This window comes from Lepidochelys kempii, chromosome 27 (genome assembly GCF_965140265.1).
Source record: "Lepidochelys kempii isolate rLepKem1 chromosome 27, rLepKem1.hap2, whole genome shotgun sequence".
Lineage (NCBI taxonomy): Eukaryota > Metazoa > Chordata > Testudines > Cheloniidae > Lepidochelys > Lepidochelys kempii.
Genome location: NC_133282.1, coordinates 18,521,456 through 18,582,403, shown reverse-complemented (window position 1 = coordinate 18,582,403; position 60,948 = coordinate 18,521,456). Strand labels below are relative to the sequence as shown.

Sequence of the window (60,948 nt, the reverse complement as noted above, 5' to 3'; positions counted from 1 at the left end):
GGTGCCAGGCTGCTGCCAACCCAAGCACATTAACCCTCTGCAGGCTGCAGAGGCTGGGAGCAGCCAGGCTGGGACCTTCCCGCCCAGGTCTGGGGCCACAATTCAAGATAGATGTTGATAAACTGGAGCCAGGGCAGAGAAGAGCCACGAGAATGAGAAATGATTAGAAACCTGTCCGAGGGCCAGACGCCAGGAGCTTAGTCTATTCAGCGCGGGTTCGGGGGGAAGCCGATCACAGCCTGTAAGTACCTCTCTGGGCTGACACGGGCCCATGGCTGGAACGCAGGGGAGCCTTTTTACACGAGTAACTAACCCCTGGACCCCAGACCGAGGGGTGGGGGGATTCACTCTTTACATCAAGGCTGAATGGTTTGGAAAACTCAGCTCCAGCTGGGGCAGGTCACGGGAGGGGTCCGATCAGGTGGTCACCTTGGTACCTTCTGGCCTTGGACTCTGCCAGCCCCAGGCCCGAGAACAGTCCTGTGCGCTACCTGCAGGGAACAGCAGGCCTGCTCCCCTGGAGCTACCGGAGCCCAGCCCGTCCTTAGCAATGAGCAGGTGCTGGGGTGCCCAGGTTGCCCTTCACCACACCCAGCCAGCTCTGGCCCTATGCCAGCCTCAGGACTGGGTTACACGCAGCCCTGAGCCCTGCCCACATTCCAGCTCGGTGAGCTCCAAGGAGTGAAGCAGTGCTGGGCTCCCCACTCCCAGGGTACTTTGGGGCCTCTGGTTGCTGCTGAAGGAAAAGCCCAGGGCTGGTCTCTGCTAGGCAGGTAGGGGGCAGCTGGCTCTGCAGGGCCCCCCCAGCACTGCGGGCCCAGGCAGCACTGGCTGGGGGATGGGGCAGTTGTCACCTTCTCTGTGCCCTCGGTCCCGGCTCTGTCGTGCCCCAGCAGTGCAGGAAGGGCTCAGTGCAGCAACAGCCTTTATTCAAGCAAAATAAGCTACAAAAATAGATACAGCCTCCGGCCCCAGCCCCCGGCGGTGCCCGCTGCTCTCTGCGCCCGCTGCCCAGGCACAGAAAGAACCAGACCCAGGACTGAGGATAGCCTAGGGCCCAGCTTAGCTCAGCCAGGTCCTGCACCCTCCCCCCCTTGAATGAGGTCTTAGCCCTGGACCGTTCCAGGCTGGTGCATGTGGCTTTTGCCCTCCCCGCGAAGGGGAGCACTTAGGGCAAGGATTCCTGCTCCCACACAACACCCCCGCTTGCAGCGAGCCGCTGCCCACAAACCCTGGCAGGGGAAAGGCCTCTGTACTAGGGAAGCCACCAGTGGTGGGGCCCTGCGGGGAGGGGGGGCCTACAGGCTCTGCCTCACAATGGGGTGATTCCCAAGGGTACAGTGCTGCTGGGCCAGTGCACCCCACTCTGTCCCGGCCCAGGGGGTGAGCAGAAGCCATGAGGACATGTACACGGGTGGCTCGTGGCCCCTGAAGTTACATGGGAAGGGGCCGTACCCCCTGCACGCTCCCCAGCAGAGCCTGCGGGAGCTCACTGCTCCTGCGTGCCCCAGGAGATGTAGTCGGGGCGCGTGGCCGCGTGGTACTCGTCAATCAGCTGCTGCACGATCTCCCGGGAGTTGTCCAACTCGTCGAAGTTGTCCTTGAAGATATCCTCCTTGCGGAACTGCTCCAGGAAGGCCTCCCTCTTACGCAGCTTGTCGTACTGCCGGCAAGTCCGCTCAAACAGCTGTGACGGCCCCAAGTCACAGTCAATATGGGGCCGTCCCGTCCCTCACCCCACAACCAGGGGAAAGTGCTGGATGGTCCCTGCGGGCTGGGGCGTCCCCCTGGCCATGGCTACCCCGGGAAGAGGGCGTGAGGGGGCGTCCCTGTGGCCACCCTGGCTCACCACCTGCAGGTGATGCAGAGCAAGCCCATGCAAAGGGCTCTCAGAAAACCTCTGCTTTTGGGACTCCTTCGCAGCCAGGCTGTGACCTGGGGAACACCCTGCACTCCCCGAGCTGCTTTCAGCAGAGGGCTTTCCAAGGGGCTAGGTGACTCTGCCAAGATCCTAGAGGATCTTTATTCACACAAGAAGGCTGTCCCTCCAATGGCAGCATGGCCCGGCAGGGCAGGATAAGGGGAATCCACTACTGGGTTAATGGACAAGCCCAGCGGACAGCGTCTGTTCCTGCCAGTGGACTCAGCAGGCCAAGTTTCAGGGGTCGGAGGCTGGGGGAGGGGCTGGGAGCTGCGCCCGGAATGATTTTCTACTGAAGGAAACGCTGCAGGGCAATCAACCGGCTCCATCCCCCACTTCCAGTCACTGCCTTCTCTGGCCTGGCTGGGGCGGGAGGCAGCACACCGCCTTCCGCTCTCCTGCGGATCCCCGGCAGATGCGGCAGCAGCCAAGCCAAAGGGTACATGAGAGCAACCAAAGGTGACAGCCCCTGCCTGAGCAGCCTCCCGGCGAAGGGCACTCGGCAGCAGAGAGTGCAGGGCAGGCGGATGGGAGAGCGAGGGGCCGAGCCCAGCGGCCTTGCCCGTACTCACCGAGGAGATGTTGGTGTGGTTTGCCATCATCAGGCCGCTGACACGGTGTGCAGACGGCAGGTACGGGGACTTTCTGGACAGTGCCACCTGGATGCTGGCAGGGCCCCAGGGGATGAAGTTGGCCAGTTTCCTCTCCCGGATCCTCTGCAGGCTCTTGTGAACCTAGGGAGACACGAGTAAGGGCTCTCCCCAGGCGCCTGCCCTGGCGAGACTCACAGCAGCAGAGGGGTCAGGGGGCTGAACTCCCCAGCGCTGTCTAGCTGCTCAGCCAGGCGCTTTGTGCAGACCAACGGGCAGGACCCAGCGCGCCAAGGGGCACAGTCCCAGTGGGGCACAGTCCCAGTGCTGCTCGTGGGGCAGGGTCTCAGCAAGTGCCTCCTATGACTGGCAAATGACGACGGGCGGCCTTTCCCAGGGCCGCCGCCTGGCAGCGAGGCCCCCGCCAGACCTGCAACATTAGCCTTTTGGACTACAACATTAGCCTGCATTGACCTGCAAGCCTGGCTGAGGTGGGTGGGTGTCCGAGCCTACTCCCCACTGCAACGCCTGGCCTGCTCCCACGCCCAGCCCTAGCGGCATCTGCCTGCACGGTGCCCAGGGACGCACGACTCAGCCAGCCCCGGCTTGGGGCCAGGTTGCAGCTTGCTCACCTGCGTCGGGTCCACCTCGCCCTGGATGATGTTCAGGATGGCGATGTAGCAGTGGTTGGTCTGTCTGTCCCGCCCAGTGGAGACCATGACGTTCTTCGGCTGCAACAACCTTCTCATCACGTCCAGGACCGTGGTTTTCCGCACGCTGGCCACCTGCAAACGCCAGCACGCGGCACTCAGGGGGAGACTGCCCCGCGCCCTGTCCCCGGGAGGGTGGAGCCACACAAACTGCACGCGCATGGAGTCGGAGCTCTGCTGCCCTCGGCTGAAGTTAGTGAGCAGAGGCCAACCCCGGCCAGCCAGCGAAGAGAGACACGCCTTGTGGGAAAGGCCAGTCACATGCACAGGCACAGAGCTGCATGCAGGAGGTCACAGGACAGCGGAGGCCAAGCCTGGGGGCTTGTAGCGATGCCCTTCCCAGGGGGCGCTAGGGAGCCAGCCCCGTCTCCCCTGCCCCTGCCCCGGCACTGGAGGAGTTGAGTTAATTTGAGTTCAGAGAGCCAGCAAAGACATGGGAAGCAGGGAGGCTCAGTTGTGTCCCAGACAGCATTGGCAGGGCTTCGTGGGGGAGCAGAACAGTCAGGCTCCCCCGTGGAGCCAAGGCCCTGCTCAGCCGGCCCCCAGGGCGCGTCACTCGGGCCTGTACTGTCCCCTCAAGCACAGAGGGACGGAGCAGGGTGGGGGGCTCGCGTGCTGGGAACACTGCCAGCCAACCCTCCCCCACTCCCACCCTTCTCCAGAGGGTGCCCAATTAACCCCTGTGCACAGCAGGCTTGGCCGTAGCACTCCCTAAATTCCCATAATGACCTAGCCTGGCTGCAGCTCACTGCAGCTGGGAACATGCCCCACGAGGCAGCGACTGAAGGGTTAATCGTCTGCTGCACGGTGTATGAAGGGAAGCTGCATGCCAGGCCCTAGGCTCAAGAGCCCTGAGCCAGGGCCCACTTGCTGGCCTGAGTCTGGGGCAGAGCCGCAGTGTGGCTGCTATGGGTGACTGTGGGGAGTGCTGGCTGGGCTGTTGTTAAATGCCACAGCACCTGGGCATGAGGAAAGGCTGGCCCCCATGGTGGCAGGCAGGGGGAGAAGAGCCAGCCCCACAGCTGCTGCAGCATTCTGGGAAAGTAAACCCCCCTTCTCATCCCAGGCCCATCCCCTCCGCCCCAGGCTGGGCACGTCATGCTCCGCTGGCCAGGCTTCCAGGGACTTGCAGAGAGGTGGCCCCAGGCTGGAAGTGGGGAGATTAAGTCAGACACCTATTAACTACCGCAGAGTCCCCCCCTGCACAGGAGAGGACAGAGCACACTGGGTACCCGTTTCAGAGCCAGCAGCCTTTCAGATTTGCGTCTCTGAGCAACGTCCTGGGGAATGCAGGTCGACGGGAGGAGAAAGGGCAGGGTTAGCACAGCAGAACGGTGACGCAGAGCCCAGCAGCGTCTCCTGCAGACCCAGAACACTGGCCCAGCCTCCCTTCACTTCGGCCCAGTGGAGTCCTGGCTCCGGCTGGGAACTGTGACCAGGGACAGCACAAGCGTGCTGCTCACCTAGCCCCAATGTAAAGACCATGAGCCCCTGCAGAGGGGGCTGGTGCCTGCATTCGCCGTGGGGGGGATCTCTGGGGCTGGTATCCAGTACTCCCACCATAGCGTCCTGCCCCAGCAGGCTGGATCTGAGCACCTGTACCCTGGGAATAGCCCCACTGCACTCCCTGGGACAGATGGGGCTGCTGGCAGAGCATGAGGACAACTCGGAGCCCCCAGCCTTACCATGCCTGGGAGAGGGACATCCCCACCCCGAGGCATTCACAGCAGCTCGGGGTGGTGCCAGGCAGGGGTCCTGCCAGGCCTGGGGCTAAGCGAGGAGAGCAGGGGTGCATGGTAGTGCATGCGAGCTGAGAGGCAGAGAGCAGCTAAGCTGCAGGGAGCCTCAGGGCCACAACAGAGGAGCTTGGCTGGGGTGCGGGAGGTGGCCAGGAGCCGGTGTAGGGAGGCCACAGGGCTGCCCATGTGCCTGGGGAACTGCAGCACATACCGACTGGTCTGTGGTGAGCGGCGTGTACCCCGTCATCAGGAAGTGGAGTCGGGGGGTGGGGATGAGCGAGGCGATCAGCCCAATCAGGTCGTTGTTCATGTAGCCGGGATACCTGAGTGTGGTGGTGCTGGCAGACATGATGGTGGAGACCTGGTGCGGAGAGGGGAGAGACAGTCAGAGTGCCGGCTCTGGATGGATTCCCTGGAGCCAGAGCTCAGCTGTGACTCCCCTTCTCTAGGAAGTAAAAGCACAAGTGCAGCAAGGGAAACGTCCCAGCTCCTCGCCCTGAGCCCCCCAACGGAGCTGCTCATCAGCAAGCACTGAGAGGAGCCCTGGCCTAGACACGTGTTTAAATGGCCAGAGCGAGCGCTTCCCAGTGGGGGTCCTCACCAGCTGGTTGATCTGGGAGAAGGACGGGTTCTGGATGTGCAGCCGGTCTGTGGCGATCCGATTCAGGGCTGTGTTGTCCAGAACCACCTAAAAAAGAAAGCCAGCCCCATCAGAGCAGCTCTCGGAGGCCGTGGACAGGACTCAGAGCAGGCCAAGTGACTAACTGAGGCCAGCTCCCCGGGCAAGAGCACTGAGATCCATCAGCTCAGTGAGCCTGGATACCACCGCACAACTGGGCCACCAGACACACGAAAGCATGAGCTGACTCATTCCTGGGGCCAGCTAGCCCGGGGTGTAACTGACACTGTCAATAGAAAGCTCTCCTCCTCCCGCAGCCCTCCCAAAACAGCACTGGTGCTATACGCTGGCCCCCAGGCCCAGCGCATCCATCCTCTAGGCCCAAGCAAGCTTGACGCAGTTTAAAAAAAGGAGGGGAGGGAGAGAAGGTGCCATCCAACAGGGGCTGCCCTGCCAGCGCAGCTGTGCCTGTTCCTCCCAGTGCCAGAGACTAGGAACCCGAGAGCAGGCGTCCTGGTTAGTAGGTGCCCAAAGGCCTACGGTGGGGCCTGCTGCTGGATCCTTGGGTTCAAACCCTGGGGCAGGTTACAAATGATGCTGCGGGAGCCCCATCCTCATCCACGTGTGTACACCAGTGCAGAGAGGCAGCTGTGCTGTTGAGGGGGGAAGCTCACCCCCCACCTCCCCAGCCAACGTTCCCCCTCGCTACCGCAAGGAGTGTAGCCCCTCAGGCCCTGCAGGCCTGGCTCAGCCACCAGCCTTTCCAGGGCGAGAAGTGGAGCTCTGGGCAGTCTGCTGGGGCTCACCAGGTCCCTCTGCTCTGCTAGAGTGCACAGGCCCTTCAGTGCTCCGTGGGCTGCTGGCTCTCGCCTCAGAAGTGGCTGCATTTCAGGGCTGCCGTGTCATGGAAATGCGGAGGGTGACCTACTGCCTTACGTTGGTCTGTGCAGGTTACGGCTTCCAGGGCCCCCGTACTGAGTGATGGGGAGTTGGGGCTGGCTCCGCGGGCCCCGCTCCGGCTTGCAGCAGGACTCTTACCACACAGTCAGCATTCTGAGTCAGCCTCTTGAGCGTCAGCAGGGAGTTGTATGGCTGGACCACAACATCGCTCATCTCATCCTGGTTGGGGAAGACCGAGTAGGTCTGCACCAGCTTCTTGGGATACCTGAGTGAGGAGAGCGCCCGGGCGCCTAACTGGTTAACGTCCCAGAGCCACCGCCTAAGTGCTCCCCTCCCACAAGCTCCCCGGCAGTCTCCAGCATGCAGGGCGGCAGTGAGTCACCGCGCGGCATGCCAAAGTCTGCTCCCAGGGAGGAGAGGAATTTGTCCCAGCAACGCTGCATCTTACAGCACAGGAGGAAGCTGCCAGACAAAGCCACAGGCGAGGCTGAGCCATCCACCGGCTGATTAAACAGCTGCTCACAAGGCTCGAGGCTGCATGCTGGGACAGGCAGGGGCGGCTGCGCAGGGACCTTGGCTGCAGCCTCCTGCCTTGCCCAGCATGGGCAGAGCTTCAGAAGGCAGCCATCTGATCAGAGCAGCTTGAGAGGAGACAAAGAGGCTGCAGAGCAGGGTCCAATTCCAGAGCCTCCCCTGAACACAGCAGGAGCCGGCCCTTCCTCGGGGCACCCTGCCAGGGATTGCACAAGACAGTGTTTGGGTGGGGGCGGGGACCCCGGCTCTGAATCAGCACTCTCCAGCTTCATGCTTTGGCAGGACGCCCAGGCAGCGCCAGCCTCCCCCAGCTGGGGACTCACCTGTCATTCAGTCGCTCCAGCAGATAGGAGCCCAGCCCCGAGCCTGTTCCACCAGCAATGGAGTGGCACAGCACAAAGCCCTGGAACCAAAGGGAAGGCAGCTTAGGGGGCTTTACCCTCCCAGGCAGAACGGGGCTAGCCACGCCACTGGCTAATGCCAGAGCCTAGGCCAGGGCAGATGGTGGCTGCCTCCCTCTGGATCTGTGCCAAGAACTGCTGGTGCGATCAGGCAGCCACCGAACACCCTGGGCGTCGCCCCATGAGACACAGAGAGCTGCGCTTCCCTCGGAACTGCAGGAGCTCACGGCTCTGTGCCCACCGGGAACAGCGCTTGCTGCTCAGGAGCCTTGCCCAGCCCCCCGGAGCCAGAGTTCACAGCTTCCCAGGAGACAGGCAGAGGCTGGAAGGGGCTACCGCCCCCCCCGGGACTATTCAGTTAAACAAAACGAGCTCAGCGGTGTCCCCACCTATCCCTGCGCCCAAGCCCCTCCCCCTCCTGCCCCCAAGTCCTCTTGCCAACTGTTATTTCCCAATCCCTTTTCCCTTCCCCTGTTGCCATGCAACCGCCAGATGTAAACAGCGGGGGGGGGGGGGGGCTCTGTCTGTTCAGGGGCAAAGGTGAAGCTGACGGCAGCCCAGGTGAGATCTGACGCCCGCCCGAGTAAACGGCTCCAAGACCGAGATTCCCTCCTTCTCCAGGAATCTCAAGTGTCACTGGGAGCAACAGAAGTTTCAAAGAGTCAGGCCTGCACCTCATGTCTGACTTGCTGAATCCCTTTGAAACCAGCTGCCTTGGGCTTCCACAAACGCAACTGGCCCAAGCCCCCTCAAAAACATCTGCATGCTGCCCCCCCGTGGCACCACACTGAATACCCTGCAGACTGCAAGGCCCAGACAGAGCAGGCAGATGCCAATTCAGCAGAGCTTCTCCTAACTGGAGCAGGAGAGTCATTGGAAGCCAACCGGGAAAGACGGTTGCCAAGAGGTGCACACAGCACAGGGATGGGGCTAGCATGTTCTCCTTTCGGAAGCAGAGAGAGGAATAGTTCAGGCTGATACTAGGGGAGACAAGCAGCGGGACTGGGATGAAATGACGAGAAGGTAAATGGAGGCCAAATATCACAAACCCTTCCTAGCAGTGAGCTCTGGTAAGTGCCGACCATCTTCCCTGGGAAGAGTCCAGCGCTGGAGTTCTTTTTAACTGGATTTGGAAAACACTCAGTGGGGCACACAGAAGGGGCGACTCCTGCTTGCCTCAGGAGGGTCTGGGGTCAAGGGGAAGGTCAAGAGGACGTGAGCTGGGAAAGGCCTCCTGTCTAGGATTAACCCTTTCCACGTGCCTGTTGCCTAGCACCCTCACCCCCAGAGACTGTCACACCTGCCAGGCTTCCCTCGAGACTTCAACTCCATGCAAACACAACAGAGACCTTAGAGTAGAAAACAATGGGCAAGGGAAGCCAATCTGAGGCCTCTTCATTTCTTTACCTCTAAGCTGTCGCTCCCATCAGCCTCTCTGTCTATGATGTCAAAGATATCTTCGTGGATTTTTTCACCCTGCAAGATAAAACCACAGCAAGCTTCGGTCCATTTACTTTCCGCAGAGGGAACCGTTTCCCACGCAGAACGCAAAGCCACGTCAGCGGGGAGACCAGGCTTGCAGCCATACCAGCCGATCCAGCGGGTGGCGAGCTGTCACCCGTGAGCCCCTGCCGAAAGGGACGACGCTTACTCCAGCAATCACACACCAGTGCCCGCTGGGAGGCAAGGCGTCCCTGACCAGATCTCAAGCCCAGGGATCGGAACTACGGTTACACATGCCAGCTCCAGCCCTGTTACCTGGGAGAAGCCGCTGGCCCAGTTGTTCCCAGCCCCGCCGCCATGCTCGGACAGGTAGATGTTTTCCGGGTTGTACAGGTTGGCGTAGGGGGAGTTCAGAATGGAATGGATCACTCGAGGCTCGAGGTCCAGCAGCACAGCTCGGGGGATGTAATGTTCATCATCTGCCTGTAACAGGGAAGGACAAGAGGGCCTAGGAACATGCCAGGGACACAATGCCAGACTGCGTGACAGAGGGTGCCACCCACTGGTCGGAGAGAGGTACAACACACCGCTATTGGATCCTGCCACAATGGACGAGATAAAGAAATTATTACGTATTGCCTGTGTTGTGGGAGCATGCTGGGCGTCATACCTCAGAGCAAAGAGATGCGCCCTGACCCAAACAGCTCCCAATTGGAGTAATTATGTAACAAATATGAACTGCTTCTTGAGTCCCCAGCATTCTGCACCCACCACGGCACATCAGGCTCCAGGCCATAACAACACGCTGTTAAGAGTAGATCTTGGCAGAGATGCCATTGAAGGAGATGAGCTAGGGGCTGGATTGAGCTTGCCAGCCCCTTTCACAATCTGAATTTGGGTCGCTGGCTAGACAGAGAGAGGGGGTGGCCAGAAACTCCCTTGTGTGTCCTCAGCAAGAGGAGTCGCTAGAGAGGGGGGTTTGTTCTCAACAGAGAAAATAGGATCCATCAACACGGAAGGGTCCAGACTTAGGGATGGACTTTGTGAATTGAAATAACAACGGCTGACCCCACAAGCCAGCCTGGGCTCCAGCCACAGAGAACAGAGCGGCACTGCGAACCAGAAACTCTCGACTCAGGTCCCACCTTGGCTCTGGGAGGCTTTTGGCGATGCCAGCGCCGAGGCTGGCAGTGCCAGGCCTCCAGGGCTTCATCCCCGTGGAGAAGAGATGCCTTCGGTTTGTTCAGAGGCAGCCCTAGGGAAAGGAGCTGAGCGATGGGCTCCGGCTGCGGGACGGCACAGAGCGGTCGCCCGCCGTACCTGGTAGAAGAAGACGTCTTTGCGGTCGGTGCCCTCGGTGGCGAACTCCTCGACGATGCCCTCGGGGCTGATGCCGTGCTCCGCACACAGCTGCTTCCAGAACTCGAACCCGACTGCAAGAGAGACCAGCCGGGGCTCAGCCACACTGGAGGGGAGAGACCCACCCCAGCCGGGCCAGGACGCCTGGGTTCCGCGGCCAGGCTGCGTGACAGGGAGGAGCCGGCCCCGCCCTGTGCCTCAGTTTCCCCACGAGAAGCTCCTCCCCCACGAGAAGCCCCTCCCCTCCCACGCCTCGCCCCAGCCGGGCCAGGACGCCTGGGTTCCGCGGCCAGGCTGCGTGACAGGGAGGAGCCGGCCCCGCCCTGTGCCTCAGTTTCCCCACGAGAAGCCCCTCCCCCACTAGAAGCCCCTCCCCTCCCACGCCTCGCCCCAGCCGGGCCAGGACGCCTGGGTTCCGCGGCCAGGCTGCGTGACAGGGGAAGGGGAGGGAGGAGCCGTCCCCGCCCCGTGCCTCAGTTTCCCCACTAGAAGCCCCGCCCCCACTAGAAGCCCCGCCCCCGGCCTCACTCTGGTTGCCGCACTGGCCCAGCTGCAGGGTGATGATCTCTCGCGGCATCGCGGCCGCTGCGCCCCGGCCCGGCTCCTCGCCGCGCCCGCCGCCCGCGCGCCCTCCCGCCCGCGTCCAGCGGCACTGAGCATGCGCGGGGTGCACTTCCGGGGAACCGCCGCGGCCCCCGCCCCCGAGCTTCGTCCCGGCAACGCGCACGCGAGAGACAAAAGAGGGCGCGCGCGCACGCGCACGCGCGGCGCCTGCGCAGTAGGAAGCCGCCGCCGCCGCCGCCTTTCCGTATAGCAAGATGGCTGCGCTCTGCATTTCCCCAGTGGGGTCCGCCATGCCGCCGCGGCCGGGCTGACCCGGGCCGCCTGTGACGTGCCGGCGCGGGGCGGGGCCCGGCCCCCTGGCGGGGAAGCGATGGCGGCCGCGGCCGGAGGGAGCCGGGCGGGCGAGCGGGAGCGGCGCGTGCGGGCGCTGAGCGCCGCCCTGCGGGCCCGGCTCGGGCCCTACGAGCCGCTGCTGGGCGCGCTGCAGGCCGCGCTGGTCTGGGAGCGGCCGGGCCGCGGCGCGCTGGGCTGGGCGGGCGCGCACGGCGCCTTCTGGTGAGCGGGGCCCGCGGGAGCGCGGCCGGGGGGGGCCTCTCGGGGGGCGGGGCCCGCGGCCGGGGGGGGCCTCTCGGGGGGCGGGGCCCGCGGCCGGGGGGGGCCTCTCGGGGGGCGGGGCCCGCGGCCGGGGGGGGCCTCTCGGGGGGCGGGGCCCGCGGCCGGGGGGGGCCTCTCGGGGGGCGGGGCCCGCGGCCGGGGGGGGCCTCTCGGGGGGCGGGGCCCGCGGCCGGGGGGGGCCTCTCGGGGGGCGGGGCCCGCGGCCGGGGGGGGCCTCTCGGGGGGCGGGGGGGGCCCCCCCCGGCCCCGCCTCGCCCCGGTCTGGGACCCGAGTGCCCCGAACAGGCGGTTTGGTGACCCGGTTTCTGAGAAACAGGTGCCCGGATCCTTCTCCAGCAGGGGCCGGTCGCGGTTGAGCGGCCCTCGGAAGGGGGCGGGCGGCTGGTGTGGGTCGGGGGCCTGTTCGTAAAAGGCTTCCAGGACGGGGGAATTTCAAGGTTACGTTACTCCCAACAGTGCAGTGGGTTTGGACCTCTCGTGTGAGGCCCGGGAGGGCCTGGTAGGCTGGTTTTGGCTTATCGGTCGCAAGATACTTCCGTAGCTCTGGCCGTGGTCTTCCAATAGCCTCATGCAGCGGGGGGCTGACTTGGAACAAGAGAAAAGCCTTTTGCGGTGGTTGTAACACTGTTCTGTTCCTCCTTCCCCCGCCTCCCTGGGGATTTTCCACATCCTACGTCCCTCGCCAACCTTCTGGCTGCGAGAGAATGATGAGGCCCAAAGGGAGCCTGAGTCAATGCTATTAAGTTAACTAAAGAGGATAAATAAGGGTAATTACAAGTGCAGATCCACCCGCCAGGGGCTGAGCATAAGGAACCAGCCCTTCATAGTGAAATGGACTACAATTTAGGCCACTGGGTCTGGCCTTACATCTTCTAAATAACAAAGAAATGAGAGCTAAAGTAACAGTTACATCTTAACAGGTGAAATCAAGCAAAGTCCATCTAGCTGTGTTCTCCTAGCAAAGCCTTGACCAGCTGGCAATTTCATGTAAGAAACAATTCTCAAGTTAGACTAAAAGCAGTAAAATTCAGCAGTGTAAGTGTGAGTATTGTTGATGGGGGTCCCACTCCTGAGGTGCCTGGAACCCAGGCTCCTACTGGCAAAAGTCACATGTTTAGGAAGAGGGAAGATTCAAAGTGGCTGACATTGGGAGCCCTTTCTAGCACATAATGTTCATGTTGAGGTCTCAACTGAGAAAAAGCATTCACAAAAAGTAGGAAATTTATAACAGGGTTTCCTGTTGATCAGCTTGGGCTTCCAGATGTTTAATTTGTTAATCAGAAGGCTGTCTCATCTGACAGTTTTCAGAGTCTGTTTAATCTCCAGGCAGTGTTACAAAAGCAAGGCTGTTTGGACTCGTTTTCCACTCATGGCAGCAGGAGGAGGAGCACATAAAAACACGTTCAGAAGGCTTTACTATACAATCCTTTACCCAGTTATCACTCTGATAGTACTGCGTGGTGACTTGTTTCTGTCAGTGTGACTGTTCAAAATTGGGTACAGTTGCCCAAAGTAACTGTTGAAATCTGTTAACTTGCTTCTATGTTGACTAGTTATTGCAGAGGTCTCATAAGTTCAATCTCAATATCCGGCTCCGGGGGCCCCACAAAGGACTAACTGGGAGTCACAGGAATGGCAGGGAACAAAGTAGTGAGACACAGTAATTATTCAAAGTTGCCACTGCCTGGAGGTACCTGTGTCATTCTCTGAACACTGCATCTGAGGAAGTGAGCTGTAGCTCACGAAAGCTTATGCTCTAATAAATTGGTTAGTCTCTAAGGTGCCACAAGTCCTCCTTTTCTTTTTGCGAATACAGACTAACAGGGCTGTTACTCTGAAACCTCTCTGAACACTGACATTGACAAAGCAAGTAGTAGCTGTAATGGACAGACTGGTTGGGAGAGTAACAGGGAAGTAATTCCCAGTGTGTGTCTTGTGAAGAGGCTACTAAGCTTCATGTTTGTTTAAAGTTCTAATATAAAAATGCCTAAAAGAGAAGTTGTCTCCGTATGTAACCATAACTCTGCTGGAGTTCTTGGAACACGCTCTCGTTATGGTGTTTATACAGACAACGTGACTATGTTGAGGGCGCTTAAACGATCCCTGATATTTAAGCTGCAGGCAATTATCTTCATAGCTTCATGCACTGTGTCCCTCCGTGGTATCCAAATGCCTCATTAGTTTGGTTTTCCTCTTCCATCATGATTTCCATCTGCATTTCCTCCAGGAGGAAATTGTGAAGTGCCCTGAGGGAGGGGAATCACTGTACAGCTGTGCCTCTCAGGAGGAACTGCTTTCATTGGACAATCCTTTATAACCATAAGTGGCTGGTCACATGCTCTTGTTTTGACAGCACTGAACTGTGGTGTTTGTCTAATACCCGGCCATGGTAGGAAGGCTTATGTGAAATTACCTCTTTTGTGCAGTATGTGTTTCTCTGGGTTTTCAACAAATAATCTCCAGATTTATACCACCATTTGGAAAGGGGATAAACTGTTAGCATGCGCTCCCAATCAAATGACTGCGTAGACCCACTTAGCTGTAGTTAATGATTGCTAGGCTATAATTGACCTCTGTGTGTTTTCTTACAAAAGCAAAAATACCCTACATGCATATCTATGTCTTGTGGCTGTATTTTTCCTCCTGTCCCAGTCTGATTCTTCTAGGCATGTAGCCAGTCTTCAGAATTCAACCATTTCTGTTGCTTTCCTTTGTGCATGTACTTCTTGCACTGTGTATTTGTCTGGATGGATTTCAATGCAGCTTATTCATGTTGCCTTATTGACTGCTGAATATTTGAACATTGGGCTGGGGACTTTAAATGATCTGCTTTTCTTCCGAAACTGGATTCACATCTTACAAAATATCACACAGGGTGGGGAGAAATCTAGTGCAGAACTGAGCCAGAACACAACATAAGAATGGTCATACTGGTCAGATCAATGGTCTGTCTAGCCCAGTATCCTGTCTTCCACCAGTGGTCAGTGTCGGATACTTCAGAGGGAATGACCAGAATGAGGGCAGTTATTGAGTGATCTATCTCGTGTCCTGCAGTCCCAGCTGCTGGCAGTCAGAGGTTTAGGGGGACACAGGGCATCTGGTTGCATCCCTGACTTGGAGGACAATCCTCCACAAACGTATCTAATTTTTTGTTCAACCCAGTTAGAGTTCTGGCCTTCACAACATCCCCTGGCAATGAGATACAAAGACTTATTGTGGGTTTTGTGAAGAAGTACTTTGTTATGTGTGTGGGTTTTTTTTTTTTTTTTTTTTAAACCTGCTGCCTATTCATTTCATTGGGTGACCCCCTGGTCCTTGAATCATGGGAAGGAGTAAATAAGACTTCCTGATTCCCGGTCTTCATCCTAGACATGATTTTGTAGACCTCTGTCATATCCCTCTCCTTAGTTGTCACTTTTCTAACCTGAACAGTCCCAGTCTTTTTAACTTCTTTTGAATTTGTAGACGGTTTAATTCTTCAGTCTCTTAAACTACTGGAATGTCTGCTTGTTTTGGTATGGATTATGGATTTTAAACTCTAACTGGCATTGTGCCATGGTGTGACCATGCTATTGGAGCACAAGTGGTGAAATAGCCGTATTGAGATGAGCTACACAGCATTTCTTCTGATTCCATCAGTTTTCTGTCCTTAATCAATCCACAGCAAGCTTTTTTTAATGCTAAATGCGACTTGTCTTTTTGCCTGATCTTTGCCCTGTGAATTCCCTCCATGGGACCTGTCACTTGCTTGGCCCTACCCGCTGGTGCTTTATGCGAGACAAACACATGTCCTGAACAGTCTGTATGATTAAAAATAGATAAGAGCTTTGGTACTGAACCTTACTATTGTCATAATTAAGCAATAATCGCTACAAAATCCGTTAGTTTTACCATTTGACTGATTTAGTTAATAGCCTGAGGGGAAGCTGAAAAGACTGGACAGACATTGAGCTTGTGAGCTATTTCAGCAGCTGAGGAAGATGGGAACTAGGGGTATTGGTGTCAAACTGTTAATTACTCTTTTAGAGTCTCTTTAGCAGCGGATAATTCCAGATGAGCACCATTAAGTTCAGGATTCTGTGTAGGGAGTAGGAAACTCATAGGGAGGGACCTATCTGCAAGCAGAAAACCTCAATACTCAAAACTAACTACCTTTTAAACGAGAAAGTGGGGACGAAGGTGACAGTTTGTGCCTTGGGACCACTGATGGCCTCCACCAAACTAGCTGTAAACTGAGGCTGTGGGGCACAGAAACCCTGAACAAACATGAAACATGTCTTTAAGGTTCTAGAGGCAACTTGGTGTAAAAACAGCCACTTCTTCTACCCCGGCTAGGTGAGTGGAGGACTGGTTGACCTCCCTTTCTCCATCATACAACACTTTCCAGGGTGGCTGGTTAGTCTGAGGTGTAATAGATACAAGACGAAGAACACTCATGAATAAAATGTTTTTGCATCTCCCAATTCCTGATTAATTCAAAAACCACTTTGACTCGGAATTGGAGGCATCTGCCAGATCCTGACTAGTGCACAAAGCCAAGCATCTTTAATGTCAGTGTGGCTTGTGGAAATGCTGACAGACTAACTAGAGTGATGCAAACATCACTCCTCTCATACTGCCTTGCTGCGGTGGTTAGTTGCTGTGCTCCCTGCTCATTCAAGAGAGTAAGATAAAACTGGTGTCTTCAACGTAAATATAAAATTATTTTAGAAATAAATCAGGGTGAGCTCCAAACACCTGAGTAACAAGAATATCCAGTTCCATTAGATCGGATACCAGTCTTGATTTGAGATGTCTGCTGCCCCCGAAGATCAAACAAGCTATTTTCTTACTTCACCCAACCCAGTTGGTCAGTGCATTTAACTAGAGGTGCTAATTTGAGAGGCCTGGTACAACAGTAGAAACAGACCCATGTGCTCACTGCGGACTCTTTCTCTGCTTCTTTTTTTTTTTTTTTTTTTGCAGTTTTTTGGCACTGACTTCCCTTCGGCTGGTGTTCTTGGTTGCATTTGGCCTGATAATAATAGTTTGTTTAGATCAATGGAAGAATAAAATCTGGCCTGAAATTAAAGGTAAGATGCTGCCGTTAGAGCTGGCCCCTGAAAATGACACCTGTTTCTCAACTTCCCACCACACACTCTTGCTCTGCACCATTTGGCTTTAAATATGCCTCAGACAGAGTCACGAAGGGCTAGATTCACAATGGGACTTATGCGGGTGAATTCCAGAACCAGACCCCACGGGGATTCGCAAAACCTCTGCAGAGCTGCTGCCAAACCCTGCATGCGCCTAAATTTGCTCGGCACCTAAGCTTTTGCCGTAAAAGTTCACTAGATGCCTATGTTTTTGTCCCTGAGCACGTGCACTGCAGCCCCATGTGGACATGTGAATGCCTCAGCCCCAGTGCAATGCCCGAACTGGGGAAAGGTGGTCTGCTCCCTGCCTAGCTTGCCAGTGGAGCCCGATCCATTAAACTGCCTCAGAGTGGGCCACAAATGTGAACAGCTGGTAGGGGCGCTTCCCTCATAACTTTTAGCCCAGTGGTTAGGCTACTCACCTATCGTGGGAGAGCCCCTGGTTCAAGTCCCCCCCCACCCACCTGTGCGGGAGAGAATTTGAACAGGGATCTACTACCTTTCAGGTGAGTGCTCTTATATCTGGGCTATGTGATTCTGATGGGAGATGTGCTCTCTCTCCCCCTAATGAAGCTGTCCACAGTGAATAAATGTAAAAAGTTGTTGGAACAGGAGAACTGGATCCTGGGTCTTCCACGTCCTGGGTGAGTGCTCGACCCCCTAGGCTGCAAGTCATTCTCATGCCTGTGCGCTTGTGCGGGCAGTTGTGTTGCTTTCTGGCTCAATGACTTTTAAAAATTATTTTTGCACGGTGAGGTAGCCCCACATCAGAGTATCCTGTAGCCCAGTATTTATGGCCCTTACCTGAGAGGCTGCAGATCCCAGTTCAAATCCCTCCCTTCCCCCCTGAGGTGTACTGGGGGGCGGGGTTAACTGGGGTGTGGAAACCCCCCAGTTTGAGGGCCCTAACCACTTGGCTAAAAGTTCCGAGGGGGGTCTTCCTCCTTCTCCTCTTCCCTCCTTGCACAAGGTGCCTAGTGCCAAGAGCGGGTTTTCAGCTGAGAATCCCAAACAGAAGGAGGTGCCTATCTCAGGGGGGTGCGGCTTAGCACAGACACACAGACCCCACTTGGCTCCTCCCAGTAGTTAGCTTAGGTGAGGAGCCAGTCAGTGACACAATTTGATATTCTAGTAGTGCCCACGATAGATTGACTGCACAGAAGACACAAGTCTGCCCCAATGGGCTTCCAGTTTAAGAAATCGGAGCTTGCAGGATAGGACTGGATGGGTTTTCTCACTTGAACACACTGGAAATTGTTTCAGAGTGTTTGTAAGGTAATAAATGGTGGTTGTCAGAGACCCAGCCTCATTATGGAGATTCTGAGAGGGGCGGAATTGTCAAGAACTGTCAGTTACTTGAATACCAAAGTGTTCAGTAGATCACCAGCTCTAGTGTAGAACTCAGCCATCCTTGCCTTGAACACATGATAAGATTTGATGCACAGCGCACTCACTACCTACAAACAAATCGGTGTGTGATCTGCAGGCTCCCCAGGGGTAACTCCCTGGCTAGCTAGTTGAGGTTAGGTAATAAGCATTAATATGGTCTTCCAAGAGCAACACAAGCTGAGGCATAGAAGCTGGCAGGGATTCCTGGCATCAACTTTCTTTGGAAGGTAGGCAGGCTTATGGTGGCTGTGTGCTGCTAATTGTTTCTACTTATCTTGAGGATTGTATATTCAAGTCCCTCAATAGTCCCAAGCTGTGTCAGTTCTCTAAGCTAGCCTGTCTCTGGGTCACTTATCAACCCCAGTCCAGGAAGTAAGGCTCTCCTGGATGTCTCTGAATTATGAGCAAATCGTCCATCCCTCAGCACACCCAGTATAGTAACAGGTATGTAGGCTGCATTTTGAAACAGAACTGGTAGTTCTTGCTTGTGGTTAAGACTAAAATGAGCTATTAGTGATTTGCAGAACAGAATAGCCATCCAGTCACTCTCTCTAATGGTACCTGTTGTGACACAGAGGGGGAGGGCTGTCTCAGGCTGTCCTATGAGAATATGATGCAGAACAACGGATTTTTGGTTAATTACCTTTATCAGTCACACTGGTTGTTTCCCAACCTCATACAAGTTTTAGTCAAATTCCCGTTAGCTAAGCATTCTTATTGAAAAATTCCTTGTAACTAATTCCGTGTCTGTTCTTAATATTTTAGTGGCAAGATCTGATGAATTGGACAATGAGAGGTATGGAACACTAATTAAATCCCTCTTTTTTTCCCTTCTGGTTTGCTGCTGTGTTGGTACTTTGTGTTATGATGACAGAACTCGCTCATTTTTTGCACATGCTTGTCGTACCTGCTCAGCTTCAGAGGAAGCATTGAAGGGGGGTTCTGTTCGGCCTCTGCCACAAGCTTTTGTTCTGACCTTGGGCCAGTCACTGAACCTCTCCCTGCCCACACAGCCTCTTGTGTAAAATGGGGATAATGTTCACGTCGGCTTTGTAAAGACCCCACTACGTTAAAGTTTTCTGTGGTGCCTTTAAAGTTCATTGAGAGCTTCCTTGCAAGTGTGACAGAATAACCTTTTTTGAAACAAGAGAACTTGTCAAACTTCTCTGACCAGAGCTGGATTTACTGCAGGCTTCCCTGGTGGTTAGTGTGCCCCCGAGTGCAGCATTAACAACAAAACTAGAACTCTTGGGGTTTTGTCCTCCATAACAGTACTTTCCTCTCTCCAGGCACAGCTTACATAGAAATGGCCAGACTGGGTCAGACCAATGGTCCATCTAGCCCGGTATCCTGTCTTCCGACAGTGGCCAGTGCCTCAAGTCTCAGAGGGGATGAACAGAACAGGGCAATTTCTGTCCATCCCCTGCAGTCCAGTCCCAGCTTCTGGCAGTCAGAGGTTTAGGGACACCCACAGCATGGATTGTGTCTCTGGCCATCTTGGCTAACAGCCATTGAGGAATCTATCCTTCATGAACATATCTAGTTCTTTTTTTAACCCAGTTACACTTTTGGCCTTCACAACATCACCTGGCAATGAATTCCACAGGTTGACTGCGAAGAAATACTTTGTTTTGTTCATTTTAAACCTGCTGTCTATTAATTTCATTGGGTGATCCCTGGTTCTGATGTTATATGAAGGGGTAAATAACACTTCCTTATTAACTTTCTCCACACAGTTCATGATTTTATAGACCTGTCATATCTTCCCTTATTTGCCTGTTTTCTAAGCTAAACTATCCCACTCTTTTAAATCGCTCCTTGTATGGAGCTGTTCTACACCCCTAATAATTTTGGTGCCCTTTTCTGTACCGTTTCCAGTTCTAATGCCCTTTGTTTTAGATGGTGTGACCAAAACTGCACACAGTATTCAAGATGTGGGTGTACGATGGGTTTATACAGTGACATTATATTTTCTCTCTCCTTATTTATCCCTTTGCTAATGGTTCCTCACAGACTAGCTTTTTCTTGTCTGCTCTGTTGTTCACTTGCACTAAATAGCCAAATCAATCTTTCGAAAGTTTACATTGTAAAACCCCTCAAATGTTAGAAAACCACCTAATCAGGTGGTCACAAAAGCGTGTCTCTTGTGAGTGACCTGGCACAGGAGGAAGCAGTCTTCCGAAGGCACAGATACCATGTGACCTAAGGTTAATGAGCATGAGCAGGCGCTACCAAAAGTAGCCTTTCAGAAGTGACAACGAATTTCCACTAACTAGGTCACAGGGCTCCTTGGAAACTTGGCACTGAATTCTTGCAGGGGGTGGGGAGGTGTAAACACCAAGAAATAACTTGAATGTACTGGCTAAATCCCCCTGCCTCAGCCTTAGCTGAACTAAAAGATGAAGCTTCAAGCAGGGCTTTCCTCCATTTCACTGTAACTCAGTCTAAACTGTGTTAGTGATCGCCAAAATCCTTGTGTGCTTTAATCGGATGCACGTGATTGTTATGGGAGTTTGCACAACATGGGGCCTGCCAGCTGCTTTTAACATCCAACAACTCGCAAGTTCTTGCATTCTAATTGCCGTACTCAGCTAATTATTAGCTGTCTAATTTAAAGAAAACTGGGGTGTATATCAAATGGCAGATGGGTCTAGCTATTTGATTTTTTCCAAGTGATAGGTCTGGTGTTCCAGACTTAGGGCAGCTGGTGGAGGGAGGAGAAAGTGCTTTTGAAACAATGCTTCTGTAATGAAGAGTGCCCTATATTAAGGTCAGTTTAGTAACACCATGTGGCTCAGTAGACACCTGCGCACTAATTATTCTGCCTTCTCTGTAGCTGGGGCTATGTTCACCCTCAGTTGCTGAGTGTGCCGGAGCTGTGTCACCATTTAGCTGATGGATGGGTTACTGGGGTCACCTTCTTAAGGAACCTCTTCGTTTTCAAAAAGCAAAATCCTGGCAAGGTAAGAGTACACGTACTTGGGCAAACTAAACCCCTGGCATCTAATCTTTGATGCAGACAGCCACTCTGTGTATTGAAGGAGCATCCAGAATGGGTACATGTGTTCCAAACATAAGATGTTCCCTGCCCCCGAAGAGCTCCCACTCTGAAAAAGGGAGGTGGAAAGGGATAGAACATACAAGCGAGCGGGGCGGGGAGGTGGCAACTTTGCTTGTTTTCATTTTGTTTTATTTAGCTGTAAATGTAGCTGTTCCTTCTGTGGGTATTGGTCTGAAGTGTCTGTGATTAACCTCACAGTTCTTTCCCTGAGTCTGGCTTTTAATAACTTAAAATCCAAACCAGGAAGTGGTTTGAGAATCTTTTTTTTTCCCCCCCTCACTTCCTATAGAAAAGAGAACCAGTGTTAGCCTAGTGACAACTGTGATTGTATGAGTAGTATGAAGAGGCTGAATAATTAGACGCTTATTACTGTGATTGCAGCCTCATGAAACATGCCCCTACTCCCTCCTTTGGAAGGGACCGTCTCCCATAACCTTACATTTGCTTGTCAGCACAGACACTGTAGAATCTTACCCTACCTACAGCAGCGAGCAGTACCTTAAGTTCCCTTTAAATTGCCACGGTGTCTTGGGATGATAGACAAAAACTCTTAAAATGAGACGTTTTGGTACCTATTCTAATGAAATACGATTGCCTAAGACGACCGGAGTATCCAAACAGTGTTGCTGATATTTGATCTGTTGCTTCTTGGCCTGGAACTCTCAAGAAAACAACCCAATTACACCAGCTGAAGTCACCTGATTTGGTTATTTTAATGCTATGGAAACTCATGCTTTCTACTATGCCTCCAGTTTTGCCTTTTAGTGTGTGGAATCTTTACTTTCTTGGCTGTTCTGGGCCGGTACATTCCTGGACTCTTGCTCTCATACCTTATGCGTAAGTACAACATTCCTCAGTCAAACAAGGTATTGTAAACAGAGAGCTGGGGCAGTATCTCGAACGTAGACTCAGAGGTGCAGCGGATATGAGCAGCTAAAATTCTGACACATACAATATAAAATGCGGTTGCTCTTGTGCTAGGATGTTAGTGTTAGGAGAGATTGGCCAGCTAGTCCCCAATATGCTCTGTGTGCATGTCTGTGTAGGCAGTTATGTGCAGTAAATGCTCTAGTATGTTGCTATCTTAGTTCTAGTAAGTCAGCACAGATCTGTACTGCTCTCAACCTAGCTTCTGACGCATTGGATTGTGTGCATACAGGACAGCAAAACTGAGTTTTGTATCTGTATACTGCATCCCAAAACACTCGATTGACAGATCTGCCAAGTAGCACAGGCAAGTTTCTAACCAGCTTCCCCATTTACCTCAGTGCTCTTCATCCTGCTATGGCCTCTCGCGGTGTACCACAGACTGGGGCAACGCATGTACATGAAGCTGGAGCCAGCTCTGCAGCGGCTGGATTTCAGCGTTCGAGGATACATGATGTCAAAGCAACGAGTGAAGCAATGTAAGATTCCAAGAGTTTCTGAAACTAACCAGACAAACAGCCAGCCCTTGAAATCTACAAACAGATGCTGACATGAACCCCCAGTCATGGGGCGTGAAGGCAACTGATGTGTTGTACAGCATTCATTTTGAGTTCTGTTGTCAAATATTCGCAGCTCCTCCACGGAGATGAAGTTGTGCAACTACACAGGGTCCCTGCTTTCTACAAATTCCCAATGGCTCCTTTCCCCTTTCTCAGCTGTGGGAACGCAAAAGCACTAAGTGTTGCTTGGTGAAAGCTGATTTTTGTTTGTAGCCTCTCTCTCCAGTGTGAGGTTGCTGCTGAGCTTTGTTCTATTTGGCACTAGATCTGCAGCAGCCCAAACCAGTAATTACAGAGCCCACGTTTAACACAACAGCTTTTCGATCTGTGATAGACTGACACCCTTTGGTCTACATTTGAAGTGACTTTCTGCTCAGCCTAACATTATGCTTAAATGTTGCCTTGTCTGCCCTGACAATAATGGGAGATTTCTGCTCTGACTCATGGCAGTGCGCCAGCGAGCGCTGAACCAGGAGCCTGCTGATGCTGGGAGTGACAGTGAAGAAGAACTTGCTGCATTCTGTCCCAAGGTAACCAGGCATCTCTGCAAATTTCAAAGTCAAGCAAGAAAGCCTCCAGTGCATTGAAGTCTTTTGTGTGTCTGAATCAGATTTGTGATAAAACGGCAGCCTTGGAATGCTCTCTGGCCCCGCGCCTAGGGTATCGGGTGGAGAGGAACATCTGGGCAGAGTCTGGCTGCAGGCTTTCATATACTGTCAAGCCTTCCTGTGCTCCGAGATTAGTCTGGCTGCAGTGCTCTCAACCCACTCAGTTAAACCCACATCTTATCTGTGTATCTTTAAAAGCTTGAGCTTTCCAGTCCTTCAGTCTGAAGGACCTAACTCTCAAAGGGATCTCTGTTCTCTTTTCCACACCCCTGCTACCAATCCTGTCCCAAGCCAGAGGTTGCACCTGAATTGGCCATCAGGGTATTGGGGAGCAGTGTGGAGCCAGCACACCACACCCCTCCTCTTCCAACACCTTAGGGACTAATGCCCCTCCTTCACAGTGCTCCCCGCCCAGGGGTAGCAATGCAGCAAGCAAGTCTCACATGGGAGCCTGACATGCTGGGTCATGGGAATCTTTCTACCTTGGAGCACAGAAACAATCTTAGCCAGTAGGACTGATGTTCTTCTAATTATATTTTCTTCTCTGCTTCAAAGCTGGATGATTCTGTAGTTGCTAAGGAACTGACTATCTCCGACTCTGAGCATTCAGATGCTGAAGTTTCCTACACTGAGAATGGGACGTTTAACCTGTCAAGGGGACAGACTCCACTGACTGAGGGATCTGAAGGTGAGAGAGAAGAAACAGTCTCCTAAAGGCAAAGGGACTCTACTCTTCAGGGTGGTGGATGCTGAGGAGGGAAATGAGGGAAATCGACCAGATGCATTTCCTGAGAATTGAGCTCTGGTGTATAATGTTCACCTGCTAGTTGCCACACGATGAAGAGCTCCTTGTCCTGTCTGAATAGATCCCGTTTCCACATACGGTGCCTAGATAGTCTGTTTACAGCTACCAAAAGAGGGAATGTAAGCCTAAGCCGTCAGGCCAGGCCTTCTGCAAAATGGTCTGACTAGAAAGTGTCTGCCAGGGCAGGCACACAGATGATCTAAGCCTTTTCAGTATGAAAATGTGGCACTGATATAACTGAAGGTGTCCTTTTAAACCAAGGCAGCTAAACTCATGCAAATTCCTGGGTAGATGCTTATTCTGGTTTACCTTAATCAGTTCCTAATTAACTTGAGAGAAACTGAAGTAAGCCTGGTTTAAACAGAGATGAGTGTCCACACAGCAGTTTGTACCAGTTTAGTTAAATCAGTTCAAAGTGTAACACCTATAGTAAAACCAGTCAATATACTCTCATAGCTGAGTCCTTAGTCTCAGAGGGTTCAACATCTGAGTACCCTCTGCTGGCTGACTGTGAAAGAAGCCTGGGAGGACATGGTTTCTCTCCGCACTAGCTGTCCCCTGCAGTATCCTCACTCTCTTGGTTAAGAGAGCAACTTTTGTCAGTCATGGCTGCCAAAGGAAAGTGACACTAAGTGTAGTTTGGTCAGAGGAGGCAAGTGGGTAGTTTATTTGGGGACCAGGATAATGGTTTCTTTCATCAAAGATGGCTGAACTCTGCAGAGGATCAGTATGACACTGTCTGTCATGCTTGCCTGATGGATTTGGATAGCCCGTAAGCTTACAGCTGTTTCTTTTTCCCTTCTAGATCTTGATGGTCACAGTGACCCTGAAGAATCTTTTGCCAGGGATCTCCCTGACTTCCCTTCCATAAATCCAGAGGTGACTGGAATAGATGATGAAGATGACACCAGCATTGGGATTCCCAGCCTTGCTTACCGCTCGCAAGGCATGGAAGACCTGCGTCACCCATATGACCAAGAAGAAGCTGTCCCTGCGCTCCTACTAGGGGCACTGCCCTCTGCAAACAATCTTACAAATAACTTAGCTGGATTTGTCACCAGAGGCATGATACAATTAGCCTTGTCAGGAGCCTCTCAGCCAGGCCCTTTATGCAGTGACAATCCCCAGAGAGGCACGAAAACCTATCTTAGAACCTCCAGCTCCGATTTGGACACCGATGCAGAAGGGGATGACTTTGAACTGTTGGATCAGTCAGAGCTGATCCAGCTGGATCCAGCTGGCTCCCGAGGCCAGTAAGCAATCATACTTCCTTCCCTTCTGATTTTTCTGTCCTGAGTAGCAGAGGGGAATCTTCAGCAGAAAAAGCGTTGTACAGTAATGGAAATTGTCTCCTGTGGGTACAAGTAGTAGGGCAACCAGTCGTGGCTGGGTACATCACGGTGGTGTGAATTTGTAGGGCTAGCTTGGATTTCAAAATAAACCATGCTTTGGTAGTTCACAGGGCAGAGGCTTTTGCTGCAATAGCCCCAGTCGCACCCACACATCACTCTGCATTGTCTCCTGTGACGCTCCTTGCCCTCGCCCAAACCTGCTCACTTGAAACGATAACTGCTGCGTGTGTCTGCCGCTGTAGTGCCCCGTGGCAGACCGACTTCAGTTTCAGTTAGGAATGTTCTTGCACCAGCCCAGACACTCAGCAGAAGGTGAACAGGACTGGTTTCCTCTTAAAAACCTGGATTATGCTATTTTAACTTAAAATTCCTTACTCCTAAGTCGTTCACAAAAACAACTGACGTTTCTCCCTCCTCACTCAGTAGTATCCAGCTGTCTTGGGTAGAAAAAACAACCTTGGTATTGCTGACGTAATGGCAAAAGCAGTATCCTCACAAGTAATGACAGAATTCATATTGCTCCCATCAAAACTCAAGCTTTCCAGTGATGCTAGTTTATAAAAGTCATAATGGCAATAACTCATCTACTGTGCTGGTTCCAGCCCTTCGGGGAGCGTCTCTGTGCAGCAGCTGCTATTGCATTGGATTGACACTCTGCAGAACTAAATTCTCCCACTTTACTCCAGAGCAGCTACTGCCTGGGCAATAGCAATACGACCTTCCACACCCTGCCCCGGCATGGAACTCCTTAGGTGCTGTGGAGGGACTTCCTGATGGGGGTGGAGGGGATTCGATCTCCATGGCCCATTTCGTTCTTGGCCTCTGTGACATTGCCTTGTCTGAGGGAGTATTGTGCAGTGAGGACTCCTGTCCACTAGGCCACCAGCTCATGTCACACACGCCACCAAACAACTGGGAGATGGTGGCTATTTTTGGTCACTTTTAGACTTGAGCCAGCAACCTGAAGGGGAGGCTCTGTAAAGTGACCGGCCTGAGCCATCCAGTCCCTAAATTTCCCAATGCTTTTCTAAGCCACAGAAATTGATACCGATTACACTTGTGCAGCAAGCAGCTTATCTCTTCAGGGAAATTTTCTTGTTCAGTTCGATTCTAGCTTTCATTTTATTTGTGCATTTTTAAGTCAAAGTTAGGCTGAATGCAGACTACTTGTCTGGAAATCGTGGCCATATAGAAATCTAAGCTATAAAATGGACATATGTTGGTATTGGATTTAAATTCAGGAATTAGGTGACCTTCCTAGGTTATGAATAAGAAAAAAACTATGGATGTTTTATCCATAATTAGTATTAAATCAACCTGGTAGGTTAAAAATCAACCTTAGCTATGGTGCAGCAAGGGCACCCCATAATAACCAAAATGGACATGGGCCTAAATTGGCATTGAAAACAAAATATAGAAATAGCTCCAACCCCAAATCCTTAATTGGGTTAATTTGGATACTGTATGTACTTGGCTTTTATACAGTCTTAAAATTACTCATTAAAAATACAAAGATCTTGTTCACTGAGCTTGGAAAGGAATCAGTGCTCTTTACCTACTGTCAGACCTTCTTCTAGCTGCCTCTGATGATACTCCTGCCTCAGTACTGAGGTATCCAGTGAGGCTGGGATTATCCCAGTACCATGGATATGACTACAGAAAGTGCTCTTTGTAGGCTGCCTTCTCAGGAGTCTCTTGTCACTGCCTACAGCTTTCATGTCAGTAAATGGCGATTTCTCTTGGTTTGCAGGCTACATTAACACATGCAAAAGACTCATATCACTTGGGAGCAATAACTAAATGAGCCACTAACTAGCACTTTAAATTGAAACCATAAACCTGAGACTAGATGCTAAAATCTACTTAGTATAGTCATTCTGCTCACCTACAAGGCTCTGATGGGTGTCCTCCTCAGCTGATCTAGTGAAACTTTAATCCTTATTGGTAAGGGATTTTCTGGGAATAATTCTTGAACGTTAGAGGAGCATATTGCTGTAAACTACCACGTTACTGGAACTGCCTTTCACCAAGGGCATGGAATGGGTTTGGAGAGCAGATCTCAACCTGTCACGCTTGACAGGTTGTCAGTCTCACTTTGGGAGTTGAGAGGTTTTCAAACTGGTGATGGGAGGCCTGTGTTATAGGGAAGAGTAGCTGCCTCTTACAGTGTCAGGCACTAGATTCTGGAACCAAGCACAGCAGCAGCCAAGGCATGCATACTCATGGTTTTGTTAAACAAAAGCCCTATGTGAGCACTTTGCAAACACTGAAATGAACCTTGTCATAAGACTTAATGTCTTGCAGATCGTTTGAAGAAAATGGAATCTCACTGTGCCAAACTGTACTGCTATTGCATGAGTAACTTACAGCACCAGAGGCTCAAACTTCAGGAGCAACTTGACAAGTTGACTTTTTTTAAACCTGGAAAAAGTATTTAACTCTTATGTGATATCTTGCCTTTTTCCAACTGTTCCCTCTTCTCTGCTGTGAGGAAGAACAGACCATGTATGAAATCATCCTTTTACACTCCATAGTGGTGTTAATACCATGCTGTAAAACTGTTCAGAAGTTCTGGTGACCCTAAGTACTTTAAAACAAGATTTGCAGCTCCCCAAGTCAATGGAAGCGCTCTAAACTCAGCTGGCTTTATTGGACAACTGGATAGATTAATTGTATCAGATCAGGATAAAACAAGTCAATATAAATCTGGTGTGGTGGTGTTCTCTGAAACATCCCTGTTTAAATGCATCTCTTTGTAAGCAATCAGCATAATCAAAACCAGAACTGAAAAAAAACAATGCTAGGTGCTAATTATAGCCTATTTTCAGATGCATCTACTAGTGATTTAAGAGTCTGTGAACACCCAGTTTATTCCCTGGAGTACTAACACTTCCTGTATCACAGACTCGTTTCTTCAGCCATCCCTTTGACCCCAACCCCCACACCCCACCCAAAAAAAAAAAAAAAAAAGGCTGTGTGTCATGGGGGAGCAGAGCTAGGACGCTGGTGTTCTGAGCATGGATCTCCTACGGATTGCCTTCTCTGCCACCGGGCAAGTAACTTTGCTTCTCCATACTTGTTGCTATTTAGAAGTTATTTGCCTCTTATGGGGGCTGTCAAGGAAGAGAAAATAAACCAATCCATGATGAGCAGTATAGGTTTCCCCCAGACTATTACCACTGCTTTTTCTAGTGCAGGCTCCAAAACGAAGCTTCATACACACAGTGTTGTGAATTTTTGGCTCTATATTTTCATACTCATTACAGCCCTCCTTGTCCATTGTGTATTCACTACCATGCCTTTTAAAGCTGAAGAAGAATGCCGTACTCCACTTAAATCTCTGAAAATTCTTATGAGTTATGTCTTTACTAGTATACAGTGTTGTTGTAGCAGTGTTGATCCCAGGATATTTTATCTTTACTAGTGGCAGTCGACCTGTCTTTTCTCTTGTAGGGCCAGATAGAAAACCAACACCTTCTGCTGACTAAGGGGGACGTTTTTTCTTTAATATTCTCTGCTGAAGAAAATAACTCTTGCAGCAGAACACCCCAAACGGTCTGTAACTATGGATGGGTGATGGGCACCTCTAGGTCAAAGTGCTTCCTTTGCTGGGGTGCAGGAAGGGAGAGCTAACGCATTGTAACAAATGTTCTCGGCTGTGGCTCAAGTGATACTAGGGCCACTTAAATATAATTCTTTGGAATACGCCTGACCTCCCCCCCCTCCCCCGGGGAGCAGAGTTCACCTGGTTTTGTGAACAATGTGAGACTTTGGCGGGGGAGGAATCTTGTGATTTTACATTTTAATAGCTCTCTGGCAGTTTCCAAGATCTTTAGTAACTTGTGAAAATGTGTAAATTTGCTCAGCTGAAACTTTCTGTAGACCAGCATATTCACTGTGAAAGCATCTAATTCCAGCTGAAGTTGCACCATCTCTAGAATTCATTAGTTTAGGATTTTATGACTTTAAATCATAGCATTTTAAGACACATGATACCACCCTGCCCTTTTTGGCCAAATAATAATGTGAAGTCAGTCGTCACGAAGTCAGTGACGTTCCTAGTGAAACTATACACCCGAAGGCTTGCATAGGACAGCGTGCAGTGCTCTGTAACTTTTAAATGGGTTGGTTTTGATATCATTGGTGTGGCAATATCATCCTTTGTGTTTACAGTAGCCACCCTTGTGAACATTTGAGTCATTTGTCAGTTTGCAATTTTTTGAAGTGAGTTAAGTAAAATGTTGATAATAAGAACTTAGTTTTTGTCTTTATTTTTTTATATATTCTACTGGCTCGTAGTAGGTGGAATTAAACACCTGGTTCGTGCAAGCAGTGTCCCCCGATAGGGACAGCTCTGCCCTGGGGCCACAGAGTAACCCCTCCCTGGTGGGGGAGAGGATGGACAGCTCTGTCCTTGGGTGGGGGAGACAGACAACTTTTAAGAAGGGCTCTAGAGGTGATCCTGGCAATTACAGACCAGTAAGTCTAACATCAGTACTGGGCAAATTAGTTGAAACAATAGTAAAGAATAAAATTGTCAGACACATAGAAGAACATAAATTGTTGCACAAAAGTCAACATGGTTTCTGTAAAAGGAGATCATGTCTTACTAATCTATTAGAGTTCTTTGAGGGGATCAACAAACATGTGGACAAGGGGGATCTAGTGGATATAGTGTACTTAGATTTCCAGAAAGCCTTTGACAAGGTCCCTCACCAAAGGCTCTTATGTAAATTAAGTTGTCATGGGATAAAAGGGAAGACCCTTTCATCTATCGAGACTGGTTAAAAGACAGGGAACAAAGGGTAGGAATAAATGGTAAATTTTCAGACTGGAGAGGAGTAACTAGTGGTGTTCCCCAAGGGTCAGTCCTAGGACCAATCTTATTCAACTTATTCATAAATGATTTGGAGGAAGGGGTAAACAGTGAGGTGGCAAAGTTCACAGATGATACTAAACTGCTCAAGATAGTTAAGACCAAAGCAGACTGTGAAGAACTTCGAAAAGATCTCACAAAACTTATGTCGTTGGGCAACAAAATGGCAAATGAAATTTAATGTGGATAAATGTAAAGTAATGCACATTGGAAAAAATAACCCCAACTATACATACAATCTGATGGGGGCTAATTTAGCTACAACTAATCGGGAGAAAGATCTTGGAGTCATCGTGGATAGTTCTCTGAAGACGTCCCCGCAGTGTGCAGCAGCATTCAAAACAAACGGGATGTTAGGAATCTTTAAAAAAGGGATAGAGAATAAGACGGAGAATATCTTATTGCCCTTATATAAATCCATGGTATGCCCACATCTTGAATACTGCATACAGATGTGGTCCCCTCATCTCAAAAAAGATACACTGGCATTAGAAAAGGTTCAGAAAAGGGCAACTAAAATGATTAGGGGTTTGGAACGGGTCCCATATGAGGAGAGATTAAAGAGGCTACGACTTCTCAGCTTGGAAAAGAGGAGATGGGGTGGGGGGGGGAGATATGACAGAGATCTAATAAAATCATGAGTGGTGTGGAGAAAGTGAATAAGGAAAAGTTATTTACTTGTTCCCATAATATAAGAACTAGGGGCCACTCAATGAAATTAGTGGGCAGCAGGTTTAGAATGAATAAAAGGAAGTTCTTCACTCAGTGCACAGTCAACCTGTGGAACTCCTTGCCAGAGGAGGTTGTTAAGGCGAGGCCTATAACAGGGTTTAAAAGAGAACTGGATGAATTCAGGGAGGCTAGGTCCATCAATGGCTATTAGCCAGGGTGGGCAGGGATGGTGTCCCTAGCCTCTGTTTGCCAGAGGCTGGGAATGGGCGACAGAGGATGGATCACTTGACGATTCCCTGTTCTGTCCATTCCCTCTGGGGCACCTGGCGTTGGCCACGGTCGGCCGACCGGACACTGGGCTGGATGGACCCTTGGTATGACCCCGTCTGGCCCTTCTGGGGGGGGGGGGTTGATGGGCTGCTCTGCCTGGGGGCGGCAGCTGGGGGGGGTTGACGGGCAGCTCTGGCCCGGGGGAGGGGTTGACGGGCAGCTCTCCCCGGGGGGGTGCAGCTCTGCCCAGGGGGGGCAGCTGGGGGGGGTTGACGGGCAGCTCTGGCCCGGGGGGGGGGGTGAACAGCTCGGCCCGGGGGGGGCAGCTGGGGGGGGGTTGACGGGCAGCTCTGGCCCGGGGGGGGGGGGTTGACGGGCAGCTCTCCCCGGGGGGGTGCAGCTCTGCCCGGGGGGGGCAGCGGGGGGGGTTGACGGGCAGCTCTGCCCGGGGGGGGGGGCAGCTCTGCCCGGGGGGGGGCAGCGGGGGGGGGTTGACGGGCAGCTCTGGCCCGGGGGGGGGGTTGACGGGCAGCTCTGCCCGGGGGGGGGGGGCAGCTCTGCCCGGGGGGGGGCAGCGGGGGGGGGTTGACGGGCAGCTCTGGCCCGGGGGGGGGGTTGACGGGCAGCTCTGCCCGGGGGGGTCCCCTCTCGCGGGGGGGGGCCCGGCCCAGGCACCACCTGCCCTAGCGCGTTGTGATTGGGGCCGGGGGCCGCGGCCGGACGCGGGGACGGTAACCATGGCAGCCGCCGAGCGGGCTGCGTTCCTTCCGCTTCCGCTTCCGCTCCGCTCCGCCCCGCCCCGCCGCGGGCCCGCGCAGAGACTGAAGATGAGCAAGGCCCGAGAGAGCCCCGCGGCGACAGGTGAGCACGGGCCCCGCCCCCCCCGCGGGCTGCGCCCCCCTTCCTCAGGCCCGACCCTCCCCCCCCGGGCCGGGCCCCCCCCCCCTTCCTCAGGCCCGACCCTCCCCCCCCCCGGGCCGGGCCCCCCCCCCCTTCCTCAGGCCCGACCCTCCCCCCCCGCCCTCAGGCCCGACCCTCCCCCCCCCGCCCTGGGCCGGGCCCCCCCCCCCTTCCTCAGGCCCGACCCTCCCCCCCCGCCCCCTGGGCCGGGCCCCCCCCCTTCCTCAGGCCCGACCCTCCCCCCCCCGCCCCCCGGGCCGGGCCCCCCCCCCCTTCCTCAGGCCCGACCCTCCACCCTCCCCCCCGGGCCGGGCCCCCCCCCCCTTCCTCAGGCCCGACCCTCCACCCTCCCCCCTGGGCCGGGCCCCCCCCCCCTTCCTCAGGCCCGACCCTCCCCCCCCGCCCGGTGGGCTGCGTCCCCCCCCTTCCTCAGGCCCGACCCTCCGCCCCCCGGGCCGGGTCCCCCCCCTTCCTCAGGCCCGACCCTCCCCCCCGCCCCCCGGGCCGGGCCCCCCCCTTCCTCAGGCCCGACCCTCCCCCCCCGCCCCCTGGGCCGGGCCCCCCCCTTCCTCAGGCCCGACCCTCCCCCCCCGCCCCCCGGGCCGGGTCCCCCCCCTTCCTCAGGCCCGACCCTCCACCCCCCCCCTGGGCCGGGTCCCCCCCCTTCCTCAGGCCCGACCCTCCCCCCCCCGGGCCGGGTCCCCCCCCTTCCTCAGGCCCGACCCTCCACCCTCCCCCCTGGGCCGGGCCCCCCCCTTCCTCAGGCCCGACCCTCCCCCCCGCCCCCCGGGCCGGGCCCCCCCCCTTCCTCAGGCCTGACCCTCCCCCCCCCGCCCCCTGGGCCGGGCCCCCCCCTTCCTCAGGCCCGACCCTCCCCCCCCCGCCCCCTGGGCCGGGCTCCCCCCCCTTCCTCAGGCCCGACCCTCCCCCCCCGCCCCCTGGGCCGGGCTCCCCCCCCTTCCTCAGGCCCGACCCTCCCCCCCCCGCCCCCTGGACCGGGCCCCCCCCCCTTCCTCAGGCCCGACCCTCCACCCTCCCCCCCCCGCCCCCCCCCTTCCTCAGGCCCGACCCTCCCCCCCCCGCCCCCTGGGCCGGGCCCCCCCACTTCCTCAGGCCCAACCCTCCCCCCTCCCCCCCCGGGCCCCCCCCCTTCCTCAGGCCCGACCCTCCCCCCCCCCCGGGCCGGGCCCCCCTTCCTCAGGCCTGACCTTCCCCTCAGCCCGCTGGGCCGGCCCCCCACTTTCTCTGGCCCGACCCTCCCCCGGGCCAGGCCCCTCTTCTCTCCCACCCAACCCCCACCCCTTCCTCCTGCCTGAGTCCTCTCCCCCTCCCCGCAAGGACCAAGTCACCCTTCCTGACCACCCCCACCGGCCCTGGCCCCCTTCCTCCCACCTGACCTCCCTTCCCAAGGGCCAGGCAGCACTCCCTTGCCCCTGCTGTGGCCAAGCCCTGGCGCTGAGCCCCTTGCCCCATCTCTTCCCCGTCCTTATTATCGGAAAAACCCGGGAGGTGGGCAGGCGCAAGCCCACCCACTTCTAAAGGCCCCTCCCCAGCCTAGCGGGAGGGACCACTGGAACCAGGAACCAAATGAATACGAGGGACAACTAATAAAAAACAGGGATCGGAGTGATGGTCACCGGTTCAAAACCAGGGTACCGGATGGGGACACCAAGCAGAGGACCCCGGACAGCGCCCACTGCTCCTCAGAGGTATCTAGGGAGCCAGCAGACGCTGCCCAGTGGAACTCTGCCCGGATGCGTGGGACGAGGGAGGAACGGAAATAGGCCCCACAGTTGCCGAGCACCTCCTCGTCCAACATCTTCCTCCTGATGTTATAGATGGTGACTTTAGCTAGAGCCAGGAGGAGGTTGATGAGGAGGTCTTGCGATTTCGTGAGGCCTCAGATAGGGTGTGCGAAAAACATGTGTGGGGAAAAGTGCAGCCAGAACCTCAACAGGGGCTGCAACCTGGCGCATTCGAGGTAAGCGTGCGCCAGGTTCTCCCTCATGCTGCAGAAAGGGCAGGCCTCAGGTACGGGGGTGAACCACGCCAGATACATGCCCGTGCTCACAGCTCCATGAAGGAGCCACCAACCGATGTCCCCGGAGGGCCTTGGGACCAAGGTGGAATAAAGGCTGGCCCACTGGGGCTCCTCACACAACCTCTCTTACCCATAGGAGGAGCTGCCGCAATCCTGCTTCGCTACCTCCAGGACCAGAATCGGCCGCACAGCGCCCAGGACGCCTTTGGGAACCTGCAGCGGGAGCATGGGCTGGGCAAGACGGTGAGAAGCAGGCAGAGCTAGGAGCCTGCACAGATGCACCCACCACAGAGGCTCTCCCCCCCCACTCTCCCCCCCATCCCTCGGCTGCTTGGAGCAAGGTGCCAAGGCAGGTCAGAGCCTTCTACCCAAGCAAGAAGCTGGTAGGGAGCGTCTTAGTGACCCTGCCAGATGGGTGGGAGCTGCCACTGCCTCCCTTCCCCCCACAGCAGCGTGAGAAACCCCCAGCCTCTGGCTAACCCACACCACAGGCAGGTGGTGGGTGGCAGCAAGAACCCCCTGGATAGATGCACAGATGGCTGGCTGCATGGGCAGATTCCATATCTGCAGCTGTAACAACACACACAGCCCTTCAGGCCTGTCTAGTTCATCTCTTCCCTCCCCAGCTTACTCCCCAGGGTAGCTTTCTGGTGCTCTGTCCAGTTCTCATGTGGACTCCTGTTCCTTTTTGCATCAGGCTGTGGTGAAAGCACTGGAGCAGCTGGCTCAACAAGGGAAAATAAGAGAGAAGGCTTATGGGAAACAAAAAATATACTTTCCAGACCAGGTGAGATGAATCTGTTCAATTTCCCTAGGAAACAAAAACAATCTTGAGTGAAAAACTAAACAGATCAGCTCCAAGTAAAGCCTTTTGGCGAGGCATGGCCTTCCCTGTAGTGTTTGTTAGTGTGCTGACAGCTGCATCAGGCACAGAGGAGACACTGTCGAGAAGCTTTTATTTACATATCGGTTCAGCACAAAATGCACGAGGAGACTCCAGTATGTATGTTTATATGGACACCTGCAGCTTTCCTCATGTTTCAAAGCAATATACACTGTCTTGCATTTATTCCATTCAAATGCTTTGGTTCTTCCTTTTACTTTGGATTATTTTATTTGAAGGAACCCAGCAATCCACTGTTCACTAACGTAAAACCTGCTGTTTAGCTGTGTAACAGCCTAGACAATGTCTCCAGTTTAGACTATAATGTAATACATATGAACTTTTGTTAATATTAACAATGGCCAAAGCTATGCCATTCTAGGCCATTTATTAGCACTCTTCCCATCCCCTCATAACCAATGGAGATGATACCTTTAGGAGCACATTGTGTATGGCTGATCTCGAGAACTGCAGCAAGCTGTCATGGGAACAAATGTCTCAAAGATCTCTGTCAAAAATGGGTGGTGGTGACTGTACAGGGAGCATCTGTTTACTGTAATTCATAATGCATCATCTTTCTTCTCGCTCAGGATCAGTTTCCCACAGTGAGTGATTCTGAGTTTAAAGCCTTGGACAATGAAATCTCGGAGCTTTCTTCAAAAGTACAAACCCTTCAACAGAGCTGCCGCCATATGGAATCAGGTGTGTTTGAATTTCCGCTTCTACTGCCAGGTTTATTTCAAAGTAGATTAGCTCGGAAGCTGAACCAGCATGGAGTGTGTGTGAGGCAGCGCAGTGTGGCACCAAGCATGGAGCGTGTGTTGTGAGGCAGCGCATTGCGGTGCCAGCATGGAGTGTGGTGTCATGCAGACATTAATGCTAGCTGTTGAGCTGTAGCTGTGGGCATCCCTGGGTAACGAGCGATTCCATTCCAGAACTGAAGGATCTGAATGGCTCAATGACAACCCCAGAGATGATTAAAGAGATTGAAGAGTTAAAAAAAGATTGTGCCAGTTACACAGAGAAACTGGAGCGAATTAAATCTGCAGCCAACCATGTGACTCCCGAAGAGAAAGAGAAGGTAAAGAGCTGGACGGGGCTGTGCCACCGAACGCAGCAGCCGAGAGCCCAGCTCAGCGCTACTTGTCTTAACAAAATACTCAATAAATGATCCTTAGATGTAGACAAGGAATAGCTTGTCCCTTCTGGATGGGTCCTCTATTTCTGTAAGCCAGGTGGTGTGTCTGAATGTGAGAATGAAAGGCACCTTAGAATGCTGACAGACGTTTCGAATCTGACATCAAACGCTGAAGAATTGGAGTGGTTGTGGGAGAGGTTTGAAACTCCAGCACAAACTGTCCTCTTCTCAATTAACTTCCCAATGTTCCTGTTTATAGGCGAAGGCTGTGCTTTAGTGGCCTCCTCTCTTAAGTCTGATCACACTACCTGAGCATTACCTACTGGGCGTGCTGAAGTGCTGGTCAGCTTTAAGTATGGCTAACTCCAGCATGGCGGAGCCAATCCCAGAGTCTGATGTCGCTGGAAATGTCCTGCTCCCTAATGTTCTCAGCAGACCCTTCGATGTGTGCCTCATTAGATTGTGTGTGTATCTAGAGGGGGCAGCTATAAAGGCTGGTACCTGAGTGACTCTTGCCTGCAGCCCTTTGCTCTGGGTTGTCATTTTATTAATACAGATATTCATCATTTTAGCCTCTCAAATCATCCATTTTAAAAGGAGACCCACTTCCAAAGAGCTTATTTGTCAGACAGTTGCCTGCACTGTGTGATGGTCTTGAACACTAAATAAGCATCTTGCTCTGGCCTGGCCTCCCCTCCTAGCACTAGTTCCTTGCTTCACACTAGGGAGCGGCTGGGTTTAATGTTACTCATTCAGTCTTGTTGGTTGCAGGTTTACAACGAGAAAAAGCTGTACTGTAAAGAATGGAGAAGGAGAAAGAGAATGGTAGCAACCTTTATTATGAATACTGGGTAGATGGGCACTATTGGGTGGTGGCAATGATACCCAAGAGGCGACTGGGTGTTTCAATCAGGGGAAAAATGCTAGCGACGTAATGATTTATGGAGCAGCCCTGGGGGTCTGTGGTAGCTGATCATCTTGTTTCCACAACCTGCTGTCAAGCTAGTCAAGAACTAATTGACCTATGAACCTCTTCAGCATTCAGCTTATACTAGTCTTGAAGTGGTGATGCCTGGGCCCTTCTGGTGTCACCCAGGAGGAGGAACCACAAGGCCACTTCTCCCCACTCTAATGCTGCTGTTCTCCAGCTTCCATCCCATAGTTTCTAGTGCTGGAAGGGCAGCCATCCTGGCAGGGAGACCTCTTCCTGGGCTCTGATTTCAGCTTTCCAACGTATAGACATAGCAAGACAAGCTCCCAACCATCCTCTCTGGCTTTCCAGTGGCAGCTCCCTCTCCCACTCACCAGAGTCATCTTGTTCGGGGGGCTTCAGGTTTATAGTCTAATAGTGATGCCAAACTGCCACTTTAAATGGACCAGTGGTCCATTTGCAAAGCAGATTATCATCACTTACAGCCTGAAATATATGGGGTGAAAGGAACCCTACAGCTGTCTGCCAGGGACCATTGCACTTTCATTCGTGTGCAATGGCTAACCGGGAGGAGACCTAATTTCAGCAGCCTGCGTAGTGGCCTCTGTTGGGGGGTGTGCAAGGCAGGCGTGCACCCTAGGAAGCCTCATTACTTGTGGCCATGGGGGCTAACGCTTTGGCCTTTGCTAAGCTGTGTATGTAAAGCTTCTCCCGCTGGTGAGCTTGCCCAGGTTTCACTTAACGTGTCTGTTTTCTGAAGAAATGGAGCTAAATATCCTTTCAAATTATTTTGTTTTACCAGGCGACTGAGCTACTTGATGCAATTCTGGAGGGCTACCCCAAAAGCAAGAAACAGTTCTTTGTAAGTACGACCAGATCCACCCACCTTTGATTAACATAAATCTGCAGGTATTCTGCTGCAAGTGGTGTAACCCTCAGTAAGTCCCACAGTGCTGGAAAGGGCCCTGTTTCTGAATTCTCTCTGTGCTGTACAGCCAGTGTAACTCTCCTTTGTGCTCTTGGTAACGAGGCTGCGTTGTTCTTGTGCAGGAGGAAGTTGGGATAGAGACGGATGAGGATTACAATGTCACTTTGCCGGTGGCTGTCTGAGTTGCTGATAGGAGCCACTGCTCCAGGGGAGAAAATTGGCCAGTGTGGAACCCAACAGAAGCCGCTTCTGAAACTTGCACTGTTTGTAGGGCTTGGTTTTGTCCTGCGTCTTTTATATATGTTTATGTTTTAAAATGCTTTGCAGTCAGGAGGGTGGCTAGAGGGGTTGAGGCAGCTCCAGGTCCCATCATATCCTCATTTGCAGTGGAGTTGTTTTATTATCCTTTGTTGCAATGGGCAGTTGGGATGGTGCCTCTCCACGGGGCTATGGGTGTGTTGGATTGCCAACAAGTAGGTGAGTTTGTTCTAGCAAAGGGAGGAAAGGAGCATTTAGGAGAGAAGAAAGAAACTAGTTGTTTAACTGTGTAGGGATGTACAGGCATCTCAATGTATTTAATAGAGAGGGTGGGAAACGCTTCCCGCAGCATCTACCATGTCGTAATGCTGTATATAGGAGTGTGATTCATTAAACACCCCTGTGTCTCATCTTAGGCCTGCTTCTTCCATAATTATTTCTCACCCTGCATGTCCTGGTGGTAGCAAGACTGGCCTCCCGACTGCTCTCTGGCCTCCTGGCCGCTTTGCTCACACAAAAGGGAGGCTGGCTGTATTCCAGTCTGGTTTAACTGTGGCTTTGAGAACCATCCGAGTCAGGCACCCGGATAACGGGGGATGACCGGGTGGGGAGGGCTGATCCAAAACGGCTGCCATAACACTGGCTAAGGGGTCAAGTTGGGCATCCTGAAATCACTAGTCACTTCTGAAAAATTGGCCCTTGCCTTATCACCTCTCATAGCAAACCCAGTGATTCTGTGTCAGAAATAAACAGAGGGACAACCCTTAAAACGCTTAGCAAAAATTTATTATAATTACTTTTCATGATAGAAAAATATTTCATTTCCACCTGAGTGAGGTCTGTAAAAAGCAATGTCCTTTGAGAAATACACATGCCACTTATTAGTTAACAGCACAGGCTACTGCTTCTGCAAACAGGGTGCTTTCCTTACAGCAAAGCAACATCTTACAAGAGTTACCCATCTGTGCTTGAGTACGGCCATAGAGGTAGCTGCCCCTATTGTGTGCAATTCACTTCAGCAGTTAGGCATGTTGCTGCAAACAAACTCTTGAACTTCCTAGGGGCTGTATGCTGCATTTGGACCAACAGGGACACTCAATGCAGGCTTTGTAGAAGTGCTTTGTTTTATAAAATCCAAGACCAACAGGAATATTTCCTTGATTAAATGGAAACAGCAGTTTAAACATTATGCCCCTGCTTCAGTGTTTGAAAGGCAGGCAGCCAGCACCGAGAAACCACCATACCCAAACTGAAGAAAACGCACAACAGTCACTTTTAGAAGTGTGGTAGGAACATAATTGAAAATCGACAAATACTGTTGTAAGAGAGGTTTCAGAGTAGCAGCCGTGTTAGTTGTATTCGCAAAAAGAAAAGGAGTACTTGTGGCACCTTAGAGACTAACAAAATTATCTGAGCATAAGCTTTCGTGAGCTACAGCCGATGAAGTGAACTGTAGCTCACAAAAGCTTATGCTCAAATGAATTTGTTAGTGTCTAAAATGCCACAAGTACTCCTTTTCTTGTTGTAAGAGAGTTACTCTGTTGGGGGTAATTCCAATAGTGTCACCTTGTTTGAGTAGTAAAACACCATGGCTGCTTTAGCAGACAGCTGCCATCTGCTTTAAGAGACCTGAAGGGTTATAGTGAACAAAACAGGGTGTAACTGATTTAAATTGTCTCAGACAAGCAGCTGTCTGCAAAACGTAAACTGATAACATGTTAGTGAGATTTTTTTTCAATGCATTACAAAAATCAAGGCTTTATTATATATAAAACTATAGTTCTAAACAAGAGTAGACGTCTACTTAGAATCCACAGCTGCTCTGTGCTAGACTATTCTACTTTCCCACACAGTGTGACTTCATCAGAAAGTGCCATGTCATATAAAGCCTGCCAGAGATCAGCCTCTGTACCGATAAAACTGGAGAAGGCTGTAGCGAAAGCTGCACGCATGTTTAATTGTTTAGGAAATGTGGCTAGAGTCGAAAAGGCCAAGTCAGCAGCTGGCTCAAGCAGAGGCTTGAGGCCATGGTCATCTGCACAAGAAGGGGAGTCCCTTCAGCACTGGGATTAAGTGACTCTCCTTGTGGCAGTGAGGGGCCAACCCACCCAGCTTCCTTTGTGTGGCCTTTTGGAAAGTCATTCTACACCAGTAAAGCAAGCAGCCTTCCATCCCTAGGCTGAACTAGACCATCGGGATTGAGGCCCATAGGAATTGCTAGTGCAGAACCCATCTCAACAGTAACTAGAACCAGCTGCTTCAGAGGAAGGTGCAAGAAAGCCTGCAGAGATGGGAGAACCTCTCCCAAGGGAAGCTTCTTCCTAACCCCCTTTAGTAGAGATCGGTTTGCCTGGTGCAGGAGGGTTCATAACCCAGCTCAAGTCTTTAATCCTAATGTAGCAACTGGCTCTGGGGTGGGGGGGAAGAGGTCTCCCTTACTATCGCCACTCTCTGCTTCCTTTCACAGCCCTGCATTGCCCTGTGGAAAGGTGCCTGGGTAGCTGCGATTTCAGCAAGTGCTCACCTGGAAACCGAACAGCCTGTGTTCCATCTGTTCTACAGCTCATGCCCAGGCTCTGTGGTTTTCAGGGTATGCATCCCAGCAGGCAGTAATGTGCACTGCTAAGATGACCAGGCAGTAGTTAAGACTCCAGGCCATTCCCCATCACAGGGAGCAGGACCATCTGCCTGCTACAAAGTAGCACCGGCTGAGCTACTGCCACTCTTGCAAAGAGTCAGGGGCTCAGGCAAGGCCCGTTCACTGCCATGCCAGTTTGGGTGAGACACCCTCTCCTGCCTTCCTTTGGGGCAATGAGAAGTATATTTAATCCACATCTAAACTCCCTTCTCTGCTGACTGAGTCCCTACAGACTGCGACAGGGTCTGTGGAGAGGTACATAAGCCCAGTTTTGGTTTTTGGTCAATACAATAAATAATCCAGAGAGAAGCTTTAACAATCACAAGGGAAACAGACCAGCCATTCCTGGAGTCTGTTTCCCAACTCCGTCCCTGCTGGCGGTACCCAGTAGCAGTATGGATGAAGAACGCAGGCCCATTCTGCTAGGGCACTAGCAGGGAGAGCAGTCAGTAGAGCTGATTCTTCAGCTGATGCAGAACCCCAAGCACGATGTCCCGCAGAGTCTGGGGAGAACAAGGAGGAGGCAGGATCAGTCACTCTGCGGGACGAATAAACATTCACCTTGGCAATGCCTCTGTGGGTTCCAGAACAGACCAGGGAACTCCTTACAGAGGGGAATACATGCGTAGAAAGGCAGCTGGGTACCTGCTGCACCAGCCACGCACAGCGGTGTTTATGGGAACAAACCTGGGGGTCATGGGGTACATGGCTTCAGTGCCTCAGGATTACTGAGAGTACAGGACCTGCCAGCTTGGATCAGACCAAAGGCTCGTCCTGGCCATTTCCTGTCTGACAGTAGCAGAACCAGCTGCTTTAGAGAAAGGAAGTCTAGTGTGAGAAGGTGTGGTATGACGACTTGCCCCTCAGGGAAGGTTCTCCCTGGCCCCCATGAGCTAGAGCCTCATTTATGCTCTGAAACAGGAGGGTTTCTATCCCTGTCAAAGCTCGTGTTTGCTGGGGCTCTTGTTCTCCAGCTAAGTGCCTACGGATATCTCTACGCTGAGAGAAGAACCCCACAGCAGCAAGTTTCAGAGCCTGGGTCAGGTAACTCGGGCTCGAAGAGCGTGCACTATGAGGCTCAAAATAGTAGAGTAGATATTCCTGCTCAGACTGGGGCCTGGGCTCTGAAACACCCCTCTCTGCCGGTCTGCAGAGCCTGGGCTCTGAGTCTCACTGCAGCAGGGGTTTTTGTAGTGTAGCTGAACCTTGGGTTTGCCTGATCTCCTGTGGCAGGCAGCACTACCATGCCAGCTGAACAGTGGGGTAAAGTTTCTCTCTCTATTCATTTTGAATTTGCCACTTTCAGTTTCACACATGGTCCCTTTGCTCATTAGGAGACCAGGAGAACAGGAGTTCTCCAGCTCCCTCCTCAGCCTCAGGCACGATTTTGCATCTCTTTATCATGTCCCCTGTTCTGCCTCTGGTAGACAGTCCCAGGCTTTCCATGCCCCTAGTCGTTCTCGTCACATCCCTGAATCGTCTGCTTGTGCTTTGTCCTTTCAGAGATGGGGTGACTGGAACTGCATTCGCTATCTCCATCCTGGCCTTTAAACCTCCTAACGTGCTTGGACTGCTGCCCGGTGTTGAACTGGCCCTGGCGCTAGTTAATTAGAGCCCAGTAAGGTGTAGGAATAGTTCAAGACGTTCCCTCCAATGTGCATTGCTTTGCATTTGTATCTACTGAAGCTGTCTGGCCCTATGCAAGAGCTTGCCCCATGTTACTTTGTGTGCGGCTCCTAGTCCTTACCTGTGGCTTACAGTGCTCTTCAATCCAGCTGAAGACACAGGCTGAAAGTTCCTGAAAACTTGCTACTGAGATGGAGGCATTAAAGGACTGGAACAGTGAATCCATGATGCCTTGGAAAACATTAAACTTGACTTGGTCAGAGACCTGGTCTTTCCCCTCATTTGGATTATCCTGATGAGCTTTCACAATCTGCTCATAGTTTCTGAAACAAACCAAAGAAACCCGGATAAAATGGCAGGCTTGGGAAGCCAGCTCTGGCCTCAGACACCTTCCAAAGCTCTGTTTGAGGTGCGAGAGAGACCAAAGATGTGCCGCAGTGTTTCCTGAAGGCCCTTAACTTTGCTTGTTAGGACCATAAGCAACACTCACACTGGCTGTATGGTTAAGGTAGCAGGCTCTGGGCTTAAATTCCTTAAGGGGAATAAATGCAGGGAAATCACAGTCTCCCCTCCATGTTGGAGAGGAGACCCAGGAACAGGCTGGGGCTCCTTGCTCTGAGTTGGCACCCCCCTATGGACAGTCCCCTTGCTCAGCCCATGCCCCTCGCACTATATTGGGATCTGTGTCAAATCCAGCTTGACCAGCGAGTCAGATGCTATCCAGCCCTGGGATGGAATTGAGAGGGGGAGAAAAAGGTGAGTATGGTGGGTGTCTGCTGCAGTATGTAACGAACAGGGTGTCTATCTCCCTGCTCCCTTGGGGTGGGGGATGTGCAACAAGCTGCTCCTTACACTTTCATGATCTTCAAAGCTGTGACATCTTTCCTGAGTGTAGAAACTTCCTCCTCCTGCTTCTTCTTCTCCTTATGGAGGAACTGAATGTAGTCAATGGCTGAAAAGCAAAGGGAGGACGAGGGTTTAGGATGCTCGAGACAGGTCAGAGGTCACAGTGACGACGCTCAGCAGGGGACAGGAGGAGCAGACACTGGGGCACATGCAGGATTGATGCATGGCCCTAGATTTCATCCCCACAGACCTCATGCATCCAAACTGACCAGGAGCCAGGCTCCGTGACTCCTCTCCTCAGAGGGTCCCAGTGCTTCACATCCCAGCTCCAGGGAGGGGGAGCAGGGTGCTCTAGATCATACGCTAGCAGTGGCCAAGCTGAGAGGAGTCCCAGCCTCCTAAGCCCTAAACACAGTCTTCCACCCTCAACCTAAGTGATTTCGATGCCCATGAGCTGCAAGAAGGGGGTGACTGGGCTAGGCAGCTCGTGCTTCACCTTGTAACAGTGTGCCTCCCTTGCACTGGTAGGCTGATTGCATAAGTGTTACTCAGTCTCAGCAAGAGACCAGGACAGTGTTAACCTGCAGAGCCAGCCAGGAGCGGGTGGGGAGGGAGCAGACAACTCAGTGAGGCCTGGAACAAGGCACCTGCCATTTTAGTTTTGATTGTCTGCAGGGAGGGTTCTACAGCTCAGATGGCTTTCCCCATGGAACCCCCATGAACAGAGGTGGGTCCAGTTCTGGCTGGCCAGTACCCCGCTCAGTGACCAGAGGAGTACAGCCGTCCAGCACAGAAGCTATTTGTCACAGCTGTTGGGAATGCCAGCACAGGCCCAGAAATCGCTCCCCACCACCCCCAGACTCACTTTTCTGCAGGACGATGGCTTTGCTTAGTTTCTGGGAGCCAATGGAGAAGTCCTGCTGCTGGCACGTGGGAACGATGGCCTGCAAGTCATCGTAGCCTTTCTGCAGGGGGGGCAGAGCGGAAGTGACAGCGTGTTTTAGATTCAACAGCATGGGATGATGGCAGCTGGCTGGGTAGATGGTTTAACAAGGTGGAAAGCTCCAGCTCCCCCGAGTTGATACAAACCCCCTACAGCATCATGAACATTTGGTGGAACACTGAATTTAACAGCTAAATAAATAACACAAGGTGCTGGTGCTGTAGAATAATGGGCCCTCCTGCGTCTGATGTGAAAGGAAGGTGCTGTCTGAATTCTCATGCAAAGAAACAGCCTGCTAGCTGCTCTGAGGTTACCTTGATGGCATCTCGTCTCTTCTGCTCGGCCTGGGTGTGGGCACGTCTGCGCCGGTCCTTGTATGACTCTTTGTAGGTTTCCTGGTGATAATCGCTGTCTTCATCATCTGCAGCGGAAGAATGGTCACCATCAGCTCTGGGGGCACGTGGCAACTCCCAGAGCCCAGGAAGCAGAGACAAAAACTGATACCTACAGTTACTGAGGTAACATGGAGACCACGCAGTGTCTGGACTGGGGATCATTTAGACACCTGTGCCTGAAAACAGCTCCCAGCGACACCACTTAGCTACCAATTGGATGGACTAGCTCCAAACAGTACTTTCAAAAGGATGGGGCCGAAACACAGTAAAGATCCACCTGTCCAAGGGCATCTCTGCTGACAACAGCCCACAGCGTGAGTGAGCAGCTGGGGAAATTCATTATAGGGAAGGCCAATAACAAAGATACTAGGTGCCAACTAGGCCACCTGCTTCTCCTGCAGACCCCTGGGGTTGGGTGCTGGCTTGTCTACACAGGATTCTCACTAGAAAGGCTCTGCAGCATTCTGGATTTCAAGAAGGACTGGGTGTCTAAGCTGAGATCCCTTCCACAGAGGGGACAACTTTTCAGCACTTCCTAGAAATCAGGCCCCTTTAACGTGTCTTAGAGCGGGCATCCATCACCACTCAGCACTTGAAAACGTCGGCCAAAAAGTTTCTTCAGACCTTCGCTCCAGCTCTCCTCTGTTCGCCATTACCAGGAGAGTCCCATCAAACTACCCTGCAGGAAGCCAGAACACCATCCTCCCTACCCAAGGGCAAGACTTCTGCTCTAGCTGGCAGAGGAAGCTCTTGCAATCACAGTCTCATAGAGAACATCTACCTAAGGAGAACAAGACTGAATAGGAGTGAGAGAGCAGGAAAAGCCCCTATTAACTGAAGTGCTGGAGAAGCTGGTGGAACATAGAGAAGGTACCATACCTGTATTGGGGACTGAGGAGGCACTGGTGGAGCCAATGCTGTTGGCTCGGGATACTATGCTTCCTTTCCTAGTGCTTTCCACAAAGAGCGCTGAAAGAGAAAATACCACAGCGTATTTCCCTACGTCATGCAGGAGGCGGTGAGTAAGTGTCACTAACCCCCAGAGACACTGCAAACTGGGACAGAGAAGGGATCAACTCTGGGAGGCAAGTCACAGGGCAACCAGCTCCAGGGATTAGCAGCTGTTGCAGTCCCGGTCAGTGTGCAGATAGTTGCGATGAATGCTGAAAAGCCATTGGGACCAGATGTGAAAGCCAACTAAAGCACAGCAATGTAACTAATATCCTTTGCACCAGTTTCCCTATCTGTAAGATGGGGAAAATAAATTCTAGGAGACTTGCGAAGTGCTTCAAGAGCCTCTCATTAAAGGAGCAAAGAATACATTGATGATTGCATCTGTGCTGCTTTTCCGATGAAAAGATATTCATCTTGTTTTAAAAGGCCAAAGGGTCCGATAAGAGACTGTGGATTTGGACCAAATTTGACCAGGTTGTCCCTCTTCTAACAGCATAAGCTAGAGCAAAGCACAAAAGTGACCACAGTTCCCTGGCACACTTAGCTGTGACCTGACAGAGTTTGGGAGGAGGAGGACACAAAGCTACTCACAGGGATCCAGTCCACTGTCACTGTATGCAGAATCCACCTGGTGCATTGTAGGATGAGCGAATTACAGCGTGAGAAAACAGGCGGAGAAGAGAGAAAAAGAAACAAACCAGTGAGTGAGGCACTTTCCTCTTTAGTGAATTTGCTTTTTTGTGCAATAAACTATTTTGCCAACACGTGACAGCAAGTGGGAACAATGTGGGTGGTCCCATGAGCCCCCACACAACACATACGCTTTCCAATTCCCTTGAAGGCTGAAACACTGGTTTGTTCTTCAGTTTAACAAGGCTATGACTGCAGGATTGATCTGGTTTCAATTTTACTACACTTTATTCTAGAACTACATGGTCAGATTTTCAAAAGCATATACACATTGAGGACAATAGGAGAAGCTGGGTGTCGAGCAATTGTGAAAATCCAACTCTGGTTCCTGCACAGACTCTGGGCACTTATGGACACACAGTCAACACTTCCTCCCCCTTTTATGTTGTTATATTTATCTGAATGTTAAGACTGAATACAAGAAAAGACAAATGACCATGTAGCTCTGCTCCAGGTGTTCAGGAGAACAAAACATTCATAGAAAATTAAAGCTCAGCCTCTGGGAATGACTCTCAAAATACACTGCTCCCTGGATATGCCAAGCAGGAAACCTAAGTGCATTCAACAGGCAAGTCCTCTGCTTGGTTAGTGTCCCTCCATCGGCAGCAGTTATGTAAGGCCTCCCCCAAGGAACCAAGGATCAGATTTGTAAAGGTATTTAGCTACCTAAAGAAGCAGATGGGCACTTAGTGGCGTAGAAAAGTGCCTTAGCACCTAAATCCTGGGTCACACAAACTTCCACTGATTTGAAGATATGGACCTTAGTTCCTTTGCAAAATCCCACTAGGCATCTAAACACCTTTACAACTCTGGCCCTAAGTGTATTTAACTCCTTGGAGCCACTTGAGAGACGTTTTCCCCAGATAGTCAAGATTTTGCAGTGACAGAAATGTAGAATTGTGGAATAATCCACCCATATTGGATGGTTCCTCCCCAATCCCAGCTGTCCATAGTTGGCTTGTGTCCAGTGCAGGAGGGTTTCTGTCCCTTCCCAATGTCGCGCGGAGGGGGGGGGGGGGAAATGGGCAGGGAATAAGTCAGCAGTGGTATCTGATTCTCTTTATGCAGTAAAAGGCAAGACACTCCAGGAGAGCCACCAGCCAGCAGCTTTGCCTCCAGTCACATCCCCTCAGAAATCTGCCTCCTCTGGCACAGAGCTGGGAACCTGCGTGGTCACAGGGAGGTTGGACACATCTCTGACCTGACCCCAGTCCTGACGTAACCCCTGACCCCTAGCCTGACATGACCCCATCTCTGACCTGACCCCAATCCTGACGTAACCCCTGACCCCTAGCCTGACGTGACCCCATCCCTGACCTGATCCCTGACCTCAATCCTGACCTGACCCCATCCCTGACCCCTATCCTGACCCGACCCCATCTCTGACCTGACCCCAGTCCTGACGTAACCCCTGACCCCTAGCCTGACATGACCCCATCTCTGACCTGACCCCAGTCCTGACGTAACCCCTGACCCCTAGCCTGACATGACCCCATCTCTGACCTGACCCCAGTCCTGACGTAACCCCTGACCCCTAGCCTGACATGACCCCATCTCTGACCTGACCCCAGTCCTGACGTAACCCCTGACCCCTAGCCTGACATGACCCCATCTCTGACCTGACCCCAGTCCTGACGTAACCCCTGACCCCTAGCCTGACATGACCCCATCTCTGACCTGACCCCAGTCCTGACGTAACCCCTGACCCCTAGCCTGACGTGACCCCATCTCTGACCTGACCCCAATCCTGACGTAACCCCTGACCCCTAGCCTGACGTGACCCCATCTCTGACCTGACCCCAATCCTGACGTAACCCCTGACCCCTAGCCTGACCTGACCCCATCCCTGACCCCTATCCTGACCCGACCCCATCTCTGACCTGACCGCAGTCCTGACGTAACCCCTGACCCCTAGCCTGACATGACCCCATCTCTGACCTGACCCCAGTCCTGACGTAACCCCTGACCCCTAGCCTGACGTGACCCCATCTCTGACCTGACCCCTGACCTCAATCCTGACCCGACCCCATCCCTGACCTGACCCCACCTGACTTCTGCCCCCCACAAAGCCCCGCCCTTGGGTTCCCCAGGCCCCTGCGGCTTCGGGCCTGTGGGGCGGAGAGGGGTCTCGCCCTCTCCCGGGGAGACGGGCCCCGCGGTGTGTCCCGCGCCGGCCGCCATCCCGCTCCTGGGACTCACCTTCCCCCAGGGGTCCTCGGGCGAGGCGCCCGCCTGCTCCGCCATCTTCCCGGGGACTCCGGTCATGTGACCCCCAGCGTCAGCCAATCACAGCGCCCGACCGCTGCAGCGCGAGCGGCTTCCGGGAGACGCCCGCCGCGGGGGCGGATGGGAGATGCAGAGTCTTCGCAGGGGCTGACGGGAACTGTAGTTCCACCGCGGAGACTGATGGGAGCCGAAGTGTGTCCCGGGACCTGGCCCGTCGGAGCCACGAGGGGGCGCCGTGACACAGGATCCTGCCGCGGGCCCGGACCCGCGTCCGGGCTGCGAACGGGGACACATGGGGGGGGGGGGGGTCGGGGTCTGTGACCTCAGATGACCCCATTCCCTGCCCTGGGTCGGGGTCTGTGACCTCAGATGACCCCATCACCTGGTCAGTGTCCTCGCATGACCCCATTCCCTGCCCTGGGTCTGAGTCTGTGACCTCAGATGACCCCATTACCTGGTCAGTGTCCTCGCATGACCCCATTCCCTGCCCTGGGTCTGAGTCTGTGACCTCAGATGACCCCATCACCTGGTCAGTGTCCTCGCATGACCCCATTCCCTGCCCTGGGTCTGAGTCTGTGACCTCAGATGACCCCATCACCTGGTCAGTGTCCTCGCATGACCCCATTCCCTGCCCTGGGTCTGAGTCTGTGACCTCAGATGACCCCATTACCTGGTCAGTGTCCTCGCATGACCCCATTCCCTGCCCTGGGTCTGAGTCTGTGACCTCAGATGACCCCATCACCTGGTCAGTGTCCTCGCATGACCCCATTCCCTGCCCTGGGTCTGAGTCTGTGACCTCAGATGACCCCATTACCTGGTCAGTGTCCTTGCATGACCCTATTTCCTGCCCTGAGTCTAGGTCTGTGACCTCAGATGACCCCATTACCTGGTCAGTGTCCTCGCATGACCCCATTTCCTGCCCTGAGTCTGGGTCTGTGACCTCAGATGACCCCATTACCTGGTCAGTGTCCTCGTATGACCCCATTTCCTGCCTTGGGTCTGGGTCTGTGACCTCAGATGACCCCATTACCTGTTCAGTGTCCTCGCATGACCCCATTTCCTGCCCTGAGTCTAGGTCTGTGACCTCAGATGACCCCATTACCTGGTCAGTGTCCTCGCATGACCCCATTTCCTGCCCTGAGTCTGGGTCTGTGACCTCAGATGACCCCATTACCTGGTCAGTGTCCTCGCATGACCCCATTCCCTGCCCTGGGTCTGTGTCTGTGACCTCAGATGATCCCATTACCTGGTCAGTGTCCTCGCATGACCCCATTTCCTGCCCTGGGTCTGGGTCTGTGACCTCAGATGACCCCATTACCTGGTCAGTGTCCTCGCATGACCCCATTTCCTTCCCTGGGTCTGGGTCTGTGACCTCAGATGACCCCATTACCTGTTCAGTGTCCTCGCATGACCCCATTTCCTGCCCTGGGTCTGGGTCTGGGACCTCAGATGACCCCATTACCTGGTCAGTGTCCTCGCATGACCCTATTTCCTGCCCTGGGTCTGTGACCTCAAATGACCCCATTACCTGGCCAGTGTCCTTGCATGACCCCATTCCCTGCCCTGGGTCTGGGTCTGTGACCTCAGATGACCCCATTACCTGGTCAGTGTCCTCGCATGACCCCATTTCCTGCCCTGGGTCGGGGTCTGTGACCTCAGATGACCCCATTACCTGGTCAGTGTCCTCGCATGACCCCATTTCCTGCCCTGGGTCTGGGTCTATGACCTCAGATGACCCCATTACCTGCTCTGTGTCCATGCATGAACCCATTCCCTGCCCTGGATCTGGGTCTGTGACCTCAGATGACCTCATTACCTGTTCAGTGTCCTCAGATGACTCCCATTCCCTGCCTTGGAGCTGGTTGTGTGACCTCTGGTGACCCTATTAACTGTCCAGTGACCTCAGAATACCCCATTCCCTGCCCTGGGTCTCCATCTTGTCCTCAGATGACCCAATTACTTGTCCCCTGACCTCAGATGACCCCATTCCCTGCTCTGGGTCTGTGACCTGAGATGAGCCCATTCCAGTTGAGTCTGTTCCTGTGACCTCAGATCACTTCATTGTCTGGCCCGTGACTTCAGATGACCCCATTCCCTGCTTTGAGTCCTGGCTTGTGACCTCAGATGACCCCATTCCCTGCCCTGAATCTAGTCCTATGATCTTAGATAATCCCCATTCCCTCTCCTTGGCCTGGCTTCTTGACCCCAGGTAACATCCCCTCCCTTTGCTGGCCCACTCCCATGACCCCTAATCTCTGTTGTGGGCCTGCCCTCCTTCCCGCCCCCCCTGCCTCTCAAGGGTCTTCCCATACCTGGCCTGGACCTGTGACCTCCATTGACTCAGATCCCTGCCCTGTGCCTGTGACTGCAGGTGATTCCCCCACATACACAGCCCCCACCAGGGTCTGGGTCCAGGCCCATAAGCCTAAGTGACATCACTCCCTGCTCTGGGCCTGGGAGCCCCATCAACTCAGACCCACCCCTTCCGGCCCCTCAGATCATGAGATCTTCATGTAACACACAATAAACCGTTCAGGGTTTCAGTTTTTTTCTTTTCTTTGTCTCCTGTATTTGACCCTTAGGGTCATGTTTCCTACCTGTCTTCCCAAACAGGAGTGCTAGGCATGTATTGGTTTACATGGAAGCTGAGAGTGGCCTGTAATCACAGGACTCCAGGAGCTGAGCCTTTGATATGAGGCTCCTGATGAAACTGAGAGTTCGTCACACTGTGCAGTTTGCAGGAGCCAGACTTGGCCGGAGAGCTCTGAGCCCCAGGGCTAGTTATTGGCAGGGGCAGGACAGACCCTGGTCTGGGCCTGTAGAAAATCCCCAGGGCCTGCATCCAGAGAAGTCAGAAAATCTAAAGTTCACTGGGGACAACCCTGCAAAATCACCCAGCCTCAGAGCAGGAAGTGGGGGTCACGGGGGGCAGTATCAGGCAGGCAGCAGAGTCACCTGGGTGATGGGGACCAGCACAGGAATTGGGGTCCCGGGGAGGTCAGAGGGGCCAGCACAGGAATCGGGGTCCCCGGGGGGGTCAGAGGGGCCAGCACAGGAATCGGGGTCCCTGGGGGGGTCACAGGGTACACGAGGGGTGTGGGCAGGTTGAGTTCAGTTCACTGCGCTACTTTCAGAGCAGCATTTGCCAGCTGGGATCTTTGTGGGACGTTTCCTCTGACGAAGCTGATGCCTCCAGCCCAGAGAAGGCAGCTGCTTCCTGCTCGACATGATACCGGCCCGAGTGGGACTTGCTGGAGGTGCTGGGAGATGGGGCCGGCATCTATGTCCCCCCGCACCTCCCTCAGCGACCTGCCTCAGGGCTGGGGTGGGAGGTGGGCAGGGGCCACAGCCCATTGAAATGGCACAGGAACCGCGGTTGTTTCTGGGGCCCGCGGGCTCCCTGCCCCTCCAGTGCACCTCAGTCCAGCCAGGCCTGCTGGGCCCTTTGCACGCTGGTGGGAGGGGCGATGTCCCCCACCCTGGCTGCCCGCTGCTGGAAGAGCTCTGGGCACTGACCGAGCAGTCAGTGCTACAGCTAAGGGGCAGGCCCCTGGCCACTCTGCCAAGCGCACGCCCTGGGGCCACCTTCTACCTGCTCCTTGCCGTGGCCCTGCCCCCAGAGCTACCCAGCCCCAGGGGGCCTCCTGCCTTGGCGGAGAACTGCCCCCGCCTGGGGCAATTCCAGAGCCCCCTGCAGCCAAGGCTGTGAGGCCCCAGCCCTTGGAGCAGAGCATGGGGCTGGGATTCTGGGGGCAGGGAGCTGAAGGGTTTCCAATGGCCTGGGGAAATGTCCTGCCCTGCTGGGATGCGCACCCCCACCGGGGCTAGGCAATGGCACCCACCAGAGGAGGGGCTTTGAGCCACCCGGGGTGACAGGGTGGGGGGAAGGTGCCAAGCAGGGACTGCAGCAGCCTGGCTCAGAGCCCCATGTGTCCCGGAGTGGGGGGGAGTCCAGGCCCTGCCCCCCTCTTCCTGGGATTCACTGAGACTCTCAGCCAGCCAGTAAAACAGAAGGTTTATTGGACAACAGGAACACAGTCCACAACAGAGCTTGTGGGTACAACCAGGACCCCTCAGTCAAGTCCTTCTGGGGGAGCAGGGAGCTTAGACCCCAGCCCTGGGGTTCCCTGTGTTCCTCCACTCAGCACCAAACTGAAACTAAACCCACCCAGCAGGCTCCCTGCTGCAGTCTCTGTCCACATTCCTGGGCAGAGGTGTCACCTCCCCGTCCCCTTCCTGGCTCAGGTGACAGGCTCTCAGGTCTCCCATCCCCAGGGCACATTCCCAGGTCAACACTCCCCCCTCCCTGCTGCGTCACATCATCACATCTCTCCCCCCTTCGAGACTGAACTGAGCGGGGTCACTCTGACCAGTGACCTGTGGAAGTTCGGGGCCCCCTCTCCGGGACAGCGCATCCGCTATCAGGTTGGCACTTCCCTTCACGTGGACCACGTCCATGTCGTAATCCTGCAGGAGCAGGCTCCATCTCAGGAGTTTGGCGTTGGCTCCTTTCATCTGGTGCAGCCAGGTCAGGGGAGAGTGGTCGGTGTAGACGGTGAAGTGTCGCCCGAAGAGATAGGGCTCTGGTTTCTTGAGGGCCCACACCATGGCCAGGCACTCCTTCTCGATGGCCACGTAGTGTTGCTCCCGGGGTAGCAACTTCTTGCTCAGGTACACGATGGGGTGTCTCTCCCCCTTTTCATCCTCCTGCATTAACACCGCCCCCAGTCCCGTGTCGGAAGCGTCGGTGAATACCACAAAGGGCTTGTCAAAGTCTGGGTTTGCCAGGACTGGGCCACTGACCAGAGCCTCCTTCAGCACCCGGAAAGCCTCCTGGCACTGCTCGGTCCAGACCACCTTGTCTGGCTTCCCCTTCTTGCATAGCTCAGTGATGGGGGTGGCTATGGTGCTAAAGTGGGGCACAAATCTTCGGTAGTATCCTGCCATCCCAATAAAGGCTTGGACCTGCTTTTTGGTGTGGGGAGCGGGCCAGTCTCTGATCACCTCCACCTTGGCTGGTTCAGGCTTTAGGCGGCCGCTCCCCACCCGATGGCCCAGGTAAGATACTTCCGCCATCCCCACCTTGCACTTCTCCGCTTTTACAGTCAGCCCAGCCCCCTGGAGTCGGTCCAGCACTTGTCTAACCTGGGACACGTGGTCCTCCCAGGTCTGGCTAAAGACACAGATGTCATCAATATACGCCACGGCAAAACTCTCCATCCCCCTCAGTAGCTGGTCCACCAGGCGCTGGAAGGTGGCCGGCGCTCCCTTGAGGCCGAAAGGCAGGGTCAGGAACTCATAGAGCCCCAAAGGGGTGATAAAGGCTGATTTCAGCCGGGCATCTGCATCCAGCGGCACTTGCCGGTAGCCCTTTGTAAGGTCCATGGTGGTAAGGTACCGAGCTCCTCCCAGTTTGTCTAGGAGCTCGTCCGGCCTGGGCATGGGGTAGGCATCAGATACAGTGATGGCGTTGAGCTTCCGATAGTCCACACAGAACCGGACCGACCCGTCCTTTTTAGGGACCAGCACCACCGGCGAGGCCCAAGGGCTGGCCGATGGCTGGATCACCCCCAAAGCCAGCATGTCCCGGACCTCTCTTTCCAGGTCCTGAGCAGTTTTCCCTGTGACTCGGAAGGGGGAGCATCTTATCGGCGGGTGCCACCCTGTCTGCACCCGGTGGACAGTCAGATTAGTGCGTCCAGGCTGGTTGGAAAACAGCTGTCGGTACGGATGCAGCACCCCCCTGACCTCAGCTTGTTGGGCAGAGGTTAGCTGATCCGAGAGGGGAATTGTTTCCAGGGGGGAACCAGCTCTGGTCCCAGGGAATAGATCTACTAAAGGGTCATCTCCCTGCTCCTCCCAATGTCCACACATGGCCAACACCACTGTCACGGAGTCCCTGGGCGATGCTCTGGAACTGCTCCCCATGAAGCCAGTCAGGACTCTGGGGAAGTCTCCACTCTGGGAGCAGACTGTCTTCAGGACACAAAGCTCACACGGCTTCCACCTTCCTGGGTCTGACCTCGGAGCATTCAGCCTCCTCTGCCCCTCCGTGCGCTTCCCACAGCGAGTCCGCCCAGGCGGGGTCCTGGGGCAGCCAGAGGGTCCTGCCCCCCAACTCCGCAGTCAGACAGGACTCTCGGCCAGCCAGTAACACAGAAGGTTTATTAGACAACAGGAATGTGGTCTAAAACAGAGCTTGTAGGTGCAGAGAACAGGACCCCTCAGCTGGGTCCATTTTGGGGGGCAGTGAGCCAGACAACCACGTCTGCACTTAACTCCATGTCCCTCAAACTGAAACTCCCTCCAGCCCCTCCTCCTCTGGGCTTTGTCCCTTTCCCGGGCCAGGAGGTCACCTGATTCCTTTGTTCTCCAGCCCTTTAGCTCTCACCTTGCAGGGGGGAAGGGCCAGGCCATCAGTTGCCAGGAAACAGGGTGTCGGCCATTCTCTGTGTCCAGACCCCTGCACACACCTGCCCTCTAGGGCTCTGCAATGATCATACACCCTTACCCCACCCCCTAGATACTTAAGAACTGCATAGGGGAAACTGAGGCACCCCCACACTATTCAGAGGAACCATTAAGAACAGTCCCACTTCGTCACATCTCTCCCCCCTTTGAGATCGAACTGAGCGGGGTCACTTTAGCCAGTGACCTGGGGAAGTTCGAAGCCACCAACATTCCCATGGATGCCCCAGCATCTCTCCCATTCCTTGGTAGGAGTTACACCAGACCCTTCCACTTTCACACCCTCCCTTAGGTCGGGGGTGGTCGATAGCACTCGCAGGCCGCATGTGGGAAGGTTTATGCAGCCCGTGCCCTTTGGCCACCCCAAAACCCCAGGGAGTCAAACTGGGATTGGGTCTTCTCCCCAACAAGCTGGTCAAACACAGCCACTTGGTTACAGGACTGTTTAACTTTCTTAACAGCTTTCACTTCATCTGAGACCTTCTCAAAGCTATCCACACTGGATCTTTCAACAGGAAAGTCAGTGGAGCGATTCACAAGAGAAAATTTCTGACTGTTAGGAACTGAAACTTTCTTGATTAAATCACTTTCACACCCTTCAGTTGCAGTAAACTGCTTGCAAAGACTCCATGAGGATTCCTTTCCCTAGGGCTTTTCTATGCAACAATTCACCCCTCACAGAAATTCTGCTCTTACCCTCTTTACCTAGGGCTTGCTCTAGAGGAACACTTTCCTGAGCAACAACAGACTCTTTCTGGGTCTCCCTTACATCCAGAATTACCTCTGGTCCTTCCGGCGGATTCCTACACAATCCCGTTTCAGGCAAACTTACAGACTTCCTAGATAAAAGGTCAGAAGCATTCTCCTTCCCTTTGCCACACACAGGTTCACAAATCTTTTCCTTCTTGCTACAGGTTTCCACACCCTCAGTAGGTAACACAATCACATCACCTTCATGCTCTCCTTGTGCCCTGGCTAGGATCTCACCCTGATTAGACAGAGTTGCTACACCCTTTCCAACCACACACTAGCAACAGGCAAAATCAAGCACCAGAATTGTCTGGTCTCTGGGATTTTGCATAGACACTAACTGGATGCGACCTAGTTACAGGGCCATTCTCCCAAGCAGACACAAACTTAGGACCCTTCCCTTCCTGGGCTTTAGCTGAATCCAGAACCAGCTCTGAGACAACTGCACAACCCTCAACCATCACAGGCTGAAAGGCCCCTTCTGTCTGCTCCACAGACAAAGAAGAGCCGGACACACTTTCTCCTTTCCCAGACACACAGCTTGGGATCTCTTTCCCCTTGTCCCAGCACACAAGGCTGGTCATAGACAACTGCTTGGAGACCAGGGTAGCTCCCTCCATAGGCAAGTCAATACCCCTGACAGACACAGACACATTTCCTTCACTGTCACAATTCTCCACCCAGCTAACAGGTAAGGTCCAGGGACACTCATCTTCCACTCTCCTCGCCTTCCCACCCTGCTGACTAGACACAGCCATCAGCTCACAAGGCTGCCTAGGCTCATCCAGACTTTTCTTACCATGCACCTTGCCGCTCCCCACAGATCCCCTGCCCTGCCTGTGTCTCCCCCCACTCAGCTGGGGTCTCAGCTCCCACTGTGCTCAGCGCTGCCCTTGCTGTCCCAGTGGAGGTAGGCAGCAAGCTCGCTGCTTTCCTCACTGCATCAGAGCCAGTGTGAGCCCCCTCTCAGGTGTGCAAGGGGGCGGGGAGCCCCAGGGGTCTGGTTACAGGCAGGCAGGTAGCCTGAGCCTAGAGGCTCCTCTCTGCTGCCAGCCAGGTCATCTGCATTTTCACTGACCATTTCCCTCTCCACCGATTAGTTCAATGGATTCAAATTCAAACCCTTGGCAGTTACCGGAGCAGGGCCTGGATCCTGTCCCAAAGAGACACAGTCACCCCACAACATTGTCTCGCAGCTGGTGTCCTGGAGAACCCCAACGACCAGCCAGCCTGACCCCTCCTGGGTCTGCACAGGGATCTGGGCCATAGGCAGGGCGAGGGGCTGCATCCCTGGGACCTTCACACAGCTCACCCAGCATCTCAGCATCTGAGGCTGCACCACCCAGGGCCTGACAAGTTCTCTCTGTCCCAGGATCTCGCCACCCCAGGAATGTCTCCCCATTGACCATCCCCTTCCGCTCCCACTGGAGGTCCGAGGGGACGAGGGGGTCCGAGGGGCCTGGCTCCAGGAAACTCCACACAGACATATAGGTTGGGGTCAGGAGTGGGAGCCTGTCCACCTCCCCACCCATCTGGCTGACGGAGTCTATGGCCTTGGGACCCAGCAAGGGAGCTAGACACCGGGGCTTTTCCGCAGGGTCCCCCTGGTTCAAATCGCCAGCCTGCTCAAAGGCAGTGAGGTGGCATCCACATCCCCCCACCCCCAACCAGGGGCAGCAATTTAGTCTCGAGGTTCCCTGCGGAACTGGCCCCCCGGGGTCTATCCCCACTCACCCCTGGGGGGTCCCCTAGGCCTCTCCGCTCCCCCACCGCCAGTTCATGCTGCTGCTGCTTCTGCAGCTCTTTCTCCGGCTCTCGCTGTCTCTCACCGTCCTCTTGCTCTCTCGGACTCAGCTCCAATCCCGTCCGTCTCCGATCCCCGGATGGGGAACCCGATCGTGAAGACCCTCGTCTGGTCGGGGACAGGAGTCTTGGGGTGCCTGGCTCCCACTCCAGCTGCTCCCAGATCCTGCTATAGCCCCATTTGGGGTCAGGAATCTGTCCCTTAGAGCGGTCATCCTCCTCCAGCCGCACGATGAACTCTGCTTTGGTGAACTTCCCAATGTGCAACCCTCTCTTTCTGCACAGGGTTACAATGTGCTTCTTAAGGAGATGGTGATAGGCCACCACTCCGCTCTCCCCAAGTTGTTGTGGACTCACAGGCCTGTGTGCTCTCAGCTCCCCACGGTTTCCAAAGAGAACCCCTTGTGTGCCAGCCCTTCTCAAGGTCACCACCTCTTTGCCAGGGTCCAGCTGCTGACTCCTCCGCCCCTGGGACCGCTCGCTGCAATCCCCAGGGGACCCTGTTACTGAAAAAGCCCTTCTCTCTGGTCACACACTTCCAGGGGTTAACCACCCCCTGAAATCATCTCTCTCTCTGAATCTTCAGCAGGCCTGGTCCCTGTCAATCCCCCTTCATTTTTACTGCTCCCCAGTCACTTACTGCAGGAAGCGCAGTCCACGGGGTGCAGTAGATCCCACCGCTCCCACCAGTTGTCACGGAGTCCCCGGGCGATGCTCTGGAACTGCTCCCCATGAAGCCAGGCAGGACTCTGGGGACGTCTCCTTTCTGTGAGCAGCCTGTCTGCAGGACACACAGCTCACCCGGCTTCCCCCTTCCCGGGTCTGACCTCGGAGCATTCAGCATCCTCTGCCCCTCCGTGTGCTTCCCACAGCAAGTCCACTCATGCGGGGCTCCTGGGGCAGCCAGAGGGTCCTGCACCCCAACTCCGCAGTCAGACGGGACTCTCGGCCAGCCAGTAACACAGAAGGTTTATTAGACAAAAGGAATGTGGTCTAAAACAGACCTTGCAGGTGCAGAGAACAGGACCCCTCAGCTGGGTCCATTTTGGGGGGCAGTGAGCCAGACAACCACATCTGCACTTAACTCCATGTCCTGGCCAGCCCCAAACTGAAACTCCCTCCAGCCCCTCCTCCTCTGGGCTTTGTTCCTATTCCCTCCCCCCCCTCCCCCGCCAGGAGGTCACCTGATTCCTTTGTTCTCCAACCCTTCAGCTCTCACCTTGCAGGGGGGAAGGGCCCAGGCCATCAGTTGCCAGGAAGCAGGGTGTTGGCCATTCTCTGTGTCCAGACCCCTGCACACACCTGCCCTCTAGGGCTCTGCAATGATCATACACCTTTATCCCCCCACCTAGATACTTAAGAACTGCATAGGGGAAACTGAGGCACCCCCACACTATTCAGAGGAAACATTAAGAACAGTCCCACTTCATCACACCCCCTGAAATCGTCTCTCTCTGAATCTTCAGCACGCCTGGTCCCCGTCAATCCCCCTTCGTTTTACTGTTCCCCAGTCACTTACTGCAGGAAGCGCCGTTCACGGGGTGCAGTAGATCCCACGGCTACCACCAGTTGTCCCGGAGTGTGGGGGAGTCCAGGCCCTGCACCCCTCTTCCTGGGATTCACTGAGATTCTCAGCCAGCCAGTAAAACGGAAGGTTTATTGGACAACAGGAACACAGTCCAAAACAGAGCTTGTGGGTACAACCAGGACCCCTCAATCACGTCCTTCTGGGGGAGCAGGGAGCTCAGACCCCAGCCCCGGGGTTCCCTGTGTTCCTCCACCCAGCCCCAAACTGAAACTAAACCCTCCCAGCAGGTTCCCTGCTGCAGTCTCCATCCACATTCCTGGGCACAGGTGTCACCTCCCCCTCCCCCTCCTGGCTCAGGTGACAGGCTCTCAGGTCTCCCATCCCCAGGGCACATTCCCAGGTCAACGCTCCCCCCTCCCTGCTGCGTCACATCGTCACATCATGGAAGTGGCTGGTGTTGCCCCTACGCAAATGCCCCTTGGTGCATTCCTGCCTGGCCCCTGCAATGGGGCCCTGCTCTGGGCAGCGCTTGCTGCAGCAGGCTCGGTGTTTGGCCCAGGCTCTAAGCCTCTCCCGTGCCTCTGCCACCGTCCGCACCCGTCCGCTGGCTGCACTGGCCTGAGTCCCTGGAGACCTGGCAGCCTGGGCTCCTGCTTCCTCCTAGGGGGAATGAGCTGATGCCACAGGGGCTTCGCTGCCGGTACCGTCTCACTCCCAGCAGCAGCAGGAAGAGCCAGCTCTGGCTGAGACTCAGCAGTGCCTGGGGCTGGCCAGAGCCCTGCAGTGCAGGACCCAGAGTCATGCCAGTCGGGGGTGTCCCATGTGGCACTGCAGGGCACTCGCCTCCAGGCCATGAGCACTCCACAGCCCTGAGACACTGCGGAAGCTGGCCTGGCCTCGGCACAGCGCGGCTCTACGTGTGCTGCGAGCACGTGGAAGTAACGGGGCAAACGCCACCTGAAGTCCCAGTGTCGGCGAGGCCCTGAGCTCAGCCCTGGCCTCGGGAGCCCAGCCAGGACCCCAGGCTGGCGCAGGCCACAGAGCCGGCCGTGCCACTTGGGGAGGTTCTGTCAGGGCACCGGGCTCGGCTCTCGCGCTGCCCTTGGGCCACAGGCCTCACCCGCCACCAGCTGCTCCCTGCTCCCAGCCAGCCTCAGCCCCCTGGAAAATCACCGCGATTCCTCCCCTGTGCGCACAGCCGCTGGGAGGCAGCTCAGCCTGGGCCTTCCTGCAAAGGGGCGTAGTCCTAGCAGGGCACCTGGCTGGCCCGCAGCTGCAGCAGCGGTGGGATTTACCCTCTCCTCACCAGGTGGGGACAGGCAGCACCTGGGGCGCAGGGCGGATTGGGAGACTTGCCCCAGGTCGTGGAGGCACGCTGTCTCAGAGCCAGGAATCAATGCCCAGGGCTGCTGACGCCCGGCCCCACCAGAGATCAGGCCACCCTTCTCCCCAGCGGCCTGGCAGCCTGCCTCCAGCAGCAGCCGACACCCCATAATGCACCCGGCCACTTGGGCAGTTCTGCACCTGGGGTGACCAGCTGGTGCCCTACAGCAGGAGAGGGCACTGGCTGCCTTCGCTGGCTCCCTGGCTGCCCCCACCCCGAGTGCTGTCCAGCAAAGCCTGTGCAGAGCCCACTGGGTGTCCCCCCCCACCTCCCCGCACAGGGATCATGAGCTGCGATTGGGCAGCGGGACGCACACCCCTGGGGCACTGGGGCAATGTTGATTCAGCCAGCTGGGGCTGCAGAACCTGCCTCCCTCCCACTGCATCAGTGGGAGTCTCTGCCAAAGGGGTCAGGCAAGTCCCCTCCCATCCCGCTGCCAAGCCAGCGCCAACGGCAGCCTCCACCAAGGAGCCCCCTGGACAGAGTCAGAAACTGGGCTAGTAAACCAGGGACCCCCCAGCACACATGGAGCCCCTGCAGCCCCATCGCCCGCTACAGACCCTGGGGC

At 54.1% G+C, this 60,948-nt stretch overlaps 4 protein-coding genes across 4 annotated transcripts; 2 read left to right on the top strand and 2 right to left on the bottom strand.

Annotated features, from left to right (window-relative positions):
* Nucleotides 1–908: 908 nt before the first annotated feature.
* Nucleotides 909–10,950, bottom strand: TUBG1 (tubulin gamma 1). The gene is made up of 11 exons (XM_073326134.1): nucleotides 10,745–10,950; nucleotides 10,178–10,290; nucleotides 9,173–9,340; nucleotides 8,822–8,890; nucleotides 7,337–7,416; nucleotides 6,618–6,744; nucleotides 5,562–5,648; nucleotides 5,172–5,321; nucleotides 3,144–3,296; nucleotides 2,494–2,655; nucleotides 909–1,687 (listed from the first exon to the last, which is right to left on the bottom strand). The coding sequence occupies exons 1-11, from the start codon at nucleotides 10,791–10,793 to the stop codon at nucleotides 1,490–1,492; spliced, it is 1,356 nt and encodes a 451-aa protein (XP_073182235.1). The 5' UTR covers nucleotides 10,794–10,950; the 3' UTR covers nucleotides 909–1,489.
* An 83-nt stretch (nucleotides 10,951–11,033) lies between these two features.
* On the top strand, nucleotides 11,034–29,486 carry RETREG3 (reticulophagy regulator family member 3). The gene is made up of 10 exons (XM_073326135.1): nucleotides 11,034–11,335; nucleotides 16,361–16,467; nucleotides 18,685–18,715; nucleotides 20,756–20,882; nucleotides 21,733–21,817; nucleotides 22,249–22,386; nucleotides 22,918–22,997; nucleotides 23,631–23,763; nucleotides 24,686–25,133; nucleotides 27,537–29,486. Exons 1-10 carry the CDS (start codon nucleotides 11,151–11,153, stop codon nucleotides 27,592–27,594), a joined length of 1,392 nt encoding a protein of 463 aa, XP_073182236.1. The 5' UTR covers nucleotides 11,034–11,150; the 3' UTR covers nucleotides 27,595–29,486.
* A 2,265-nt stretch (nucleotides 29,487–31,751) lies between these two features.
* Nucleotides 31,752–38,544, top strand: PSMC3IP (PSMC3 interacting protein). Its single transcript, XM_073325480.1, has 8 exons — nucleotides 31,752–31,911; nucleotides 34,128–34,234; nucleotides 34,689–34,778; nucleotides 35,465–35,576; nucleotides 35,810–35,955; nucleotides 36,784–36,837; nucleotides 37,746–37,805; nucleotides 37,994–38,544. The coding sequence occupies exons 1-8, from the start codon at nucleotides 31,788–31,790 to the stop codon at nucleotides 38,051–38,053; spliced, it is 753 nt and encodes a 250-aa protein (XP_073181581.1). The 5' UTR covers nucleotides 31,752–31,787; the 3' UTR covers nucleotides 38,054–38,544.
* On the bottom strand, nucleotides 37,994–48,524 carry MLX (MAX dimerization protein MLX). Its single transcript, XM_073325479.1, has 8 exons — nucleotides 48,421–48,524; nucleotides 46,123–46,159; nucleotides 45,457–45,546; nucleotides 44,497–44,603; nucleotides 44,105–44,204; nucleotides 43,246–43,345; nucleotides 42,515–42,716; nucleotides 37,994–41,270 (listed from the first exon to the last, which is right to left on the bottom strand). Exons 1-8 carry the CDS (start codon nucleotides 48,484–48,486, stop codon nucleotides 41,214–41,216), a joined length of 759 nt encoding a protein of 252 aa, XP_073181580.1. The 5' UTR covers nucleotides 48,487–48,524; the 3' UTR covers nucleotides 37,994–41,213.
* Nucleotides 48,525–60,948: the final 12,424 nt, after the last annotated feature.

Bases quoted from the DNA above. Each gene is read 5' to 3' on its own strand.
- MLX (XM_073325479.1), bottom strand. From the start codon at position 48,486: ATGACCGGAGTCCCCGGGAAGATGGCGGAGCAGGCGGGCGCCTCGCCC. The intron at 46,160-48,420 runs GTGAGTCCCAGG...ACAATGCACCAG, and splicing joins CCGAGGACCCCTGGGGGAAG to GTGGATTCTGCATACAGTGA. The intron at 45,547-46,122 runs GTGAGTAGCTTT...TTTCTCTTTCAG, and splicing joins TGACAGTGGACTGGATCCCT to CGCTCTTTGTGGAAAGCACT.
- RETREG3 (XM_073326135.1), top strand. From the start codon at position 11,151: ATGGCGGCCGCGGCCGGAGGGAGCCGGGCGGGCGAGCGGGAGCGGCGC. The intron at 18,716-20,755 runs GTATGGAACACT...CCTTCTCTGTAG, and splicing joins GATGAATTGGACAATGAGAG to CTGGGGCTATGTTCACCCTC. The intron at 20,883-21,732 runs GTAAGAGTACAC...CTATGCCTCCAG, and splicing joins AAAAGCAAAATCCTGGCAAG to TTTTGCCTTTTAGTGTGTGG.
- TUBG1 (XM_073326134.1), bottom strand. From the start codon at position 10,793: ATGCCGCGAGAGATCATCACCCTGCAGCTGGGCCAGTGCGGCAACCAG. The intron at 10,291-10,744 runs GTGAGGCCGGGG...TCTCTCTTGCAG, and splicing joins GGGCCAGTGCGGCAACCAGA to TCGGGTTCGAGTTCTGGAAG. The intron at 2,656-3,143 runs GTGAGCAAGCTG...GTGTCTCCCTAG, and splicing joins GCGAGGTGGACCCGACGCAG to GTTCACAAGAGCCTGCAGAG.
- PSMC3IP (XM_073325480.1), top strand. From the start codon at position 31,788: ATGGCAGCCGCCGAGCGGGCTGCGTTCCTTCCGCTTCCGCTTCCGCTC. The intron at 35,956-36,783 runs GTAAAGAGCTGG...TGTTGGTTGCAG, and splicing joins CTCCCGAAGAGAAAGAGAAG to GTTTACAACGAGAAAAAGCT. The intron at 37,806-37,993 runs GTAAGTACGACC...GTTCTTGTGCAG, and splicing joins AAAGCAAGAAACAGTTCTTT to GAGGAAGTTGGGATAGAGAC.